The sequence below is a fragment of the Barbus barbus genome, assembly GCF_936440315.1.
Source record: "Barbus barbus genome assembly, chromosome: 31".
In the NCBI taxonomy this organism is placed as follows: domain Eukaryota; kingdom Metazoa; phylum Chordata; class Actinopteri; order Cypriniformes; family Cyprinidae; genus Barbus; species Barbus barbus.
Window position 1 is genome coordinate 20552819 of NC_136759.1, and position 53485 is coordinate 20606303.

At 38.7% G+C, this 53485-nt stretch overlaps 2 protein-coding genes across 3 annotated transcripts; one reads left to right on the plus strand and one right to left on the minus strand.

Annotated features, from left to right (window-relative positions):
* Window positions 1-9159: 9159 nt before the first annotated feature.
* LOC306850969 (uncharacterized protein) lies at window positions 9160-15878 on the minus strand. The gene is made up of 7 exons (XM_079386953.1): window positions 15567-15878; window positions 14573-14687; window positions 14295-14467; window positions 14016-14161; window positions 13756-13906; window positions 12618-12730; window positions 9160-11906 (listed from the first exon to the last, which is right to left on the minus strand). The coding sequence occupies exons 1-7, from the start codon at window positions 15628-15630 to the stop codon at window positions 11031-11033; spliced, it is 1638 nt and encodes a 545-aa protein (XP_079243079.1). The 5' UTR covers window positions 15631-15878; the 3' UTR covers window positions 9160-11030.
* A 16001-nt stretch (window positions 15879-31879) lies between these two features.
* Window positions 31880-48006, plus strand: LOC306851318 (transmembrane protease serine 13-like). Of its 2 annotated transcripts, none has more exons than XM_079387475.1 (13): window positions 31880-32042; window positions 37761-37935; window positions 39946-40053; window positions 40158-40382; window positions 41039-41165; window positions 41501-41596; window positions 41683-41726; window positions 42873-43035; window positions 44878-45047; window positions 45216-45314; window positions 46498-46640; window positions 47190-47345; window positions 47464-48006. In XM_079387475.1, the coding sequence occupies exons 1-13, from the start codon at window positions 32025-32027 to the stop codon at window positions 47476-47478; spliced, it is 1539 nt and encodes a 512-aa protein (XP_079243601.1). In that variant the 5' UTR covers window positions 31880-32024; the 3' UTR covers window positions 47479-48006. The 2 variants fall into 2 exon arrangements, with proteins under 2 accessions (XP_079243601.1, XP_079243602.1); XM_079387476.1 differs by having other exon boundaries at window positions 31925-32042; window positions 39946-40001; window positions 47464-48002.
* The last annotated feature ends 5479 nt before the right edge of the window (window positions 48007-53485 follow it).

A 53485-nucleotide genomic window follows, 5' to 3' on the forward strand; every position in this document is an offset into this window, starting at 1 on the left:
CCTGTGTTCCCTGTCCGAAAACAAACTTTCCCGTGTTTTCGTTAATTCGGTGAAGTAAAAGGTATACGTTGCGTTTGAAATCGCATACTTCCCTACTATATAATAGGCAAAAAGCAGTAGGCGAGCGAATAAGTATGATTGAATCATAAGTATTCATAAAAGAGTAGGCAATAATTAGTAGGCGAGTGCACTAATTCTCATGAGATTCGGACGTATGTATACTTAAGTAGTAATTTCTAACAATTGGAAATACTCTACCCACTCTCCCCTAGGCAATCTCAACTCATTTGAATCTCATGCCGTTACTGTAACAGCTCCTATAAGGCGCCAGATTGTGGTAATCTATCGTCCCCCGGGCCAAATACCACCAACCTTCCTAGATGAGCTGGACGGACTGCTGTCCTCTTTCATGGAGGATGGCACTCCACTCTTAGTCTTCGGCGATTTCAACATTCACCTAGACTGGCCTTATGCTACAGACTTCCAGTCACTCCTAGCTTCATTTGATCTCAAACGCCTCACCACTACTAGCACGCACAAATCAGGTAACCAACTCGACTTAATTTACACACGCAATTGTTCTACAGATAACATTCTGGTACAACCACTACATATCTCTGACCATTTCTTCATTACATTTACTTTACATTTTGCTACCCAGGTGCCACCATCTCCCTTACCGATTACCAGTGTTGGGGAAGCTACTCTGAAACTGTAGTTTGACAAGCTACAAGCTACTCGCAAGTTAAAGTAGTTAAACTACAGTCAAGCTACCCTTTTGGAAAAGTAGTTAGCTACACTACAAGTTACTATCAAAAAGTAGCTAGCTACATTGAAACTACTTTTGATTTTTTTGAACAACGTATATTATAAATAACTGAATAAGTGTCTGAGGAATGTTTTAAGTAAAATATTTAGTGTTTAAAACAATGCAATACAATTATGATTTCAAAGAGTATTGTTTTATTACACACAACACTCAAATATCTCAGACTGTTACAAAAAGTGTAACCTTTACTTGTCGTTTCTTTGAGAGACATGAACTTGGACAAATAAGGCCATGGGTAATTAACGTTAGTTGTTTCTCCATCCTCCAAATCTGCCGCCACGTCTTGCTCCATCATGGATAATATGGGTGTGTCAACTAGGGCTGGGTATTGTGACCAATTCTGCGATTCGATTCGATTCTTATTTTTATGGTTTCGATTTGATTCGATTTCGATTCGATTCGATATCGATTAGCTATCAATATTTCATTTAAAATGTTAGTTTTGCAGACATGGGATCCATATTTTGATATAAATGCTGGTAACTGAAACTCTCCTACTTAAGTTTATTACTGAAATACACATCTACATTAATAATAGGGTGCACACAGTTGTTTTTTTTAGTGGAGCAATTCGAAAGATAAGTGAAGTGACATTCAGCCAAGTATGGTGACCCATACTCTGAATTCGTGCTCTGCATTTAACCCATCCAACGTGCGCACACACAGCAGTGAACACACACACACACACACACACACACACACACACACACACACACACGGAGCAGTGGGCAGCCATTTTATGCTGCGGCGCCCGGGGAGCAGTTGGGGGTTCGGTGTCTTGCTCAAGGGCACCTCAGTCATGGTATTGAGGGTGGAGAGAGCGCTGGACATTCACTCCCCCCACCTACAATCCCTGCCGGCCCGAGACTCGAACCCACAACCTTTGGATTACGAGTCCGACTCTCTAACCATTAGGCCACGACTCTCCCTGAAGAATTCAGGGGAGAGCGCGAACGCAGTCCCCCACTACCATAAATTATGCAGTCGAGATTCCCACATTATGTGGCCCAACCGGAGTGCAATGGCCAAGCCTCGCTCTGGGTGAACCGCCTTCTTGATCATGGTGTCTCCCCTGCCAGGTAAGTATATCTATAGATGGTGACACCTTCAGGACGAGAGGTGAATATTCATATCCTCTTAAGTGAAGCACGCGCATTAAGAATCGATTCGGGGATTTCCCGAATCGATATCGTTGCGTTAAACTGAAGATCGATTAAAATCGGAGAATCGATATTTTTTACCCAGCCCTAGTGTCAACCCACTTCTGTACGTCAGTGAACTGTTAGCCGCAAGATGCGTGATTAAACAACAGGTGGCGGTAATGGCAAAAAATGAGTTTGTAATCAAACAAGAAGAATATCCTTGCATCGCGCTGATTCGCGCAGGCTCGACAAAACGCAATGTAGCTTTTGCTCGCGCTACACCGCTACTTGCTGCAAAAAGTAGTTAGCTCCTGGAAAAGCTACACTGTTTAAAAAGCAACTGAGCTACTGCCAAGCTACTGAAAAATGTAGTTAAGTTAGTAGCGTCGCTACTTGTAGTTAACTACTCCCCAACACTGCCGATTACTTTCAGACGCAACCTACGCTCCCTTTCCCCCTCCCTTCTTTCCTCTGTAGTATCCTCCTCTCTTCCCTCGCCTACCCATTTCTCTTCTCTGGATGCAAATACAGCCACTGACACTTTATGCTCTACCTTAACCTCTTGTCTAGACGACATCTGTCCTCTCTCCTCCAGGCCAGCACGGGCTGCTCCTTCTAACCCCTGGTAATCCGATGTTCTTCGTGAGAATTGGCCCAAACTCAGAGTGGCAGAGAGAAAATGGCGCAAATCAAACAATCCGTCGGACCTGAGTAGGTATCAGTCTTTGCTTTCATCTTTCCCTACTGAAGTCCACACTGCCAAATCCTCACATTTCCACAACAAGATCACCAGCGCTCCAGGCATGCGTAATCTCTTCAGAACATTTAATTATCTCCTCTGTCCCCCTCCTCCACCTCCCACCACTTTGATAACCGCTGATGCCTCTTTTTTCACAGACAAAATTAGAACAATCAGTAACCAGTTCTCAACTCCACAGGACCTCCAATCAACCACACCCACTGCTCTAACTCCCATCTTCTCCTTCTGTCCCCTCACCGAGGCAGAAGTATCCAAACTTCTCCTCTCCAGCCATCCTACAACATGTCCTCTCGACCCAATCCCCTCACACCTTCTCCAAACAATCTCTCCCACACTCTTACCGGCACTCACACACATTATCAACACATCTCTCCTCACAGGCATCTTCCCCACAACATTCAAGCAGGCTCGGGTAACCCCACTGATCAAAAACCTACATTAAACACTTCTCTTTTAGATAACTACAGACCTGTCTCTCTCCTTCCATTCGTAGGGAAAACAGTCGAACGAGTTGTCTTCAACCAGCTCTCACAGTTTCTTTCACAGTACAACAAACTGAATGCTAAACAGTCAGGTTTCAGGAGTGGCCATTCAACAGAGACTACGCTACTTTCAGTCACTGAAGCCCTGCAAACTGCAAAGTCTGATTCCAAATTGTCAGTCCTCATTCTGCTGGATCTTTCTGCTGCTTTTGACACTGTCAATCATCAGATTCTCCTGTCTACCCTCTCATCACTGGGCATCACTGGGATTCCACTTCGCTGGTTTGAATCCTATCTCACCGGTAGATCCTTCAGGGTGGCCTGGGGAGGGGAGGTATCCAAACCACATCAACTGGTCACTGGAGTTCCCCAGGGATCGGTTCTTGGACCCCTCCTACACTACATCGCTGGGTCCCATCATACATGCACATGGCTTCTCCTATCACTGCTACGCCGATGACACACAGCTCTATCTCTCTTTTCAACCAGATGACCCAACGGTAGCTGCACGGATCTCAGGCTGCCTGGTGGACAACTCGGCATGGATGAAAGAACATCACCTACAGCTCAACCTGGCAAAGACGGAACTTCTGGTCTTCTGGTCTTCCCTGCCACTCCGACTCTACAGCATGACTTCACGATTCAGTTAGGCTCATCAATGATTACCCCATCAACTTCGGTCAGAAATCTTGGTGTAATATTTGATGACCAGCTGACCTTCAAAGAGCACATTGCAAAGACTGCTCGTTCCTGCAGGTTTGCACTACACAACATCAGAAAGATCAGGCCCTTTCTGACAGAGCATGCTGCGCAACTTCTTATCCAGGCCCTTGTTGTTTCTAGACTGGACTACTGCAATGCTCTTCTGACTGGTCTGCCATCAAACACAATCAAACCTCTACAAATGATTCAGAATGCAGCGGCACGACTGATCTTCAACAAGCCCAAAAGAGCGCATGTTACACCTCTCTTCATCTCCTTGCACTGGCTACCAGTGGCAGCTCGCATCAAGTTCAAGACACTGATGCTTGCGTACAGAACTACCACAGGCTCAGCACACTCCTACTTCCACTCACTATTACGAACCTACATCCCCTCCAGAAGTCTGAGATCTGCTAGTGAGCGACGCCTTGTGGTACCATCACAGAGAGGCTCAAAATCACTCTCCAGATCATTCTCGTTCACCATTCCTGGCTGGTGGAATAATCTTCCCACCCCTATACGGAACGCCGGATCCCTGGCAATCTTCAAGCAACAACTGAAAATTCATCTCTTTCGGCAGTACTTGACTTCATCCCAAACTCAAAAAAAAAAAAAAAAAACTCACTCTTTCCCTCTATCTTTCTCTCTGCTTACTAGCTTTTACTTATTTGAACAATGAAGTCTTTGTCTTGGTTTAATGTTTATAATGGTATATGTGTGTTGAAGCCTATTAAATAGTCCTTTACGTCTACTCCTGTCTCCGTGTGATTAATCTACAACCAAAACCGTTACAATATTGGTCAGCATTTATCATTATTATTGTAGTGTTGGTAAAAGCTAGTACATTTACATTTTTACATTTAGCTGACGCTTTTATCCAAAGCGACTTACAATTGCTATATATGTCAGAGGTCGCACGCCTCTGGAGCAACTAGGGGTTAAGTGTCTTGCTCAGGGACACATTGGTGTCTCACAGTGGATTCGAACCCGGGTCTCTCACACCACAGGCATGTGTCTTATCCACTGCGCCATCACCACCCCAGTATTCCTAGTAATAGCTACTAATGCATTCTGGGGTAATCCTCTTTTTTAAAGTAGTAATACTTGCATTTTTCCAATATAAAATAAACAGTCTTCTCCAAAGGTGAGATCTTCGAGCAGCTGCACTACATCTCCGTTATGCAGACATTGCAAACACTGCAAAGGCTGAGGAAAGTGGTACTAGGTAGGGTTGTCAAGTTACTGATACTATGAGGTGTTAGTGCACCTCTCACTTTTATCTTTTTTTATTTTTTATTGCACAACTTATATTCAGGGCAAGATGGTTGTATCTTTTACAATAAACAAACCTGATTATGAATAATGACAAAAAAAAAGGAAAACATAAATATAATGGGTTTGCATCAAAGTATGAGATTACATACAGAAAAAAAGCACAATGGCGGTTAAATATCTTTGAATAATCATAATATTCATATGGTCATAATGCATTGTCGCTAGTATCTTTTAAGTTGCTGCGCTTGATATAACGCCATAGGTCACATGACAACGTCAACATGGCAGATCACATTCACACTCAATGAGATTTGGCTGTAGAGTACATACTCTTTTAGCGCTTGTTAAGTAAGTACTTATTGAAATTAAGTACCTACTCATTGACTCACATTGCTTTCATATGCAACTTTAACTACCACATTTCTATTCACGATCATTCATGAAGACAGCACCAGTGAGAACAGACAGAGACAATGGTAGCTTTAGCCTTACAGAGCGCCAAGAAGCTCTTTCAGAAGGGCATTTTGGAAAACAAACGAGTGATACTTACTTTGTCTGGAGCTGACATTCACGCACAAAGTGTTGGTATTGATCCCTACACGTATTGGGGACTTTACAATTTTTTTTCAGGGACATTTCCTTAGACAATGAAGCTTAACCACAGTGTCCTCAGCGGCTCAGGTGGGGGGAGATTATGGCGACTCCTATGTTTGTTAGTGCATCCCAAAACACAACACTTGAAAAGCCTCTTTGGTGCTGACGTATATCTCCAGCAGCTACAGTAATCAGTAACGTTAATGGCGGAGGCAGATGCAGCTTCTCACTCAGGGCTGTGTCTATGCTTATAGGAAAGTGTCACTAATGGGCGGGACTTTTTCCCCTCAGTGACGCGAACAGAGGGAGAATCTGAAACAGCTCGTTCTGAGAGACTGTTTATGATTTTTTTTAGATTATGAATAAATGAGTGGGTGGATTTTTACCATTATAGGCTGGATTTTTTCACACACTGCAGCCACACAACTGTGTTCAAACACCTTATAAAAGTGATTTTTGCATAATAGGGCCCCTTTAAGACATACTGCTGTGGCAAAAATAGCATATATAATAACCCGCAGCAGATCTTTACAGGTGGAGCGTTTCAGAGGAACTCTGGAAGCGTGCCCGAACTGCTCTAGGGGATACATACCAGGCATTTAATAATAAATAAAGCAGTAAGTTTATTGCCTGCATATGCAATGTGAACCAATCAGCTTGTGCCAAGCACTGGGAATACAGTCAGTTTGCATTAACGACCCATCAGCTAACGTGATTTCATGACTAATTCGTCATGCTCAGATGTACCGATGCGATTCTATTAGCATAAAAAAAACGCATTTGATCTGATGACTTTTAGCCAATAAGACCCCACCTTAAGGATACACTTCATTAATTGGCCAAGTTTGTGTATGTATCCTCTGGTGAAATTTTCAATTGCCCCTGACGACCAGCATATTAATTATTTGCACTTGTGAACAACTGGGTAAATAGATGGCCAATAGATGGCCTGATAAATGTTTTAGTGAACTGTGGAATGCTATTGTGATATTTAAGCATGAGGCAATTGCGTTCTACAATTAACTTGATACATTCAATAGATTTTTTTTTTTCAGAGTTACTGAGAAATTACAGCTAAAGAAAACCACAGTCTGCATCAGCCCTTCCTACTCACTTTCTCTCTGATACTCAGCACGAGCCGTGCATCAGTCCACGTAAATGTCAAAACGTTTTGAATTTGAATCTTGCCAAAACTTGCACGGTGAAACTGAAGTTTATCTTCATGATTAGCTAAATTGTCGACTCATTAAAAGTTGATAACAGCATGGAAGTGTGTAGTAGGATGTTATCTGATATCTACATATTAGGGTGGGGCAAACCCTGAGATGATACACTCAAAATCTCTCCGTTCAGTGTCGGTCATGTGTGGCAGATACTATCTGTGAGGGCAGCAAAGAAGCTGGGAAACCGCAGTCATGACATGAGGTGATAGCAGTTTTTTTGCATGGGGGAGTGAGATGTCAGCTTAACCCACAAAAACTCCACAATTTCCACATTTTCTTCTAACCTGTAGGCATATTTTCTTTAAAGGGTGACACAGATAAAACAAATGCAGTGTGTGTGGAGTTCACTAGATGAGAAGATTAGGATTTCTGCTACTGCAGAATTTCCAGAGATCTAGTTCTTTTTAAATCCAATTGAGATCTTTGTTCTAGTTTTTATTTTCTGTTAGTCATTATTCTCCATTTGGGTAGTAGGACTGATGTGACAATTCTATATATCTAAAACGACTTTAAATTACATTTTTAAATTCTTGTATAATTATCACAGATGTTTTGAGCTGTGACATCAAAGACAGAAAACAGGAAGTACATTCTAAAGCACTTCCTGTGTTTTGTCTTTAGTGTGTTGCTCTGTAGAACTTCAATTGAATGTATGAAGTTGATTGGTACAGTAAGAACGCAAAAGTGTAAAGCAAAAATTAAAGCACAAATAAGTATTTAGACAAAATTACTTATGATCATATTTAGTTTCAGTCGGCTTTTTAAAGATGTTTTGGAAATACGTAGGAGTGTATGAGTATCATGAGAGAATAATTGAGAGAGTATTTTATTCTATAGATATCCTTAAATTTTTACCAGTAAAAAGTGATTTGTTTGTAAGTACTCATTATAAGGGCTCAGTGCTTGACCTCTTGGTGGTGCTATAAGATAAAATGGCTATAACTGCACAACAATTTGTCCTATCAACATGAAAATCGGTGTGTACTTCTTGGTCTAATGTGCCACAAGTGTCTACAAGGGCATTTGCATATCTCGAAAAACATGGATTAAATGATTTCTGTGTGCTCAAACTTCGTCAGCCAATGGCGGCATTGGCTGACAAAGCTTTAGCACCTACTAGACGAGGTTAACAGAGGCCGATCGGAACGAAACCACTGCTGTCAATAAAATATTTTTTTAAATGACTGAGAAGATGTAAAAATCATGTATAATTTTATTAAAAAAAAATTCTCATAGTTTAAAGGGGTCTGTAGATGTGCTGTCTTTATATTTTCGAAAGGATGAATTGAAAGGCAATCATTATTGTCCTTTAATATTAAACTTTAAGACAAAAATAAAAAAACTCCTGGTACAGTTAGATATACAGAAATGCTATGAAGTATAACTTTCTCCAGGTATTTTAGACTTTTCTATATAAAGGAACATATCGTTTACCACCTGTTTCAGTGTCTGTAGAACAGAAAGTGAACCATTTTCGCTATTCATCAGCCTGACAGTTTCAGAATTGAGCATGTGTGATTTAATGACAGAGTGTTAGGTGGGTATAAATGTTGTAGATGTGTTCCATATCATTTGAAGCTGTGTGGTTTCTTTGAGCAACCGATTTGCTATTGAGATGAGAAACAAAAGTGCCTGCCATTCTACAAATGACTGCACAAGACACAAGACTTTTCGGAGAAAGCAAGTATTCAAATCAATCCTCGTGCTGTATTGAAGTCCATATCAGATTGAGGTCTTTCTTTGAAAAAAAAAAAAAAGATCTGATAATTACTACAGTGCCAAGAACGATTTCTAAAACAGTACGTACACTTCCCTGAAAACTTTTCAAATAGTTCCACAATGTGGAATCGCCATGATCGTCTCCAAATCAACGTTTCCAATTTCCAATTTTATGCATAGAGCCTTGTAAGCTTCTGTGAGAGTGTGTTAAATCTGATGTGGGTAAAATACTTTTTGTTTCCTTCCCTATCTGAAGATGGAGGTCAATGATTGCGGCTGAGTTTCGCTCTCTTATTCTCATTCAGTCTCATTCTCATTCTCTCTCAGTCTGTTTCGTCATATAGTGCAGCCAGTGACTGTATGGAAATACTGAGTGGGTTTGCACAAGATCTGTGAGTGCTTCGGAAGGTGTGTTTATATCCAGGACTTTACCAGGGTAAAATGCTCATGGATTCTCCACCAGCTTTTTTTATTCGTAGTTAAAGTTGTTGTGGTTTGCATTAGCTAAGAAATGCATGCCATATCACAAGCATTTTCATATGCAAACAGTTACGGGTTTTCGTGGGTTTCCACTAGAGGAAGTGCTGTTTTTTTTTCCTGTGTCATTAGTATTTGTATATTTATTATTACATTGGAATTTCATACATTTATTCTTGCCTCATGATTTGCTTATGTTCTTGCTGTTGATATGCAGATTCACAGGTTTCACATTTGGACCACATTTGGAATTTTGGAGAAAAGCATTTGATCAGCATTTTCATTTTAAATTATTTGTGTCTTTTCCTGAAATGACAAAAAAAAAAAAAACTAAAACAGTACAGCACGGTGTTACAACACCAAGGTCATGGGATCGATTCCCAGGGAAAGCAAGAATTTAATGTTCCACACTGTAAATGTGTACCTTGAATGTAATGTAAGTCGCTTTGGATAAAAGTATCTGCCAAATGCATAAAACTGAATGTAAAATAATAATAATAATAATATTAATTACTGGTGCTTGCTTAAGCAAAATGCAAAAACACAATAGCAACCACATAGCAACTTGCAATAGTTCTGTATAGGAATGCACTTTTTTATAAATATATTTTGTATTATTATTAACACTTTTTCCATCATTTCATCACATTCAACACAACTCAGTATTCAGCAAATCAAAAATGTCAGTACATACATAAAATGTAAATACGTACAATGTATGTGCAAAATTGCAAAAGTGTGTATGTACAGATACTTCAAGAACCTTTTAACATTTACAAACGATTATTTATAGTTAAAAAAAGGTTTTAGATATTTAAAATGCTCTCCACACTACACCTCTAAATATAAAGGTTCCAAAATGGTGTTTTTGCAATGATGTCATCAAAGTTCCCCAAAGAAACTTTTAGAAGAACAATGGTTTACGTTCTTTTTACTTTCAAAAAACCTTCTTTTTTGTGCAAAGGAAACTCCTTTGTGCAAACTCCTTTTGTGCAGTGGAAAGGTTCCATGGATATTAAAGATTCTTCATGGCAAGAAAACAAATAAAAAAATGGGTTACACTTTATTTCGATTGTCCACTTTAGACATGCTACTAACTATAAGTTTGTAACTACATGTCAACTACATGTCAACTAATTCTCATTAAATTGCAACTACATATCTACTAACTCTCAGAGTAGACTGTTAGGGTAGGTTTAGGGTTAGTAGAAGAAGTTGACGTATACTTGCAAAGTTTCTGATAGTTAGTATATTGTATGTTGTGGACCCATAAAAATAAAGTGTTAGAAGATATTAAACAGACAGTCTACTAATACTCTAATGACTGCTAGTTGACATGTAGTTGCAAAGTTACTTACTGTTAGTAGAATGTCTAAAGTGGACTATCGAAATAAAGTATTACCAAAAAATGTGTATTTTAAGAACTGATCACTTAAAGGTTCTTTGGGGAACCAAAAATGGTTCTTATGTAGCATTGCTGCAAAAACTCCTTCCAACATAATCGAGTCACTGTATAATGGAGGAGATGCATGAGATTAGACTCAGCATCATCGTCATCATATTCTGATAGTATCTCGCTCTTGGTCAACCAAGTAGAAGCTTGAATGTCTCCTCTATAGTTAGCATATGGTCAAAAATATGACCCAATGCATGCAGGAAGTCACAGAGGGGCAGCCCCACCCCCCAGCCCAGTATCAGCGACGCAGCCATTTTTAGCATCTCTCTGCTGCCGCTCTAAACGAGAAATAAACACCTGCTGGACACAGCATGAGGAGAAGCAGATATGCTTTGTTCAGTGCTTTCACAATCATGAAAAAGTCTCACATCTCACGTGATTGTCAGTTCTACGTCTCCTAATTTAAGAGGCAAAGTGTCCAGCTGGCAAGGTTCTTGTAGAAGTAGTGGACAGGTGATAAAAAGCGACGACTCGCCGCAGTTCTCGTCTGACTGGAAGGACGAATCTTCCAATCCTGATACATTCACAGACCGTAAAGGTGATTTTTTCAAATAGTTTGGTCTGTCATTGTCATTATTGATTGTGAAAGTACAGCTGGTTTGCTCATGAGACAATGAATCACTGTCTGTTAGAAGCTTCCTGGTTTTGCACCACATACAAGTCTCAATGTCAGAACACAAGCACGTCACATGTCCAGACCGATAGCCACTGCTTGGGTTGGCCATGTTGGCGTCTACGTCACTTGGAATGGTGGCTTCGCTTTCAGCATCAGCTGAAGGACTCTGACTACGATATCCATCCCCAACTATTACTATCTCAGACAGGAGGTCACCGTCCGTTCCCTTGAGATTATCGGAAGCTTCCTGATTTCCCAAGCCACTGTCCTCTTTTCTTTCACTTTCATTGCAGATATTTACTTCACCATCTAGAAAAGGGAGCTCTTCCAGGCTTCTTCTTCCACTGCTGAGACTGTCTTCAGTGCCTGTCAGACTGCCACAGCCACTGTCTTCCTGTCCCGTAAGTCCGTCTGTGCCTCGGTTCTTAATCGAATGCTGCTGGCCGACACTCACTCCGCTGTCTGTAGTCTCTCTTCTCTCTATGTCCTCCTCCAAAAGGTCCTTGTTCTCATCGAATGCTTTACTCTTTCCCGTTATTTTGTTGCTAGTCAGGAGCCATCCCTTGTCAGTGACTGTTTCCACTTGGATCAATCCGACATTCATAGGGTTCCATCCATTCACAGCAGATTTCTGTTGGAAACAAAAAAAATTTAAATTAATTAAATGGTTGGAGAGCATTTTATTTTATTTAAAAATAAATAAAATAAAATAAAAATGTACTGTTGTTTCCACAAAAATAGTTAGAAGCAAAATAGATTCTAACACTAATAATTATTAATGATAAAATGTATCTTGAGCATCAAATCAGAATAGTTAAATTATTTCTGAAGGACCATGTGGTAAAGACTGCAGTAACGGCTGCTTAAAATTCGGCTTTGTCATCACAGTAAATTATATTTTTTGAAAAAATATTCAAATAGGTCTTATAAATTGTACAAATATTTCACAATATTACGGTTTTTACTGTATTTTTGATCAAATAAATGCAGACTTGGTGAGCATAAGAGACTTTTTTTCTAAATCTGTATACACATATATTCGTATATAATGTATTAATTTATTTGTCAACCAGAAAGTGTCAAAATAGTTTCATTGTGAATAGAATTGTGTTATCATTTCAACGAAACATGGAGATGATATAGACGCAAGACATAAAAAAATCCCCAGCATTTCCCTTTTAGCTGCTTTTCCTCGAAAGGAGAAGTAACACTTATGACAGGGGTCTGTACTGAGCTTGTCTTCTTACACTTTATTCCTTTTTAAGACTCTGAAACTAGCTTGCGCTAACGCTTTTGATTTTGATGAAACTGCATTTATTTTAAAATTCCCAAGTTGACTCACCAGAACAGCGGGCATTTTACCAGGACGCCTCAGGAAGAAACAGACTGCGAATATGAAGAAGGACATGACTCCAACTACACCAATAACAGCCATGGAGATTACCAGGGACGCATCTGACAAACAAGAGAAAGTGATTTGATTTTCACAAAGAAATCATTTTAGAAACATACAAATAATAAACCCGAACACAAAGCCGAAGGGTCTTGAATCAACCTGAAGGGGTTTATTTTGTGATGCATACTAATTATCAAATAAATACTGATTCGTCTTTTAAAGGGATAGTTCACCCAAAAATGAAAATTCTGTCATTAATTACTCACTCTCATGTCGTTCCAAATCCGTAAAACCTTTGTTCATCTTCGCAACTCAAATTAAGATATTTTTGATGAATTTCGAGAGCTCTCTGACCCTCTCATTGACAGCAAGGTTCCCAATACGATCAAGGCCCAGAAACATAGTGAGGACATTTTTAAAATAATGTGACATCAGTGGCTCAATCGTAATTTTAGGAAGCTACGAGAATACTAAAGAATCGCCATTTTGGAGAGTATCCGCTGAACATAAACAATGTATGCTGTTCTGTGTCAGCAGAACCATGTGGGTACATTGTTTTAGTTCAGATCATGGTGTAAACAATGTAAATAACGTATCCGAGTGGTGGTGCTGACACAGAACAGCATACAATGTTTACGTTCAGTGGATACTCTCTAAAATGGCACCAGGGTGACGCAGATGAGACGAATTGTTGAATAAAGTTTTTCGTTTTCTTTGTGCCCAAAAAGAATTCTCGCAGTTTCGTAAACCTACGGTTGAACCACTGATGTCACATGGATGATATTAACGATGTCCTTGCTGGACCTTGATCGTGGTAGTAACCTTGCTGTATATGGGAGGGTCAGAAAGCTCTCAGAATTCATAAAAAATATCTTAATTTGTGTTCCGAAGATAAACAAAGGTCTTACGGGTTTGGAATGACATGAGGGTGAGTAATTAATGACAGAATTTTTGGGTGAACTATCCCTTTAATGTTTTGTTGGCATTATATAAAAACAGCATCAGAACCTTCTTCTATTTGAGAGACCTCTGTAAAAATGATGATTATTATTTATTCAAATAATGTCCATGTGATCTACATTACCTGCTGATGGATATATGCAGCGTGGTAATGAGGTGTTGCTCACATCACTAGATGTAATCTCCACTTTCACACGGACACAATATGCCTGCCATAATGGTAATGAAGTGAACTCCACCTCTCCATCTTCATCATCGTCAATTACTGTTAAAGCCTACATCAGAAAAAAAGAAAACACTTGACATGCAATATAACAAGAAAGTTAATTTATTGCAAAAACAAATTGTCAAAAACATTTTTGGGATAGTCGACTAAAAACCAACCTGATTCTCCTGTCCTTTTGGATACAGAATGACAGAGTAAATTGATCCATAATTAAAAAGTTCATTGAGAAATGGCTTTCTGTAAATCTTAACCTTCACCGTATTAGGGGAGGAAGACAGGTCAAACTCTGGAGCCAACAATTTGCCTAAAATACGAAAGGAAGATCACCATTACCAATTGTACAACCTGTAGACAGTCAAATCTGATGTTCTTTATAATGTAGTATTAGCTGCATTTATTACACTTTTATGGTAAATAGTATTCCTGTGAATACTTACTATCATATAAACGAATTCGTTTTACTGCTGACCAGGAAAAGTTGTAATTTCCATCAAACAGTCCAATCTTTACTTTTGTTTCAGGTTTGTATACAAAGTTCCCAAGTTCACATCTAGGTTCTGTAGTCATGTTGCATTCTGGCACAATGTCCCATTCATTAGGACGTGAATATCTATCAAAGAAAAGAGAAGTAGATTAGCTTTGGGGTATTGTAAAGTTCAATCAAGCAAAAAGGTGGGCAAAATAGTAAGGATAGTAAGGCAAAATTTCTACTTACAGTGCTGTTTTTACTTGATAAAGGGCATATACGGGGGCTCCTTCAGGGGGATCCCAGAGCACAGTTACATTTCCCTCCCATGTGTCTAACGTCATATTGAATTCCAGCGGCTCACCTGTGAAAAAAAAAAGAGAAAAATAATCAGAATTATCATCAGACTTCCCCATACTTTGAATCAATGCTCTTCTCTTCCCAATAGAGAAGTGGTTTATTTGTGTTTGTTCCAGTCGAAGCTGAAGACTTACACTTGAGGTATTGTATTTACTTTGAATAAATTGTGATCAGCTGTACTTTCCAGGTGTAGGTGACATGAAAACACCTTCTTTTTAGTTATTTTACTAATATGGATCTCTAATTTATCAAGCAAACTGCCAACCAAAATCTTCTTAAAAAGAACTTACACAATGCTGTACAATACAATGTGTTGGCGAAGACCGGGGTTAGCTAGTTGAGTAAAAAAAATCCAATTACACAAATTGGTGTTTTCTCTAACTGTATTTTCTATGGTGGTTTTAACAAGGAATAAAGGTCTGTTTTAACACATGAGGAACCTGGCAGATATTCACTGGAGTCTGTGTTTAAAATCGATATCCTTGTCAAATAAAGAGTTAAAGTAATAAAGTAATATATTGTCTTTGCAATATATTCATTTTGAAAGGTTTCAAGGTCACCCGGGGGGGCGGAAAGGAATTTACATCACTCACGTCATCACGGTGATAGAAACTGGGGACTTCAAGTTAAGCGCCCACTTGCACTTTGCACTACAGGTGTTTTTTGTTTTTTTGGTTTCTCAGTATTGTGGATACTATCTTTTTATGAATATGTAATGTACATGTACAAATGTTATTGTATATAATTACTTTGTTATTATTTAGTAAAATACATTGTTATTGCCATAGAGATAGAAAGAGGGAGAGACAGTCATCTAGCAAAATTAAGAATAAGCTTAAAAAACATTACATTAAAAATAAATGAATAAATCGATCAATCTTACCTGCTATGGTAACTGGGACATTTATTAACGCAACCAAAAAATAAATCCATGAAGTCCAATCCATGTTTATGTTAGTTGAGCATCACACCAAATATTAAATCCTGATTCCAATCCAGCTCCACAGAAAAACACACATAAAAACCTCAATGTCTGCATGCGCTGTTCCTGATAACTAAGTAACTGTTCTAACAGAGCCAGTTCAATGTTCAGTTACTGCTCTGTTTGGTCCGCACGTCTCTTTCTCTCTCTCTCTCTCTCTCTTGTGAATGTGAGTTTGAGTGGTTGACTAGCTCTCTATGTATTTGCACTGTGAACTTCCCCTCTCTCTGTTTTGCTTTAGTCAGTCTTCCGTGATGGCAGATATTTCCCCCACTCAGAGAGAGCTATGTTTCTCTCTCTCTCTCTCTCTCTCTCTCTCTCTTGTGGTTATAAACATACCATCAAGTGCAAACTGTAGCCATGTACATGAACGTGTGAATACACGAATACAAAAATCTACACTTTATGTGTGAATCTATAAATATTATGCCCAATGTACAGGGAAATACCAGTGTACACATTAATTAGGGAGAGTACCAGAGTTATCATGTTTGTTCTTGGTATTTACAATGTAAATTTTTGTTAGTAATAGCTCATTAAGTTCTTACTGTTTGTGATTTACACTTTTTTTCTAGTCTATAAAAACTGGTGTTTATCAGTATTGAACTAAAGGCAGGGACGGATTAACGCATGTGCCCAGGGCACTGGACCAGAGGGGGGCCCAGCCGAAATACCTCTACTCCCAGAACGCGATTTCAACCATGCCCCCTCAGATTTTTGAGGCAAGTGTAATTTGAATGCAGCTTCCAAAAGACAAAAAAAAAAAAATAGCCGAAGAATATTTTTTATATTTAATAAACAATCACACTGGTGTGATTAGATCATTCAGTGCGGCACATCATCAGCTGCTAAATTAAAATCTGCGTTCGTTCAACTTCGCTAGCTGGCACGGAGCCAAAGACAGCTCGTTTTTCTACAGCACTGCGCATTATAACCAATCACACATGATTCTGTTGAGTTTATGGGTACAATGGCCAATAAGAGGCGTTCAGATGAGTTATCACTGAAACAGCTGTTTTGTTCAGTGTGCGCTCCCTGAATGAATTCTGCTCTCTGCCGATTTCTCTCATCAGAAACAACAAAGTGCAGAAGTGCGTACGATGTAAGCAAGATATTAATTTCACAATGTAAGCAACTTCAGTGATTAATGGGAGTTTTTGAGAGTGCTTTAATTCTGGCTAAGTCAATGATAATGTTCTTTGATAATGTAAACGGGGTGTCTATTTACACTTAGTGCTAATAGCCCACCTTTTGGCAGAAGCTATTTACAATAATTCCGCCCACCAAGGTGTGATTGGGACTGTCAAGATTATAAAAAGCTGTTATAAACCTACTGCTCCAGTGGCACAAATGGTAAAGCGTGTACAGTGGTACTTTTGACGTGATAGACCAGGGTTCGAACCCGCCTTTTGCCGAACTTTTTTTCTCCCTTTTCAAATCTGAAATCACATCATAAAGGTATTTATTTTTAATAAAAATTAAAGAAATAACCAAACATTTGACAATAAAGTATCAGGTGGGGTTAGGGTAGGTGTAGGGAGGGCTTTATTGTAAATATAATCTATAGCTATTTGCACTTAGTGTAAATAGCATATCGCTAAAAATACTGCTATTTTCACTTAGTGTAGATAAAATCCATTAATATTTGAATTTAAGAAAAATGGGGATTTCAACTGAAGAGGGCCTATAAACAGTCCGTGCCCAGGGCACCTCTGCGTCATGATCCATCCCTGACTACAGGTATGTTTGCATATCAGCATATGTGACCACATCCACATGTGTGCATGCATATCTGCACCTGAAGTGTTCGTGGTAATACATGCACAGTGATTTGTATGCATTTTTGCTCATCCGATTGATTATCTTCCATGCATCTATTGTTTGCAGAATTATTTTTCTGAGTACTGAAAACCAACTTTGACATTTGGCGGGGTGTGGTTTGGATAACCAAGTTCTGAGAAGAGGACTGAGCTTTTGTGTTTATTTTCAGGTTTTGTTGCATTAAAATCAACCTTTTTTATAATTATGATTTTAAAGTATAAAATAAATACAAATATATTAAAAGTTAAATTAAAAATATTGTTTTATTAACTTATATATTATTGTTTTAAAGCAAAACAAAGTAATACAATGTGTGTGTGTGTGTGTGTGTGTGTGTGTGTGTTTGTACAAAGTTAGTGTTAGTGTTTTTATATATGTTGTATTATATACTTTGACTTAAAACATAATCAATGTTTTTAAGTCGAAGTATAGTACTACAAGATATATATTTAAACTATGAAAAATATAGTGTTGCATTAATTCATTTATGCTGTTATATAATAAATATAAAATAATAAAACAAAAAGTTTTGTTTTGTCAAATGTTTTAATTCTAAGTATGGTGTAATTAAATTAATTACAAGTTTTTAAAAAATACAGTTGTATTAACTTCCATTTATATATTCTATTATAAAGTATGTCTAAATCATTATTTTTCAGCAAAGAATGACCTTTTGCATAATAAAGCTGCACAATTTGACTCGCTCGATCTGCATGTTTCACTTTCCCATTAGATGAAGAACTGAAAAGCTGTGTGGTAATCAATCCAGCTCATACTGACACCCTCTACCAGGCCTGGAGACACATTTATACTGAAACTGGTCATCTAGAATCAGTTCCTCTTGACCACGTGATATTCTTCACTATTTGAAAAGTAAAGGCTGTTCCAAGATCAGTGTTCTTACAAAAAGACTTTCACACACCTGATCTAAGGCTGAATCACATGAAACATGACACAAAACTCACTCAACAAGTCTGCTTTGGGGGAAAAGCTATTTTGCAGCTAGACATATGACAACCCTGTTTCTAAATGATTTGGTCATCTAATTATGATAATTATGAATATTATAGCCAGTGTGCATTTTCATAAGCAGAATGATCTCAACAAGCAAAAACATAAATAGCAATAGTCGGCTCATGCATGGTCAGCCACCATGTTTCAAATAAATCATTTTAATGATTTGAAAATTAAAAATACATCCATAAATTGAGTGTTCTGCTGGATTATGAGTTAGGTCAAACTCAGGATGAATCATATCCTGAGGATCCACAATATCTAGGGCATGTGTCTATATTTAGATTAAAAATCCACATACTACTCAGATCTTCCTCGAGAGTACAAATCACACTAAGATCATCACATGACCTCTCTGAGGTGCAGTTTGTTGCCATGGCTATTTGGAAGGTCTCTGACCCCTCTTCTCATAATCACACAACAGAAAATACACAGCACTGAAAAATAACCCAAAGTAGCAGTGTGAAAACCACACAAAACCAAAATGGCATGGTGACACAGTTTCCCATTCAGCATGGTACATGTAAGGACCTATTCTATCAAATACTTTTAAAATTAAAATAAAATTTTAACAAACCACATGCAACTAATATTTTGCAGCCTTTTTCACAGGCTATCCAAGAGTAATAAACCTTTAACTTTCAAACTGTTCTTTGAACGTCAACAAAAAATACATTATTTAAGGATTTATCATTTCTATTTCATAATGTTAAAATGTTTTGATTTAGTTTCCCAGTGCTGTGTTACATAAGGAAGTGTATTTGAATTTTGCTCATCACTGGGTTTCGTTTTTATATTTGGTCAAATGTGCTGGTGCTTTCTGAATAGTTTTATGGTGTTTCCATTGTTTCACTGCTGCTTTTAAAAAAAACAAGGAATAAAGAAATACAAATGGTCAAAATTTTCAAGCACAACAGAGTCTCATTCTTATTTGCTGCTACTTTTTGTGCACAAAGAAAACAAAAATAACGAGTTTGTTCAATAATTCTTCTCTTTCGTGGTACTGTCGTGAATGCACGTAGAAGTTTGACACGGAAGAGAAGAAACTGTTGAATAAAGTTATTTATTTTATTTTTTTTATTTTTTTCTCAGAGCTTCATTACAGTAAGGTTGAACCACTGATGTCAAACCTTACTGTTACCTTACCGAATTCTGGAAGTGTTGGGACATTTTTTAAATTTGAATAAAATGAAAACGTTTTAGGTTACGTTTGTAACCCCAATTCTTCGAAGGAACGAGACGCTGCGTCAGGAGACGCTTTGGGGAACGCCTACAGCGTAACCGGCTCTGAATACCAATGAAATCTGTCCAATGGATGGGAGGGATGTCACGGGCGAGGTGACGTAATGACCAGCTGGTATAAAAGCACGTGCGGTGAAACCGGCGTCAGCTTCTAGAATGAAGCAAGCGCTGGCAGGGATGCCGGAAGTGTGGCCTCGCGACGCAGCGTCTCGTTCTTTCGAGGAACTGGGGTTACATACGTAACCTAAGACATTCCTCTTCAGAAACTTGAGCTGCGTCAGGAGATGCTTTGGGGAATGAGATACCCACGGCACCAGACTTCCAAGTCCCTGCCCTGTGTGTATCCATACGGAGCACAGCTAGGGCGAGAGAACAGAAAAACCTGGAGTGGCTCGTATGTCTAGGCCATAAAACCTGACAAGGTCAGGGTGTAAACCATCCCGCAGCGTTGCAGATGTCCTGGATAGGGACACCTGCGAGAAAGGCCTGGAGGCCGCCACACTCCTCGTGGAATGAGCTCTGACTCCCATCGGCGAGGGGAGGTCAGAAAACTCATAAGCCATCTGATTGGCATCCACAAGCCACCAACTGAGGGTCTGCTTGGAAGCAGGAAGACCTCTCTTAGGGGGACCGTAGAAAACAAGCAACTGGTCCGCCCTTCTCCACATGGCAGCTCTGTGGACGTATGCGTGACCACATGAAGTGCGCACACTGGACACATACGATTTAGCTTTTGCTGGTCAGGCTCCCGAAAGGGAGGAGGACTAAATCCTCAGTGCACCACGGAGGAAACGTGTAACTAGCGGGTGTCTGCCCACTGACTGTCCACCAAGAAGGGTGTGGTAGGCCGAAAATGCCGCCACAAAAACATTCAAGGTGGAGTGGGCTAACCCTGCGGAGAGTCGAGCCTGCAGGAACTCCAGCACTCTACCAACCGGGCAGTTAACTGGGTCGAGCTGGTGATCTCCGCACCATGAAGTGAAGAGTCTCCACTTCAGGGCATACAGTCTCCTCGTAGAGGAAGCTCTGGATTGGAGAATGGTCTCAACAACCTCGGTTGTTGGACCGGAAGCTACGAGCCGTGCCCCCTCAGGGGTCACACCCACAGCTTCCACAAGGTTCCACACCCACAGCTTCCACAAGCTTCCTGTGAGAGGAGACCCCCCTGACTGGAATCTCCTATGGAGAGCCGTCGAGGAGGTAAATCAGGTCCGAGAACCATACTCGGCCCGGCCAGAACGGGGCTACTAATAGCAGCCGGAGTCCGTCCCGGGGCACTCTCTCCAGAACTCCGGGGAGCAGACCAATCGGGGGAAAGGCATACAGACGAAGCCTCGGCCACGTCTGTACCATGGCATCCAGCCCCTCAGAGCTGGATGACGTAGAGAGTACCAGAGGGGACATTGCACTGTCTGAGTGGCGAAGAGGTCCACCTGAGCCTGGCCAAACACTCTCCAGATTTGCTTAAACACCTCGGTGTGAAGCATCCATTCCCCGGATAACAGCCCCTGCCTCGACAGGGTGTCTGCTCCCACATTGAGATGCTAACTCAGACGCTCAGAAGGGAGCGGCATGCTCAAAGTGACCCTCTAAGTTGAGGGGAACAATGCCAGTTCAACCAACAGGAGAGCCGGGAGGGACCCTCTATAGTGAGTGGAGCAATGCTAGCTCTACCAAGGCAGAGCTCTGGAGAGCGGAGCACTTAACTCTCAGAATGAGAGGGAACTCAGACGCTCAGAAGGGAGCGGCATGCTCAAAGGTGACCCTTAAAGTTGAGGGGAGCAATGCCAGCTCGAACAACCAGGAGAGCTCGGCCTCATAGCCCACACAAGGATCTGGTGCGCCAGCCTGTACAGGGGGCGTGAACCGCAGACCTCCTTGGTGGTTGCTATAAGAGACCACCGATGTGTTGTCGGTGCAAACTAACACATGGCAACCTCTTAAGTCTGGGAGAAAGTATTTCAGAGCCTGAAACACGGCCAGCATCTCGAGCCTGAGCACATGCCAAGCGAGATGATGACCCCTCCCCAGACCGTGGGCAGGGTGGCCACTCATGACCGCTCCCCAACCGGTGAAGGATGCGTCCGTCGCTAGCGTACGCAGTGACACGGAGCTCCCAACAACGGGCCCTGGGACAAGAGCCAAAGTTGTCTCCACATGTCTAAGGCACGTAGGCATCGCCGCGTGACCTTGATCATGCGAAGCGGGTTTCCCCTCGGGGAGAACCTCTTGGTCTTGAGCCACCACTGTAGGGATCTCATGTACAGCAGGCCAATAGGTATCACGTTGGACGCAGCTGCCACCAGACCCAGCAGTATCTGAAACTGCTTGACAGTGAGTGACTGGCCTTCTTTCACCCGATATTGGTAAGCTTTGCCCCCGAAAGCAAACCTCAGGAACTTCCTGTGAGTGAGAAGGATGGAGACATGGAAGTATGCGTCTTTTAGATCTATGTGTCAAACCAGTCCTCGGACTTGATCTGAGATACTTACCTGAGCATCTTGAACTTCAGTCTTGCAGACTGAGCGGTTCAATTGATGCAGATCTAAAATGGGACGTAATCCTCCATCCGCTTTGGAACTATGAAGTACCGGCTGTAGAACCCAGACTCTCTTCGTAAGGAGGACCCACCTCGATGGCTTCTTTCCTTAACCTGTTAACCTTCGCCCCCCATTTTGGGCCTCACAGGTGAAAATAAACTACCTAAATTAAAACGGTAACAGTTCCAGACAAAGTGTGCTACACAAAAAATTAGGTATCTTTGGAAAGAAGACACTCTAGGCTTTGCTATCCATCATCCAGAGTTGATAATGCTCAAAAAGATAAAAAGTTATAGACACTGATGTGCCTTGAAAAATATTTTTCCACACTGAATGTATTTTTATTTCATATACAAATACATGAAATACGTCCTGGAGCAATCCAGAAAAGTAATGGATTGAAAGCCATGTGTCTCATGAGTTTATATTTCAAATTTGAAGACGATACCATGAAAAATGAGATTCCTGCAATATGTTTTCTGAAACTATTTATAGTCCTCCCACCCCCCCTGTTTGAGGAAAAATAACCACCAAATGTATTGCAGAATTAAACAAACTATTTTAGTCATTATACATATTCCTGCATAGTTTTTCAATTATAAAATAATAGACATAATTTTAGACATCATATAAGTGATTTATTTGAGCACTAAAAAATACAAAAATAATTATTTGAGTAATAAAAAAGAAAAACAAAATAGAAAAAAATTGCTTTGTATATAGTATGTATACTGAAGTTTATATTCTGATTGCCAGACATGAAGTGATATTGGCAGACATGGTCATATAGTCAGTAATCACACGCTGATGTGCGTCCATACAGATGATAATCAAACAGATGGGCCATATAATCAATAATAGCTGATCATTGAATCACAATGATAGCCGTCATAGAGTCGGTAATAAACACGCTGATGTGTGTCCATACATATGATAATCATGCAGATACGGCCACATTCCCCACACCATACACACGCACGCACACACATATAAAAAAAAATCCCTCGCCCTCATCCAACTCCTTGAACAGGTCAGCCTGGCATGCCCGCAACACCACCATGGTGCTGTACCGCTTATACCCCGACCTGCTGCCGCGTACCCCTTGCCTTCAGAGACGACTCAGCGTCAGGGGACAGATAGCTCGCAAGCCTCTGTTCCACACATGGCATCGCTCTGTAACCGCGCTCACTCGTCCCCATCACATTACCGTAGTACTCGAATGAGGGGACGAAGAGGCGGGCCGAATTGTTTTCTCTACGACCTCGACACCTCAGTGTGGAGGTCGGGGAAAAAAAGGCAGGCTCCGATGTGGAGGTGAGTCTGAAACCGCAGAAAACGCTTGTATAACCCTCTCTGCGGTTCGACAAGACACTCCACAAGCTCCACATATTGGGGTGACAGAGTGGGTGCAACATGCTCGATGCTTCCCATGTCAACCTCCTCGGAGGAAGACACGAGAAACGCAGATGCCAATGCCGCTGACCGAGGGGAAGTAACCACAAGGCGGGCTTCCGAACCCGAGGAGCGGTCATGGGATCTGACAGGTGAGGATGGAGATAGAGACTCGCTCGTCTCCAATCCCTCCATCAGATCCCGATGCGAACCCCACGAGCGCCGCCCTCGCTCCGCCTCAGCGGAAGCGGGGGAGCGCCGCGGGGAACGCCAAACGCACACAAGCTGTGTGTATCTCCCACACAGAAAAAACGTTTGCAGGGAGGAACACACAGCTTGTATTGCGCTCGCGGGATCCAGCAGGTGAGTATGGAGATAGAGACTCGCTCGTCTCCGATCCCTCTGCTAGATCCCGTTGCAAACCCCACGAGCGCTGTCTCCGCTCCGCCTCAGCTCCGCCTCAGCAGAAGCGGGACCCGCGCCGCGGGGAACGCCAATGAAAGAACCCTTTCCAGAGAATAGGGCCTTTCGGGAGTGAAGCATACGCAGAGGAAAACCCCCGCAGTGCGGACAGTCAGCCCCCTCGAGGGCTGCCTCCGCGCGCCTCGCTCCCAAGCAAAGCACACACAAGCTGTGAGCATTCCTCTACACACAAATAACAGCCTGTATTGTGCCTCACTTCTCCCATGCTTAGTTTTACAAAGCCTTTTTGACATGACCTTGCAAAACGGACAGACAACAATAAATAAGACTTACAAGACACAGAGCGCTTAGCTGAATGACAGAAACCTGATGCCGGTTTCACGTCCCTCCCATCCATTGGACAGATTTCATTGGTATTCAGAGCCGGTTACACGGTAGGCATTCCCCAAAGCGTCTCCTGACGCAGCTCGAGTTCCTGAAGAGGAACTAAAAGAATTTCAAATCACATGAGCCAATATTTTATTCACAGTAGAACGTAGATAACATAAATGTTTAAGCTGATCAATTTGAAAATTGTATGCACAAAATGAGCACATTTCAAATTTGATGCCTGCTACAGGTCTCAAAAAAGTTGGCACGGGGGCAACAAAGGGCTGAAAAAGCAAGAAATGTTGAAAAGATTCAGCTGGGAGAACATCTACCAACTAATTTTAGTTAATTGACATCAGGTCTGTAACATAAATGGGATGTCTCAGAGAGGAAGACCCTCTCAGAAGTAAAGATGGACAGAGGCTCTCCAATCTGTGAAATACTTTAAAAACAACGTTCCTCAATGTCAAATTGCAAAGGCTTTGTAAATCTCATTATCTACAGTGCATAACATCATTGAAAGATTCAGAGAATCTGGCGAAATCTCTGTGCGTAAGGGACAAGGCCAAAGACCTTTGTTGTATGCCCGCGCTCTTTGGGCCCTCAGAGGAAACTGCATCACTCATCGGCATGATTCTGTCATTGACATTACTAAGTGGGCCCAGGAATACTTCCAGAAGCCACTGTTGGTAAACACAATCCACCAGGCCATCTGCAGATGGCAAATAAAGCTCTATCATGCAAAAAGGAGGCCATATGTGAACATGGTCCAGAAGAGCCATCATGTCCTGTGGGCCAAGACTCTTTTAAAATGGACTGTTTCAAAGTGGAAAAGTGTTCTATGGTCAGACAAGTCCGAATATGACATTTTTGTTGAAAATCACGGACGCCGTGTCCTCCGGGTTAAAGAGGAGGGAGACCTTGCAGTGTGTTATCAGCATTCAGTTCAAAAGCCAGCATCTCTGATGGTATGGGGGTGCATAAGTGCATACGGTATGGGCAGCTTGCATGTTTTGGAAGGCACTATGAATGCTGAAAGGTATATAAAGGTTTTAGAGCAACTTATGCTCCCCTCCAGACAACGTCTATTTCAGGGAAGGCCTTATATATTTCAGCAGGACAATACAAAACCACTTACTGCAGCTATTACAACAACATGCCTTCGTAATAGAAGAGTACGGGTGCTGAATTGGCCTGCCTGCAGTCCAGATCTTTCAACTATAGAGAGCATTTGGCGTATTATTAAACAAAAAATACGACCAAATTCCAACACCAAAACTCCAGAAACTCATAACCTCAGTGCCCAGATGTCTTCAAACTGTTTTGAAAAGAAGAGGAGATGCTACACCATGCTAAACATGCCCCCGTCCCAACTAATTTGAGACCTGTAGCAGGCATCAAATTTGAAATTAGGTCATTTTGTGCATGAAATTGTACTGTTTTTCAGTTTAAACATTTGTTGTGTTATCTACATATGTTCTATTGTGAATAAAATATTAGCTCATGTGATTTGAAATTCCTTTAGTTTTCGTTTTATTAAAATAAAAAAAAAATAAAAAAATCACAACATTTCCAGAATTCGGGTTGTAAGTCTATCCCTCAAAACCTCATTTTCATCAGCGTTAAATTCAGCATGGCATCTAAACTGTTAAAGTCTATAGAAAAGACTGAGTGCATTCTTCATCTCACTGGAGTGTACACCACTCAAATGACTTTAATTTATTAATGTGTAAAACTACTTGTTGTTGTCATTATTAGTCTCATTTTGAATGTCCTTATTCCATCTTTGGAAACACCAGCACTTCCCCAGAAACTATCATGGTCACCAATGGAAGCTCCTTACCCAAAGCAAAGAATGGCACTCAGTAGAGCCAAGACAACCTAAAAAATGGTCAAACATTGCCCTCTTCTGGTAAGATAAATTACACTCAACAGGGACCAACGATTATTTCATTCACAGCAGTGTCATGTAGACTGACCTTTGACTAGCATAATGTGTGGTCCATTTAGGAGCTTTTTTTTAACCAAAATACCACCTACTTTGATAGAAGTGACCATTTCTGTGACATGTAACGTGACTAAGTTATTTTTGTTTTACATGTCATTTTGAGACAAGATTATCTAAAAATAAATTCTAACAGTGGTAAATCCACCACAGTACTGTAGTACTGAAGTGATATTGATTGCTTACATAAATGTGTGAACTACAGAAGAAGTTCACAGATAAGGATCCCACCTGGGCTGGACAAACTGTATTGATGATGGCTGAATAAGTCTGTTGAAATGAGAGGGAACTTTCTGCCAAAAAAATGGCTGTAACTTCCCCATTGTCCTTCCTCAGTATGCTTCCTTTTAACACTTTCCCATGTCTTTTCTTCTGACATAGGTCATTTTAGTGTGTCACTTGCTGCCATATAATACAATGATTTTCTAAACTAAAGTCATCAAAACACTGGTTTATTCTTCTCATGTCTGCTAATCAGTGTTGCAAATATGAAGATGATGATCCTGACTCGCCATCTCCTAATTAGTGCATCTTCATCTTATAATGAAAGAGTTTTTGTTTTGGATTTGATTTACTTAAGTAGTAATTCTATAGATATATTTATCATGTCTGTGAGGCATGTATTCGCTGACTTTCGGTTCATTTTTGTGAAGCGCTCTTGTTCAAGACGAGGCGGCAGAAAGAGCATTATTGTTTTCTTTATTTTATCAAATTATTTTATATATTTTATAAAAAGTTTTGTTGATATTGTGAGTGCACACAAATAAAAGTAGACCCTTTACAGTTCCGAATGATGTAATACCCTTAATTTTATGAGCAAAAATGACTACGGCGTAAGTTGTTTCCATTGAAAAAAAAATGAACAAACTAGGATGCAGCGTACATTTATCTAGGTTTAACGTTTAAACATTGTTATATGCTTGAACTGTTTTAGTATATCTATAGATTTTATTTTAGGCAATTCGTGATGATTTGAGAAGGCTAAATTGATCAAACATGGATCAGCCTGCCGGTCTGCCGCTGGCCGCTTGGTCGTTACTTTAAAAAAGAAAAAAACTTATTTAACTTCTTTAATTTACAGAGAAGGGGGAAAAAAGACGGGCTCGGGACGGACTCGGGCTGGTAATTCTGTCAAGCTCTCTGACACGGGCCAGGCTAGGGCCTGAGCGTCTCGGGCCAGGGCCTAAATTTGAGACCCTAACCACACCAAACCAAAGAAATCAGATGACTCCCATTTCTCCAAGGATAAATGAAGGACAAGAGGAGGAGCTGCTCACTAGCATATTTTTCTAATGCCATAAATAAAAACAAAGCTTCCTCTAAAACTTGTTCAGTGATTTATCTTGAAAGATATTCAGAATGTTTCAAGTGTTTTTTTTTCTCTGTCATCAAGTGTATTGTCATGTCCCAACCCTAGCTGTCCTCACCTGTATTACATCATGAGTCTAATATATAACCCCTATGTTTACCTTAGTCTCTGCCTGCTGTTGAATGTGTAACCTAAGCCTTTTGAAGTGCATTTTGCATCACAGTAATACTCATAATCAAATACTCAGTAAATGTGGGGTCTTTAAAACTTTAAAATGATAGTACTTTACATTGTGAATTATTTGATATATTAAACAGCTATAAAAATGAATTTAATATTATCAAACAAGTGTAATGTGTGCTGCATAATGTGTGTGTGACATCACACTACTTACTGTAAATAATAGATATAATGACAGCAACATACTGTAAATACTGTAATTACAAATAGGTGACACCCGTTTGTTTTTTTGTTGTTTTTTTCAAAGTACTTTGTACATGATCTTTTGGTGTAAATCAGTGAAGCAGTACCACGCTCGTATAAGAAAAAAGAAATATAAAAATATATATATATATATATGTGTGTGTGTGTGTGCGTCATTGCCTCTGCTATCAGTTGTGACGAGCGTCCCGAGTCCACATCAGCGTTGCCCTGGAAATTCACGTGGAGCACCTGTTCACAGCTCATCACGGGCTGATCGGCCACATCTGCGCCTTGTCAGACTGGCTGTATTTAAACAGCATGCTCACAGAGGAAGAGTGTGAAGCCTCTCCATGAGACAGCACCCTAACGCTCTTTTCTCTATCCCGTTCCAGACACCAGTGTGTAACCGATCAGTACCGCCACGAGCACCACACGGATTCGCCCGCACCTGGAAACGACTGGGAGCAACGCCACCAGCGTGAAACCATCCACGTATTCACCCATTTCTTAATAAAATCCACCCTCTGGGGCCTTAACCCAAGCTCTGCTGGTCGCGTATTCCTTCTACCCTGCCACACAGTGCTTGGGATTAACAAAATATTCCAGGTGCAGTAAGTTATGCTTATTTATGGCATAATGTTGATTACCATAAATAATTAGACTTGTCCACCCCTTCTTTAAAAAAGGAGTTATAATGAGGCATTTACAATACAGTAAATATATGGGCGGATTGAAGTGAATGAGGACAACACATATGCAATACTAAACTTTTCTGTGCAGTTTTATCCAATTTTACAACATGATTTTATTAAATTATAAGCTTTACATTTCTGGTTTTAAGTTCTCCAAAACTAGCCCTGTGAAAATACAGTAAAGGAGTATTACTGTGAAATATTATTGTAATTACAGTAACAGCTTTCTATTTGAAAGTATTTTCAAATGTGAGCATCATTACTACAGTCTTCAGTTCATTTCTTATTATTATCCATAGCTGAAAACAGTTGTTTCTTAATATATTTTTTTTGTGGAAAACATGATTTATATGTTTACTTATTGGATTTGTCAATTAATAGAAAGTTCAGTAACACTTTATTTTAAAGTGTCCATAATACAGAGTAATTACCTAATTAAGTACTTAGTAGTAAATGTTGTACTTACATGAAAAACATGTATTTACCATGTAACTAAGTTATGGAACAGCCTATAATTACAGTTTTTAATTATGTAGATGTAATAGGCAGCTGCTGTTACACATATGTAACAGACCGAGTCTGTTACACAGCTATTTATGTAACCAAAACTTTGTTACATACAGTATGCATTGCAAACTTTATACAATGTAATTATAAAATTACACAGACATAAGCTACTTAAAGTGTATCAAGATTGTACTTAAGTGTACTTCATGTGTATTTATACTGTCCACCTTATCCAGCTGCACCTAAGTTTGATATGACCCACCGTACACAGCTAAAATACATGTAATACACTTCTAATTACATTACGATTACATAATATTACACAAACATAAGCTACTTCAAATAAAGTGTATCAAGATTGTACTTAAGTGTACAAGTAGCTGTGTAACAGACTCAGCCTGTTACATATGTGTAACAGTAGCTGCCTATGTACATAATTGTAAACTGTAATTCAAGGCTATTCCATAACTTAGTTACATGGTAAGTATATTCTGTTTCAAGTAAGTACAACAGCTACTACTAAGTACTTAATTAGGTAATTACTCTGTATTATGACACCTTAAAATAAAATGTTACCGAAAGTTCTAAAGAACAGCATTTATTTAATTTATAAATATTATAAAGGTAACATTATAAATGTTGTTACTGTCCATTTTGATTCCCCTTTAATGTTATGCATCCCTGCCGAATAAAGGAATTAATGACTTTCAATAAATAAAGAAATAACCCCAAACTTTAGAACAGTAATGTCTAGAACACAATGTATACAGAGACAGAGTTTCAGTGAGTCTGAGTTACAGTTGTGTTTTCAGTCAAATAATGTGGATCCTAGTTTCAAACTGGCTTTTGTCACTTTTCTCTTTTGTTGATACAATAAATTTCTGAATATACATTCTTTATCTCACTGTGTTTTAAGCTTTGTGTTACAGCGCAAATAGCAAATGAAAGAGGTGATGTAACTGATGTTTTGCCTTCATTATATCCTGCCTTAGTTTGTCAAATTTTCTAGAATTCATTGTTTGGTTTATATTGGATTATATAAATCAATAAATCAAAGTTGTCTCACGTCTGTCATGCATAGAGATGTTTTCACAAAGAGTGTCCATGGTCAAACATACTGTACAAACAAGATATCAATATAAGGAAGGCAAAATTAATTATTTCCTTGACCAGAGGCGATGGGGAGTGTAATGCAAAGAAACTTAGTGACGGTGGATGACTGTGGTGGAGAGAGACGTTGAATTACAGCTGCCTTTTCTGCCTTGTCATTCTCTCTTTGTGAGGTGTCAGTGGAGCAATTCCTGTTCAGTGAACAGATGATCACATGATGATGAACACCTCTTTCATTTGACCACTGCTGTGCTGGAGAATATTCTCATGCTTACAGTGATTCTAAAAAAAAAAAAAAGTCACAAAGATTGAAAATAGCAGAGATTTAATGATAAACTGGTCCAATTTAATTTCAGCAGCATTTAAACAATAATAATAATAATAATATAAATAATAAGGAGAAGAAGAATGGTTTAAAATGTAGTGATGTATATGTAGTGATGTGTATATATATATATATACTGTCAGTCCTCTGTCGTGTGTGTCATGTGTTCCCGCCTCTTGTTTCCATATTTGCTTTGTTTCCTGTCCTTGTTTAGTGTGATTATTAGTTAATTCTTGTCCAGCTGTGTTTGTCTCATTATCTTAATTATCCTGTGTATTTATAGTAGTGTCTGTTCCGTTTAATTTCGTCTGGGCTACTCATTACTCCCCAATGTTCCTGTCTGTGTCAGCCTTGCCCTGTCTTGCCCTGCCTTGTTTGGAGTCATTAAAGACTGTATTTTGAGTTACATCCTCGTCTGTATGTTCCTCGTTCTTCCCTGCTGTGTGCACCGTAACACACAAATATATATATATATATACATATATATATATAATTGGTATTCTTTTTACAGGTTTTGATACCCTTTAATGCTCACCAAAGCTGATTTAATTTGATCAAAAAGACAGTAAAATCAGTAATATTGTAAAATATTGTCAGAATTTAAAATAACTGTTTTCTATTTTAATATATTTTAAAATGTAATTATTCCTGTGATGGCAAATTTCAAACTTCCTTTCAACTTTTCAGTTAAAGCTAAATTATTGTTTGTGAAATACTTGAATTATTAAACATTATTATAATTTTAGACAGTTTTGAACTAGGCGTTTGAAATGAACACAACCACAAATATAAAACAGTAAATCACCACTGTTTTACAAGATTCATTAGGTCTGCCTATTGCACAACAGTGATTTTCTTTTAATAATTTTCCAACAAGGAATTTATTGTGATGCAAGGCTATTTTCAGCTCATTGTTTCCACGTGAGCCAGGGGGAAGGTGAGGGTAAAGCGTCCAGGGCTCTAGTGTCATGAAACTGGTCAAACAGGTAGATATGACACTGGCATTCCTCCTGTGAGACTAAAAGAGGGAGGATAAGAGGGCAGTCCTAACTATGTCTTGAAAAGCAGGTCAGCAATGGAAAAGAGGGACTCATTTTTCCTTTGGGATAGTAGAGACAGGTTGAAATCCCGCCCACTCTAATACACAGACACTTTGGATCTAACCATAGTCCTCATTCCTGTGTCTAATGGCAGACAATGATACGGTAAGACAGAATCACAGAGATTTGGCTGCAAAGTGAAAGGTTTCGGTTTTATTTTATTTATTATTATTATTTTTTTTAATGCATGTTACATATGTTAAAGTTCTCTATTCTGTGGTCTATTTCAGTGATCTGTTAATATGAATGCATTTGTATTATAAATGCACCCGTTCATATAAATGCATCTGAGTCTGGGTTGCATGTACTGTCGGAGTCTCGAAAACTCAAGAGATACTTGAGCTGGTTTTGCTTTGTTAAAACAACGAAATAGAAATGATGACTTAAGGCCAGTCAAATAACTAAATAATTAAGTGTACTTAACCTCATGATTTTAGAAAAAAACGTTAAACGTTAAAACGTTAATAAAGTACCAACAGTTTATTTATTTTTTTTATAAAAGTTTGACTTTTTTTTTATTAAAGTTTTTTTTTTTTTTTTTTTTTTACATGCATGCATTGTTTCGCTTGTGGCATTAAGTCATTGTCATGCATTTTCCTCCATTTTATTATTATTATTTTTTTTTGGCCTGTTTACTGATAAAAAATTATTTGAGTTATTAATTAACTCCATTTATTGTCTAACATACCATTTTAAATAGCCTTATAATAAGCAGGTACATATTATATAACAGTGACACCTTACCATAAGGTTATCTTTGTTAACACTAGTTAACTGTAATATTAGTTAACATAAACTAACTATTAACAATACTTTTAAAACATTTATTAATCTTACTTAATATTAAATCCAACATTCACTAATATTTTATTAAAATCAAAAATTGTATCAGTTACTTAATGAATCTGAAATTTAAAAAAAATAATAATAATTAACTTACATTAACAAAGGTGAATACATGCTGCAAATGTGTTGCTCATTGTTAGTTAATGCATTATGAAGCGATGTTAACTAATTGGACTTTATTGTAAAGTGTTACCTATATGATTAGATTTATTTGAACATATGGTGATAATCTACTGCTCATATAAAATTTACGATGAAGAGTTAAAGGGAATGCATTAAAATATTATATTTAATTTATCATTTACTGCCACAGCTTGCTGCTAATTGCTTTATATAATTGCTAGTCTCTCTCTTTTAGATAAGGGTGAGGGTTTTGACAAACCAGTTCCTCCACATTGAAATGGAAACATTCTCATTCTCTATTTCAGCTTCAAACACAACAGTGAGACCTAAACCACATCTAATTTGTCAAATGCAGGCACAAACCCTAAGTCTTATTGTTTGAGGGTGTTTAACCTGATATTGGATCATTTCAGCTCTCTACAGTAGATCACATGCAGAGAAAGGACTTGTTTTAAAGTCCACTGAACTTTAAGAATGAATTTATAGAAATCTGATATGTTGAGGTAGTTGAATAACACTCTAATTATCCTACATGGACAGAGAGAAACCCACTATTCATTCTGGACTAAAACTTATCCTGGGGTCAGTATTGTTTTGGTATGTCAGTTTAAGACTGTGACTCATTATTCTACACATTTTACCAGTTAAGTAGGTTTATTAATAGGAGTACTCAAGAAAACATTACTGAGTTTAAAGTTAGAATTACTCACTCTAAATATTACATTAGTTAATAATATACTCTCTAATACTCTTCATTATGGCTGATTCATATTTGACATCAAGTTGGCACTGCACCAAAAATGTGACTGGTCTAGTCCATTTTTGCTGACTGGTCTGGCTGAATAGGCTAAAAAAAAGTATCAGGCAGGCAGACAGTAATCAGAAAACAGGTTCCTGGTTGAACTTTGTGCTGTATTGTGACACTAAATGAGTGGTTTCTATGGTGTATGCATACTACATGAATACAACATGAATTCAATACATTTTTAAAGGCCAGAATACACACCTACCAAATCCTGGGAAGGTATGACACCCGCACCATTGCGGTGACATGGCAAGTGTAAACAAACAGGTTTTTCATTATTACTTGGTCAAGCAGTGCAAGCACTTACATACTCACTGAACTGAACTGTTCGAGATCCAGGTCCTATGGTGTGTTGTCCACATCCTCATTTTTTGGGGAAAACCATCTAAATTAATGTGAAAATCTTGAATGATTCTTTTGAGTCCAGTTTGGGTCATTTCATTTGTAGAAAGATTCGATTCTCGAGTTCAGCTCATTGATTTATTGATTCGATAGCAACATTGAAAAGCTTGAGGGAATATATATAGTATAATACTAGACTAGACCACTTATATTTGCATAATTTTTGAAGTCATCATCAAAAATGCACATTTTGTGTTCCACAAAAGAAAGATAGTTATAAGAGTTTGGAATGACATGACAATGAAAACTATTCCTATATACTTTTACTGAACTATTCCTGTAAATATGAATACTTCCTGTAATGATATACATCCAGAAGAAGACACTGTAATCCTTTTTTCCCCCATTGTTGTGCTCACAAGAAAGCAATCCATTTCATCCTAGAGACCAAACTGTTTGTGTAGGTTACAGGTCAGCATAGAAACATCAACACTTTGTCAAAGGCAATCTGCCAGTCTTTCCTCAAGACTAAGTCTTTCCCAGAAAGCAGCGCCCTCCACAAAAAAAAAAAATAAAAATACAAAAACATGCTTGCATCTGTTCAGACTTAACTTTGATGAAAATGGATTGGACAGTCTTGACCGATACAGGCAAAGGGATGAAAATGAGCAAGACGAAATGAAGCAGGTTTCCAAGCTGCATGTCTAATACAAATGGCATTTTAGATGAAGTGTCAAATATTGAACAGATTGGCAGCATAGAAGGATTTGATGATGGAACAGTAAGTGCAAACACATGACCTCAATCAGGTTTCAGTAATCACCCACAATTTAGTGACCAAAGAATCAAATGATATGCCACAAAAAGTGTTTTTTTTGTTTGTTTTTGTTTGTTTTTTCAAAGTTCAACCAGAACAAAGATTATTGGACTACATTTACAAGAAAATACATTTTCAGTCTATATTCTTCAAAGTTTCAAATTTATAGTAATGTGTTGCTTTCCGCTTTGTAATTAACTGTGACATTTACTTGTAATTTTACCGGTGAAAATTGTTTGTACATCTTATTATTTTTCAGTGCATTTTCCGTTACATACACCAACAAATTACAACTACATTTCATGCCGACTTTGATTTTTAAAGCATGTCTTTTTTTTAAGAGATTTTTCAAACTATTATCAAGGTTACGGTAAAACAAAAAGTAGACCAGAAATACAAGTATATTTACATATTTGTTATGGCATTTGACTAGACTCAAACAATTCTGGTGTGGGAGGAAAGTGTAACGTGTCTGTGGTTGTGGATGAAGGCGCACGACGAAAAGAGTAAACAAAAGAGTAGTCTTTAATAAACAGCATCAACTCACTGAGACAATAAGTTAACTCAAGATCAGACAAACACAAAGGCAGAACTGAGGACTTATAAAGGGGCTGGAACAAATGAGAAAACAAGATAATTGAATCAAACACAGGTGATGAATATAACTAATTAACAGAACTAGGTCAGAAACTAAAACAGGAAGAACCAAATAAGGACAAAAAGGAAACTAAACAAACAGTTCTGTTACAGATATCACCCCCCTCCCGGAAGGTGCGTCCCGCACCGTAACAGTAACATCGGGGAGGGGGGGCGGGCGTCCTGGAGGCTGGAGCAGAACCAGGCTAGGACAGTGAAGCCTCCAGGACGGATCAGGAGCCTTGGGAGACCATGTCAGGACTGGAGATTCGGGAAGCCATGGTGGAACTGGAGACTTGGGAATCCTTGGTGGATCCGGAGCCTTAGGAGGCCATGGCAGGACTGGAGATTCGGGAGGCCATGGCGGAACTGGAGACTTGGGAATCCTTGGTGGATCCGGAGCCTTAGGAGGCCATGGCAGGACTGGAGATTCGGGAGACCATGGCGGATCTGGGTCCTCGGGCGGCCTTGGCGGGTCGGGGTCCTCGGGCGGCCTTGGCGGATCGGGGTCCTCGGGCGGCCTTGGCGGATCGGGGTCCTCGGACGGCCATGGTGGATCGGGGTCCTTGGGAGGCCATGGTGGATCTGGGTCCTCGGGAGGCCATGGTGGATCTGGGTCCTTTGTGGCCTTGGCCTTTGGCCTGGCCACACAAACTGCGGCTATATGCCCCCCCCCCCCCCCCCCAAAGTTTCTTTGGGAAAGTTCCCCTCTGGGGCCCACATTGGAGGAGTGGGTTCTTGGGGCCGCTCTGGAGGAGCGGGCGCTTGGGGGCGCTCTGGAGGAACGGGCGCTTGGGGGCGCTCTGGAGGCGTGGAGCTGGACGGGACCAGCGGAGACGAAGGAGAGCTGAACGGGACCAGCGTAGATGCAGGAGGGCGCTCTTGCAGCGCAGACTCGTGAGGGCGCTCTTGCGGCGCGGACATTTGAGGGCGCACGGGAGGCGCGAAGCTGGATAGAACCTGCGGAGACGAAGGAGACCTGGACGGGACCAGCGGAGATGCAGGAGGGCGCTCTTGCAGTGCGGACACTAGAGGGCGCGCTTGACGCACAGACATTAGAGGGCGTTCCTGCAGCGCAGACATTAGAGGGCGCTCTTGCAGCGCGGACATTAGAGGGCGCACGGGAGGCGCGGGGCTGGACGGGACCAGCGGGAACTCAGGTGGGCTGGATGGGGCCAGCGGGAACTCAGGTGGGCTGGACGGGACCAGCGGGAACTCAGGTGGGCTGGACGGGACCAGCGGGAACTCAGGTGGGCTGGACGGGACCAGCGGGAACTCAGGTGGGCTGGACGGGACCAGCGGGAACCCAGGTGGGCTGGACGGGACCAGCGGGAACTCAGGTGGGCTGGACGGGACCAGCGGGAACTCAGGTGGGCTGGACGGGACCAGCGGGAACTCAGGTGGGCTGGACGGGACCAGCGGGAACTCAGGTGGGCTGGACGGGACCAGCATCGCCGTGAACGGCGTAACGTTCATCGCCTGTTGCGGCGGTATTCTCCTCGCCGCCGGTGGAACATTCATCACCGTGGGTAGGGCTCCGACTCGGGGTCGGAGGCTCTCCAGACACCGGATGATGGCTTCTCTCCAATCGAGGTCGGAGGTGTCTGGGAGCTCTCGCTGTTGGTGGTAATTGAGCCCGAGCCGGAGCAGCATCTTGATGGTTCCCCCATCAAGAGAGCTGGCGAGGGCGAGAGGCGCAAAAGCCAACACAAAACTGGCTGGATCCCGGTTGGCTTGAGCCAACTCAAAAAAATTGCGCGAGCTCGCCCATCTTCTGTGTCGGTCTGATCTTCTGTGGTTGTGGATGAAGGCGCACGACGAAAAGAGTAAACAAAAGAGTAGTCTTTAATAAACAGCATCAACTCACTGAGACAATAAGTTAACTCAAGATCAGACAAACACAAAGGCAGAACTGAGGACTTATAAAGGGGCTGGAACAAACGAGAAAACAAGATAATTGAATCAAACACAGGTGATGAATATAACTAATTAACAGAACTAGGTCAGAAACTAAAACAGGAAGAACCAAATAAGGACAAAAAGGAAACTAAACAGACAGTTCTGTTACAGATAGTCAAGGCATTGCAATTATTTAGGACAAGGTACACAAACAAATTGAAAGAGCATTGTGTGGCATCTTCATGTTTTAAAATGATAATGCTTTACAATGAACCTATAAAACCACACCAACCATAATATAGCTAATGGAAAAGTTTATAATCATTTATGAAAACTTTCACTTTTTCTTTTGTAGAAGGACCCTCCTCCACCATACTACTCTGTGGCAGCGGACCCACATGATCTACACCCTCCTATGATCTACGAGAACAAATATGGGTTCACACAGAAAGCTGTGCCATACTATGTTCCAAAGAATCCAGCACCAGTACAGGTAGACGCCGTCATCATCACAAAACAGCATGTTGTTGGTACGTACTGAATCTCTTCAGTCACTCCGGTTCGGTGCCACTGTGAAAAATAGCTTCCTATGTAATCTGCTCTTGCTAATTGAAGCTAATATCTGCAAACTGTTTTTACAAATTGAATCAAAACAGATAGGGCAACTGACCCTTCACCAGAGTTTGAATTAAAGGCGACCAATCATATTGCCTTATCTGCATTTTGTACCCTTTTTAATAAACTCAATAAATACTATTTAGTTACAGTGCAAAATAAACATGAATGAACATCAGAGGGTATCTTGTTTACACCACAAAAAGACGTAACTACTAGGGCTGAGTAACATATTGATTTCTCGATTTTAATTTATTCTCATTTTTTACAAAACGATATCAATTCTTAAATCCCAAGAATCGATTAGTCTAGTCTGTTTTCAGTTAATGAATGGAACACATTGAAGCGCTCCTCCCATGCAATAAACCGCAATAACCTTTGTGCTTTGTTACTTTTGATATGAAACCAAATCTCAATACTCAAATTTATAAAATTTTATTACAATATTCAAACAATAAATACTGGTTTGGTCCTGTTTAATGTGGAGTTACAGATCGCTGTAGCGCAGAGTTCAAGAGAAGCAGCCTGTGCAAAGCATGAACTGATGTGCATGAACTTTAATACCAGTTTCAGCACAAAATAAACATGAATAAACATCCAAAGGTATGTTAAAAGAAGGAGTACAACTTAGTGAAATCCATATCCTGTCTCATGTTATCATGTGTTTCAACCGCGTAAAGACACTAATATAACAGCTTGTAAAAAATATGTCACATAACATCACATTTACCAAATAACATAGCCTATAAATTATATATATATATATATATATATATATATATATATATATATATATATATATATATATATACTGTATATACACACACATATTTATATTACTGTTCTTAAGTGTTTATGTTTGAAAAATATAGAAATATAATTAATAAAAATGTCATTGAGTGTAAAGTGTTGTGTAAAGTGTAAAGTCAAGCATATAAATCAGTTAATTTATAATCAATATAATTATAAAATTATAATTTATAATTTTTAATCAGTCCATTTTATAGTAATGTATGTAATGTAATGTATATTTTACAGCATTAGTTGAGAGATTTTTTTTTCCTTCAGAAAATTTAGCACGTACTGTACCTGATATATCCAAAATAATCAATATTGAATAAAATAAAATCAGAAATCATCGAATTGAAATCTTGTGAGTCAGAATCGAATCGTGAAATTTGAGTTAAAACCAAGCCCTAGGAACTACTCACAATTTTTCAAGGTCGAACCCACCAACATTAATCTACTCTCCTGTCCGGTTTGTTTGGCGGGCAACATGGCAGATTCTGCATTATAATTGGTCAGATCGCCTGTCAATCAAACTGCAGGTGAATGTTCAGCTGCTGGAAAATAAGAGTGTTCAAGAAAAAAACTGTACAAATTGTGTTTACAAAGTGAGTACTTTTTTTTTTTTTTTTTTTAGAAATGTACTATTTATATTCTTCTTCTTACACTATATAGATGCACACACACAATGACAAGTGGTGAAGCCATATACAAGTTGTATCTTCTGACAACCTGATCTAACATGAGCAGATGCCAATCTGTAATTAACAAACACTAATTATATTTTAAAACTTCATCAGAGATTTTTTGAAGAAACAAAATGAAAGACTATGCCAAAGTATTACCTCAAGAATTATCTACATTATATTCTCCAGCCAATTACACCACCTATACAATTTTACTTCAAACCCCACACACAAAAAAAATAAAAAAAAACTTTATTTTCAATTGAAATGAAATGAAAAGAAAAATTGAAAACATGTCCATGATAGACAAGGTGCATATTTGTCTTTATAAACTGCAGTAAGATGCATTTGTTTAATTAATGAACAGTCCTTGACTACAATTAAAGTGCTACATATACTTTCAATCATAAATGTGAGAGGTTAGTTGAGTATGAATTGTTCTTGTTCCTTTAGTTCCGTCAAAAAGGCAGAAGTCTTGTGGACGGAGTGCCAAATGTTGGGGTGGACGGGTAGGTGCGCTGCTGGTGTTGGCTCTCATTGGACTGGCCATCTGGTTTGGTGGTAAGGGAGGGGATGTATCTGTTATGTATATGTTACCAATGCTTACCTTGTATCTAAACCCCTCTCCTCTTTTTTATCTTTACCACTCTTACTTATGTGGATAGTGCGTTATGGATCCAAGTCATATTCTGGACATTATGAGAATGGCTGCAGGGGACGAGATTGCGAAGAACAGGAACATGACAGTGATTGCAGAGGAAAAGACTGCAAGGAACAAGAACACCACAAGGTGGAAGATGGCATGAGTGTGCCTGACACTTGCTCCAACTCCTCCAAGCAGTGTGACGGCATCCAGAACTGCCAACAGGCCGCTGATGAGACAAACTGCGGTGAGAATACTTTCTACAGAAAAGAGGCTGACAATCAGATATATAACTGATTCTTTCAGGACACAACACAGAGCGTTTAGTGGTTGAGTGTTTTGGATAGTGCTTTGGCTTTAAAGTGAAATTACAAGGATGGTATGTCTAGATAAGGAAATTAGATTTCAAGATTAGAGAGATACCGTACTGCTCTGAGAAAAGCATTTACTGTAAACAGCGAGGCCTCTATTTACTGTATTATGGCACACGTTGTTGAAAGCACTGCAAAAAACTAAAATTCTTTAAAACAACATTATTTACTTTTGGATATTTAGAAACAATATTGTGTGAGATAATAAGATCCAGAAAACATATCTTGAATTAAGTTACGAATATATCTTGGATTAATTCAACTAATTCAAGACTATTGTTATTGTTGACAAATGTTTACACTAAAATGCAAACTATTTTCTGTAATTGAAATCAATTATGAAATATATATATTAGGTTAAAAATGTAAACTTAAAGACAAAATTGCTTTCGCAAATTACTGAAATAAATTACTTGATGTACTAAAATTACTGAAAACTAGATTTAAAAAAAATGTTGCAGTAAACATGACAAAAATACTAATCAAGGAAAAATAATTGCATTGTTTTAACGTTCATTTTCAATTTTCTCAGTGAGATTTGGTGAAGGTGGAGTGTTGCAGGTCAGAACTGCTCAGGATGGTCGATTCCTTCCAGTGTGTTATCAGGGATTGGATCAGAGTTATGCTGACCAGATATGTGAACAGCTGGGCTTTAGAAGGTAAACATGATCAAAAATAAAAAAAACAACTAACAAGAATATTTCAGCTAAAAAATTAAAATTCAGTGATCATTGCATCATCTTTTGAAGAATAGTCCATATGACTTGTAAACTTTTTTTTTTTTTTTTTTAATTCTGTGTTCCATGGTAGAAAATAAAGGTCATACAGGTTCTATGAGCAAAAAAGTTAAGAGATTTATCATTACTGTGTGAGCTATCGCCTTAATGCGTTAATGGATCTGAACTCAGTGGTCCAGATATGACCAAATATGAATCTTGTCCCTACAACAACAAGTATTTTAATATAACTGATGCCTCGGGTTTCTGTCACTTAGGGCTTATGCATCAAATCCAGTGGATAGCAAGATGTCTGTAGCCGTTACTGTAGGACCAAGATCAGCCAAACTAATACAGGGTCTGGTCAATGTCAGGTAAAACTAGATTATATCAGAGCATATGTTTTGTTTTGTCAAGATAACACTCCCCTCAATGTATTTTGTGATTTTTGTTTGTTCAGTTTGGGCTGTCAGGATGAGAAAGCAGTCTCACTTGAATGCACGGGTAAGAATAAATCTATTTTTATTAAACCACCAGTCATATTTAGTCTCAGTTTATGTCTTATGACTGTGATGCATAACTAAATGATACACTTGATTAGGGGTGTAACGGTACACAAATATGACTGTTAGGTACGTACCTTGGTTTTAACGTCACGGTTCGGGATGATTTCGGTACAGCAGGTGGAAAAACTCAACTTTTTTTTTTAAATAAACAGTGCTTTACTGAACAAGTGGCTCTTTCTATATAAAAGTTAAAGGTATATAGTAGTTTAAATTTTCTTAATGATAAAAATCTACCTCAGTTTATGCTTAAAATTATAAGGGGCCCTTTTACAGTATAAGCTTAATTAGGCCTAACAACTTATCCCAAACTTAAATTTAATTACTATTTATTTTTAAATAGATAATCAACACTCAACTTACAAAAACAAACAAACAAAAAAAATTCTAGGCTATTTGTTCAAATATATTCAGTGACACACTGGCTATCATAGCATGTTTCATTAACAGATTAATTTAAACATACATTAAATAATTAAGACTAACAGGTTTAGTCAAATATAATGAGTATACAGTATAGTGTAATATTTCGCAAAATGCTTCTCTCTAGACTTAATTTCTCTCATGAACTAACAAGCGGTGGACACTGATGACTTGCTGAGGTAAATGAAATGCTACGTGACATTTTATTTCCATGCTGTTTTGTTGATGTCTTTCTCCGGTTGAAACACTGATTGAGCAATTACATGAGTCATAAGATGTTCAGTCAGGTTTATTTGTGTTAAATATAGTAGTACTGAGGAAGGAATGAACCGGAGCTGATCGCGGCTGCTTGAGTCAATGCTTGTGTTGGGTTTATACCAGCACGTTTCTGAACCTTCCCAGAAGAGGTTCTCCAAGGTGTTTATACAGTGATCTGTCATGCCATCAAAGACAGTCAAAGCGCCATTCATTTTTTCCAGAAAAAATAAATAAATACTCTATTGTTTGGTACACATGCGTACCGAACCGAAAGACCCGTACCGAAACGGAATACGTGTATACATCAGCGTCAACTATATTTGTTAATGAGACATTTCGTGAATGAGTAAATTGATGATTTTTTCCACATTGAACTATGGAATTAAGAGGTTTTTCTTTTTTTCAGACTGTGGCAAGCAGCAAATTGCCTCCAGGATCATAGGGGGCAGCGCCTCTCAGATTGGCCAGTGGCCTTGGCAGGTTAGCCTGCATTACAGTGGAAGCCATGTTTGTGGTGGATCACTCATCTCTCCAGACTTTGTTGTGTCAGCTGCCCATTGCTTCCAAGGGTTGGTATTCATTCATTCAGCTAGTGATGGGAGGAACAAAAGTTTTTCAAAACTCTAAATCAACTAAACCAATTGCTTCACAAAATGATGCACTGTGTGTGTGTTTGGGAAACTATCAATTAGAAGCAATTAAACATAATTATCATTTTGTGCGAAAAAGTATTCAAATTAAATTAATTAAAATGAACCTACCCTATAAAACGTGTCCAAAATCAGTTAAAACCATCAGACACTCCAACGCTATCTCATGACCAATTTGTGTGTATGTGTTTTACGAGGCTAATTTGTATGAATTTGTATGACCTCTCTAGTACGATTTTGTACGTTTTCTGTTAGGTATTGGTTTAGGGGCGGAGTTAGGGGGTGGTCATTTGTACAAAATCCTACGAATTTGCCATCTCGTAAAATACTAATTATTTTCCACAAAATGTAAAAATGTGTATGAGCCAGGGTTCAAGGTTTCATTCATGGGTTCAGATCAATGGCATCTAGAACAGAACCATCATTACTTAGAATTTTTTTTAAACCAAAGTTCGAAACAGTATAATATACGAAGCCCCGTTTGCTGAAGTCACATGACTTGGCAAGTTAGTTACAAGCTCCAAATCTCTGATTCAAAACAAAATATTTGAAAATGTTTCAAAGCTTCATGAAGCAGTGTTTCAAAAGTGCTCTTCCCTACATTCAGCCCAAATTCACACTCATGTTTATTAATCTGAAGGACAGATTTTTTATTATTTTGTACTGTTCTCTGTGGTCCACTTATAATGTTTTCAAAATGTTTACAACAACAAAAAATTAGAAGTTGTAAGGTCTCTTTTGGGTTTTGTTTCATGTTCTTGTTTTCATGTCTTTTATTTTGAAGTTTCATGATAGTTCCTGTTTGTGTCATGCTTCCCTTTCCCTCATGTCTCCTTGCTATTGGTCCCCTTGTTCTTTGTGTCCCATTCTGATTGGTTCCATGTGTCTTGTCCCCATTGGTTTGTTCTTGTCATGTGACCTTCTTTGTTTACTATAAGTAGCCATGTCATTGCCTTGTTCCTTGTCGTGTATTAATGTTGTAATCTGCTGTCGGTGAGTCTAGTCTATGCCATGCCAAGTCTGTTTCATGTCCAGTCTTCGTCTGTTTGGATTTCACATTGGTAAATAAACTGCACTTGGGTTCTCACTAGGCTCGCCCCCAGTGAACTGCTCATTACAGAAGTAGACCTAATAGGCCATTTTCTCTCCTGTTTTTGATCCTGAAATGAACCCGTTGTAAAATAAAGTGAACACTTCATTAAAAATAAAATCCATCGAATCAATTTTATTGTTTGGTTTCTGCATAGACCTGCATTTGCCGCTGTCTTCATTTACCTACTACATGCGTGAATCGGTGGGCGGGGCTAAACAGGCAGTGATGTAGAAGCAGGCATTGATCTTCTTCTACGGAATCATAAAGTCGCACAATCCTCAACCTGTCGTTTTGGCATATTTTGGCTTTAATATAAGTGCTTCTTTAGACTAATTATAAAGTTTTGAGTTCTGAAACTTACAGGGTGTTTTTATAGCACAATGACCTCTTGCATATCAAACGATGAAGGAAATTTAGATTTCTCATGCATGATTCCTTTAAGCATTGAATTTAGCCCGCATGTGCATATCCCTTGGAACTGAACACACTGGAGTTGCTAATCTAATGTTCTAGAAGTTTAGCAACAGGAACTAACATGTTCAATAGCAAATGTTTATTGTTTTTAGTTGCTTTGATTTTCAGCAAGTATTTAGAACTTATTTTAATCATTCTTTTTTTTCCTATTATAACATTTATTGAAATAAACAGGGTTTTTTTCTTGATCACAGCTCAATGAAGAATTCTGGAAATTGGCGTGTCTATGTTGGGACTATTTCCCAGAGTGCCCTTCAGATCCCCTACCTTGTGAAGAAGATCATATTGAATGAGAACTACAACAATAAAAACAATGATTATGATGTCGCCTTGCTGAAACTCAGTAGTCCTGTTACCTTCTCCAGTGAGTTGGGTTTTCTTAGTTCCCCCTAAAATGAAAATGTACTGCTTTTTTCTACAGTGAAACCATTTAGTACCCATAAAGTACCACAAATATAGTATTTATGGTGTATTGCTTTATATATATATATACTCTAAATATTCGATAGTAACATTTATCTTCTCATTCCAGGCACTGTGCAGCCAGTTTGCTTTCCTACATTTGACCAAACCTTTTCAGATGGATCAGAGTGCTGGACATCTGGCTTTGGGACAACACAAGAGGGAGCAGGTGCAGACAGATAAAAATGAGAATAAATGAAAACGCAACAGGAGGAGAAATAGGACAAAGTGTAACACCATGTGTGATTATAATTTCCCTAATCAGGACAGTGTTATACAGAAGGTAAACAGTGTAATGGAGCCGACGAGACGGATCCAGGTGCAAGCTTTTATTCATAGACATAGTCAAAACACAGGCAGGGTCGAACAACAACAAACAAGTATGGCATGGGCAAGACACAAGAGTACGCCTAGGACAAGCGTGGGTCTTCGATCTGCAAACAATATACAAAAGGCTTGACAAGGGCTAATCCGATAACGTGAGCAATAATCCGGACAGGAGCAAACAGAGTACAATACGACAAGACTAAAGATAGATCCAAGGCAGGCTATAAACAAGACTAGACTTAAACTTAAGACTAAGAAAACAAGGAAAGTAATCAATACTCAGCGATCTGAAAGAGGAAGTCCAAAGTGTGTCTGAATGGATTCAGCTGTGTATGTGTAATCAGTGCCTTCAACTGTGTGTGTGTGTGTGTGTGTGTGTGTGTGTGTGTGTGTGTGTGTGCAATCAGTGCAATGGATCATGGGAATTGTAGTCCGGAGTGACATTTGGAGTAAAATTTGAATGGTGTGAGAGTCCATGTGGTGAGCGCATGACCTCTGGTGGTGAGTGAACGGGAGTTCATAAACTGGATTCGTGACACATAGTATGGTGATTCACAAAAAGCATTGAATAAAAAAAAAAAAGAAATAAAAAACATATATGTATATATATTATTTTTTTCCAAAAAAGATCATTTTGATGAGAATAATAACAATCATAATGAGAATTACCAATAAATTAAAAAGTAAAGCATCTGAACACATTATGGTCATAAATCATAACAGTGAGTAAAAATAATGTCACAATACAATAAATAAATAAACTTATTTTTTATGCTAAAAATTGCAATCTATTTAATTATATAAGAAATATTCTTAAATTAGTATTATAAAATAATAATACATTGAACAATTAAAACCTTTTATTTATTTATTTATTTATTTATTTTTTATTTAATTCATACTTTACAGTTTAAAAATGCAGATTTGATCTTAGAAATCTGCCCATGTTACAGCTTTCAATGTCTATTGTCTTCTTTGAAGCTTTTAGCTGACCTTGACTGTGAGCATGTCCTTTGCTCTCACAGACCGTGCCTCTACAAGCCTCATGGAAGTGACAGTGAATATCATCAACACACGTCTGTGTAACAGCAGTCAGGTGTACCGTGGGGCCATCAGCAAGAATATGATGTGTGCTGGTGATATGAATGGGGGCCGGGACTCCTGTCAGGTGGGTCTAACCTCAGCTACTAGAGCACAAGTGACCTCTGGCAAGTACATTATTCACTAGCCAGGTCTCGCCCAGTGCTTCTTTGTCTCATGACATTGATTTATTCTGGTTTGGGCAAATGCTTTATGCTGTTGTTCACAGTTCTACAACTGTTTTTTATTCAACCAAGTATGTAATGCATGATTAAATTTGCTTTAACAACTACTTTCTATACATATATATATGTATATATGTATATATATATATATATATATATATATATATATATATATATATATATATATATATATATGTATATTCTATATATATATATATATATATATATATATATATATATATATATTGGGTCAATGACGTTACACATTGACATTTTAGCAAAAACTGAAAGACATTTTAACAAAAACTGAAAATTAGTACTTTTCTAAGAACTATTTATTGATTTTATACTTTACTATATACAATTTTTAATAATTGTTATACATGTGTTTGCACAATGATCTGAAGTCCATGTTCCATTTCCTTTCTCTCTGTCCTTGTCACTGGTCTCAGGGGGACAGTGGAGGTCCGCTGGTGTGCAAGGGGGATAATAACCGCTTTTATCTGGCTGGAATTACAAGTTGGGGAGCTGGATGTGGACAAAGACAAAGACCAGGAGTATATAGCAGAGTGACCAGCCTTCTGCCCTGGATCTACAGCAAGATGCAGGTAAGAGAAACAACATGGACAACATGGTCCAACATAAGGCCACATAGTTTGTTAATTCATAATAATGTTCTTTTACAACAATACTTTCTCTTAACCTGTCTATATCTTATTATCTTAGCAAGAGAAGCCCTGATGTCTCTCTTCTGTATAATGTGTCCATTCCTGGGGACAACAGTGGACACAGTGAAAAAGATGAAGGACAGAGCAATGCACTTTGACATGGGACAATGTTGCAATGTAGCCACAATTGGACAAAGAAAAACAGACTTTATTAATCCCACATTCTCAAGAAAGAAAACAATAAAACAACTCAACCAGGGAAAGCAGAGCTGCAGGCATTGAGGACCCTGTGGTCCCTTTCTGACACTGTGATTCCCTCATTCTTTTCTTTGCATTTTTACTGTACGTTCAGGGCACAGCTGCTGAATCTGAGCCTTTGTTGCCTCTTTGTGTTGGTATCCTTGCACTGATTCTACAAAATAATATTGGGAGTATTCTGAAAATATGTATTTAATAACCAAAGGGGTGTTAATTTTGTTTGACAATCAATGTCTATGAATGATGATAAAATGTGGTTGTATTGTTTTAGCCCATGTGAAGGGTCCATCTTTTCCATTTCTGATTCATACTGTTTCTTTATAAATCATGCCAAAATGGATACAGTTCATGCTTTATTCTCCGATTGCAAAAAATAATAATAATAATAATATAGGGGAGAATGGGGCTAGCTATGGAATATCGCATTTGTGAGAACTCCGAAAAAAAAAAAAAGTATTGAATAATTTTGTAGAGTCATCGTGAAAGGCTCTGCACACACTTTAGATACGCTTTGAAGACTTAAAGACCAACCAACCACTACTCGCGACCAACGCGTGCGGTGTCTCTCATTGCGCGCGTGGCGGGGCGGGAGCCGAGAGAGCGGGAGAGAAGAGACAAGGGACAAACCAACAGTCAATATATTTATATCAGAAAAGAGGAGGTGAACCTTGTTGACTGCTATACAGCATCAAACGCTCGTTTAAGTGGATTTGTATCCATTCATAACTTTTCGTTTCATCTCAAAACGCCAAAAAATCCACTTAACAGACAACGACTTGAGGACCCTACAGTCGCGCGGATCGTGAAGCAGCGTTTGACCCACTGTTGCCCGTCCACTTACAAGTACCCCTAAGGAGACGAGACGAGGTAGGGTATGAAGTCACCTATCCAGCTAGGGCGTGTGCTGTTGTTTTATAGTCTTAGAGATGTTGCATGATGTTTGCTCATTATAAAGAAGGTATTTTGGAATGACATGCGTCAAGCTAAGCTTTTACTCCAATAACATCATCTGTCAAAGTAATGTAAACATTTAATAAACGGGCAGTGTAGATTTTATGTTGAGATGCATAATGTAGTTTACAAACAGCAGAAGTGATTTCGGAGTTTGCTGAATATGAAATGCTGTAGAATGATACAGCGCGCTGTTGTTGCGCGAGGGTGTGTCCGAATTGCTTTGTGCGTTTTTGCCTCATTAAAGCGTCAAATTATTATTTACATACCCTCTATGCATTATTTGTGATACGATTTGGCATATTATTATCGGAGTGATTTATTTGTGCGATAATAATGAAAATGAGTGAAATTCTTCGTCTGGGATGACAGGGGAAATGATTATGGCGCGCGAGCGGATTGGAGTTTAATTACTGAGAGGAAAATGTATCAGCGCTTGAAAAAAAAAAATAAAAAAAAAATGTGGGAAATTGAGCTTTTAGTATGCGTGCTGAAGGAAATCCACAGGTTGGGAGGGGTCTGATGATGACCACGACTGAGCTCCGCGCACAACAGGTAGCGCGTTATCTTCGGTACTGATCGATACATTATAAACGGAGGGCGCAGAGTTAAAGTGCACATTATGCGGCGCTCTCTAGAATACTTGATTCTGATTGGACAATGGTTACATATTTCTTAATAATGACTGTTATTACATATTTCTATACAAGTAAAATCATATTAATGCAATTCATATCAAAATATCATGTCCATTTTTTTGCTAAGCAGTCGTGTAATAAGTGGGATAATGTACACAAACAAACCCCTTCAGGTTTATACAAGGCAAGGTGATCTTTATTATTTTGGGAAATGATTATCTAATTGTCCTTGTCCCTTGCAATTTATAAATGTATTAATTGCATCTTATGTCCTGCGTTTATATGATTTTTATGACGTACTGTTATGCACTGAATGCCAAATAATGTCTGATTTGCCAGAATTGTCCTGCCCTTTATCAAACAATGATATAGCCATCATTTTTAGTTTATAGGTTGCCATCCCCATCTCTTTCAAAACTACAGCCAGCTTTCTGTATCGTAATCACCTGACGGATGCAGTTGCCATAGCAATATTTCTTCACCCTGGTAGAGGCGCGTCTGGCAGAGCGCCAATGAAAGCTTTGTTGTCATGGATACCGTTTACCTTCATTGTGGTTGTGATGAAAGGCTGAAGGGTCTCACCTTAAATAGTCAACGATGACCTATTGTTCACAATGAAATGTTATTCAATAAACTGAAATCCTAGATCTGTCACAATCAATCTTCTGATTATAAATATATTGCTCTGCTGAAATATGGTAAGGAGTAATTATGGGTGACACTGCATTTGACAGCTGGTGTATTAATCAGTAATCATATGAGCTACCAAAAAGAAAAGCGCGAGTATACAATGCATCAATATTGTTTTGCAGTCTATTGTATACTAGCATTTTCTCTCATCAACACCCCCGCAGGCATTTCAGCAGTTTACTTATGCTGTATCACATTATTTCCAAATGAAAGAGATGCAATTTAGTTGATCACAAAGGGGTCAGATATAATTTTGCACAAAAAACAGAGTGAGGGAAGGGATATGATAGATACAATTTATTAAGATAGATACACTGTAAATAATAACAACAACAATTATTATTATTATTATTATTATTATTAAATAAATACATAACAGAATTTTAATGTGAAAACTGCTGACATGGAAAAACTATAAAAGCATATATAACAGCTAACCAATAAATTTCCTTACCACATAGAGTGAAAATTACATAAGTTTTAATTCACTAGAAATTTTTAATAAATTTTACTGTATTATATTATGTTTTGTATACGTAAACATTTTGAGCTGCTTTATAATTTACCATAAAAACATAAAAAATATGTTCCTACAAGTCACTGCATTTTATCATTAAGTTATTCAGTTATTATTATTATTATTATTATTTATGTGCATCTTTATGTTTTCATATTATATTTTTATTGCTGATTCTCTGTAATTTGCATTGTTGCACTGTTGTAACATTGTAAAGTGAATAAATGTTTTGTTTTGAGACACCTGTTTACTGTTTCATCACACTATTGTAGAAACATGTAGAAATATTTTAATACAGATTGAATTCATTTTTAAAATTAAAAAAAATGTGGATTATAAGGATAAATTGTTAAATATTACTTTATAAACAACAAGGTTTGTTTGATGAACTTAAAACCATAGTTTGTAAATTGAAAAAAAAATAAAAATAGTTGGCAAATAAAAACATTTTAGTTGCCATTACTTAAGAGTTCAAGTTGGAAACATGTAAAGTCTAACAGAACAAACAAGAGTAAAATGAGTTTGAAATACTTATAAAGCTTTCTTTATTAAGTTTTACATGCTGAATATGAAAAACCATTACTTCCTGTGTATCATTAACAGTGCTCATGAAAGCTAAAATAAATAATCTGTTATTACTTATGCATAACAGTTACATGGTACATGCATAATACTGAGCTACCAGCAACAGTTTAACATAAACAGTTACCAAAAATGAGTCATCCAAAGCTTCAGAAGTGCTCATTGGATGATTTTTGTCTTTTATGACTAGTCCCACAATGTTACAGAATGTTACAGAAAGCAATAGAATTGTACACAACATTACAGAAACTTCTATGGTCCCATCCTTGCAAAAGCAAAGTGTCTTTAAAAAATGCATTACAATAATAATTAGCACTACAGCATTACAGAAGAACCATTAAAAAATTTAAGTAAAACATTTTTTTGTTGTTGTTGTTGTTTCATTGTGTTATTTTAGCATTATGTGATTCGGTTATGTGGACTCTATTTTTCATGTGGTCATCTACAGTACCCATTTGTACCATGTTATCGTATCATTTTTAGTTGTTTAATGGCCAATTTATGTAGAAATCCGGGTAAATCCTTGGGTTCACATACTTTTTCCTTCAACAAAAATATCACATTACCATGCCATGTAAAAGTCAAAGAAAATAAATATTGATCTCAACTACATATGTTTCCCAACACATTCTGCCTAAAATAGAGATAGCAACTGGCGTGAGAAGTTTCTCTCCTAGCTGGTGTTTTTAGTGGGCCTAAAGAGAGCTAATTAGATGGGGAGAGAAACTGCTCCAGTCCTGGCAGAATAAATGCGTGTAAACACTTGCACTCCTCTTACACCTAGTCATGAGAGCTCTCAGCCAGCGCCAGGCTCTGTTGATGACATTATTTGCTCTCATTCATAGCGCGAGTCATATCAATGAGGTCAGATTCTCTCAGCTTCTGACATATGGTCTAGTAACTACTGCTTACACGATCAAGCAGTATTTGATGACGAAACCAGTCCTACAAAAATAGCACAACATATGCACTTCGTTTGTGACTGGTTGGCATCTTACATAAGATGCTCTTCTCTTCAGAGTGTGACGATAATGGCGGGACACTCAAAAACAGTATGATGCAAGCACCTAAAACTAAAACTTACATAATCTAGGTCAACTCTACCAATCCCTTTGTGAGTCTGTGCAGGCAGTCGTTTGTTTGTATTTGGTACTCATCAGTATAGAAATCCATAATTCATATGACAGTAATTGGGAGTGAATTATGTTTTGTCTCGTTCGCAAGCCACCTAGATACAGCGACAGTCTTCCTTTTGTCTTCCAGGGAGCACAGGAAATATCTGTGGCCAACAACATAGTCTCGATTGACTTTAAGGGTGAATTACACAGGTCAGCGACCAAGTGGGGAGGCTTTTACTCGGAAGGAGAAATTAATTGGTGCATCTAACTATAGCACTCTGTCAATACGTCTGCTGAGGAGGTTGTGTTTGATAATTAAAGCCAGACGAGTCTCATCGCCTGGCATCCATGAGTTAACAAACTGGCCTCTACTCACTTGTAGTTCAAAATGTGCAGAGCAAATTGATCCCAACCCTAAGAATATTATGCATCCCCAAGAAAATGGGAAATAAATCGCATACATGTATGCTTTCATACTTAACTTTTAGTGAATGGTACTTAAGAGAGCAAATAATGTGAAAAACACTTATTTTCAATCTCCTGCAAAATTTAAACACTGCTCTAGTACACTGTTGACCAAACATTTACATTAAAGGTACATTCAGTAGTGAAGGGAAACACTGCTTAGAAAGCTTGGAATCCTTAGCGTATCATTTGTTTCACTGATATGAAATGTTCTGGGGGGGGGGGGGGGGGGGGGGGGGGTCTCTGCCAACCTATGAATCACAGAGGTCGCCCCCAGTGTCAAAAAGGTGAATCAATGTCTATGGTTTTTACCTGATCTCAGATCAGTTTTATAAAATTGTGGACATTTGTAATTGATATGTCTTCAAATTATTAAAATTAGTAAATACCAGTCTCTTATTGGCCCTTCATTGAACCAACAAAACAAGTTCTGAAAATTGATAAAAGAACACATTTTACATACACTTTATATTTAATGGTATTGGATTATTTATTTTTTAATTACATTTAATAGACTCATTTGCGAGGGGTTTGTAAAAGTTGTTTTTACACATGGTTGGCCTGAGTTTTCATTGCATTTAAACAGTTTTGACCAGCAGGCAGCACCAGTGTATGATGTTTTGCATGCTTCGAAACAGTGAATTATTTTGCAAAGCAACTGATTCAAAGCTTTGAAAAGGATCGTTTTTCCCATTTATAGGACTGTGTCTGAAATTGCCCACCCTATGCTCTTAAATAGGGTATTACGGTATTTGGCGATACAGCAGTTTGTCCAGCGATGGTGTCTTAGTGGATGTCGAGTGCACTCATTCAATCCCATAATTCACCACAATGACGAGTGTACAACTGCTAGAGAATATC

What these genes read in the sequence shown, in the direction of transcription:
- LOC306850969 (XM_079386953.1), bottom strand. Translation starts at nt 15,630, where the DNA reads ATGGATTGGACTTCATGGATTTATTTTTTGGTTGCGTTAATAAATGTC. An exon ending in TATCAAGTAAAAACAGCACT is followed by an intron (nt 14,468 to 14,572) that starts GTAAGTAGAAAT and finishes TTTCTTTGATAG; the next exon opens with ATATTCACGTCCTAATGAAT. An exon ending in CTGCATATATCCATCAGCAG is followed by an intron (nt 12,731 to 13,755) that starts GTAATGTAGATC and finishes CTTGTTTGTCAG; the next exon opens with ATGCGTCCCTGGTAATCTCC.
- LOC306851318 (XM_079387475.1), top strand. An exon ending in GAACAGCTGGGCTTTAGAAG is followed by an intron (nt 41,166 to 41,500) that starts GTAAACATGATC and finishes TCTGTCACTTAG; the next exon opens with GGCTTATGCATCAAATCCAG. An exon ending in AGTCTCACTTGAATGCACGG is followed by an intron (nt 41,727 to 42,872) that starts GTAAGAATAAAT and finishes TCTTTTTTTCAG; the next exon opens with ACTGTGGCAAGCAGCAAATT.